This window comes from Salmo trutta, chromosome 30, assembly GCF_901001165.1.
Source record: "Salmo trutta chromosome 30, fSalTru1.1, whole genome shotgun sequence".
Lineage (NCBI taxonomy): Eukaryota > Metazoa > Chordata > Actinopteri > Salmoniformes > Salmonidae > Salmo > Salmo trutta.
This window is the reverse complement of record NC_042986.1, coordinates 3204245-3276333: the sequence shown is the minus strand read 5'-3', so window position 1 is coordinate 3276333 and position 72089 is coordinate 3204245. Positions and strand designations below refer to the sequence as shown.

Genomic DNA, 72089 nt, shown 5'->3' with positions numbered 1-72089 from the left:
ATTATATCAGGAGAATTCCAGCTATCAGTGGCCTGTATTGCTCCATACATATATTAATTGCACACACAGCCACCCTAACATTTTATGACAGTTGCTTTCTCTGTGCATCAACTGTGGTGACAGTTAACTTCACAAGGATGACAAATATAGGTCCCTGCAGTCCCCTGTCCCTGGCGTGTCCTTCTATTATGACCACAGACAGACAAAACGACACAAGCTTTTGTTCCTAATGAGTTCTTCGCCCCAAAGATAAGGGTGTCTACACCAACTAACGCGTTTCAAATGTATTATGGACGGTCAATGCATCAGCATGCAACGTACGAAGGCCCTTGTAAAAGCTATGTGGATGTTAATAGTTATCAATGTCATTGGGGGCTGCAGCCAATTATTTATATATACACTAGATGACTGATGGGGGTGCTGTGTTGACCGTGGTTCCATCTTGGCACTCGCTCACCATTGTATAAAATATTTTGGAAGCTATAGAAATGTATTTATTAATGTCGACATTCGTTTTTGCCACCTGTATTCTATTACAGACACCTTAATGCATCCTTTCAAATTAGATTGTCTGTCCTCTCTACAGAACAAAATACTTAAATAGATGTAATTTTGTTCTTGAAACATTTGATTGAAATACTGTAGAATTCCATTCATTCTTATGGAGGACTGTTCCTTCTGGGGAGTACCAATATGGCCGACCGGGCTTCAAAAGCCTCTCACTGGCTAATACATAGAATCAGTAGTCCAGGGTTTATATACAGTATTGGCTGCAACCCCATGGGCCTTTGGCCAATGGCTACTATACATGAGAGGGATTTGTGGATTGCTACTATTGTGGATGAGAAAGGAGACTCAGTGTTGCAACATTGAAATAATGTTGGAAAGACATTAGGCCAAAGCCTTTGTCGTGTCTGTGACTATAATTAAATGTGAAGACTTATTTTATCAAGTCAATTCTCTGTTTAATTATTACATGATTAAACTAATCATGTAAACATTAATTAACTAGGAAGTCAGGGCACCACGGAAAATGTTGAGATTAAAGTTATAATTTTCTGAATATAACTCCTCAAATATTTTAATATCTGATCAATTAGTATTTTATTAATGAATTATTAATTGTTACTCATTAGTCTCATTCCAAACGTCTTAAAATTCTTGGTTATCTGCACAAACCCTAGTTTCCGTGATAAATCAACAATATACAAATTGGCTTAATTATTTTTTACTAGCCAACTAAATAATCACAGAAATACATCACAAAAAACAGTAGATATTGGTTACTAACAATGATAGAAAAGTCCCTTGTGGGCTAAGCCGATATGACGGCTTGGTAGACAACAGGAAAGGGGTGGGACTGAGAAAAAGCGGGAAAGACAAAATGGATTCACTACACACAGTCTATAATTATATTCATTGAAATGCTAATCCTTTGCAATTTCTTTCAGAATGAGCGGCGATTCATGTGCAATGTACATATTTACACCTGGATGTTGTTGTGGTCTCTCCATTGAAAACACTCGATCGTCCTGTAGAGTTCATCAGAGTCTCTGGTTAACTTTCCCAGAAGTCACAATGGCTTTCGTGGTTGTAGGTGGTTAGAATGGATACTTCAGTATACCATTTGGAAATGTTCTTATAGAAAAGATGCTTTGGCGCTGGTCGGTATTCTCGTTCTAGGTTTACGTAATTTCTAGCTGTACACTAGTCGTTTGTGTCGTCTAGAATTTGCTCCATCTGTAGTGATTGATAGTCTCAGAGTTTAAGCATTTCCATCCGTGTAGCCAAACTACAGATGTATGGTCTAATGGTCTATAGAATTGTAGCCATTCCAACATGGGGACTCTGTCCCGGCATTTTCTGACTCAACCATTCAAGACGTCTGGCTTACAGTTGGTCTCTTTGGCATTAAATGTAAATTTCGCCATGGGTTGTTTTATACACTTCAGAGTATAAAAGGGCGGCCCATGACGCCTACTGTGATGTCTGGGCTCATGGGGGTGTGGCCACTGACTAGTTAATCTTTATATGAAAATCCATACTCTCATTTAGAAGGTTAACATCACATTACATCTTTTCACAAATAGTTTCATGGTTAATCACATATATTTCACAATATTTAGATGTAAACCAGACAGCTGGGAAATGTACACTTTAAGAGATAAAGTTAGGTGTGTTTCCTGTCCTTCATGAGATCACCAAATTAAACACACTCGTCATAACTGTCCCTTAAGTGTCCACAGACCATTCCCAGCTTCTCAAAAGTAGAAATATTGCTTAATTTTCCCATTTTGGGGATTAGGAGTTTGGCCAAGAGAGGTGCTTTGTTCTCTTAGACTCTCTCAATACTGCATGGCAGTTTCTGCCAGGTATTTAAGACTTGTTGTAAAGTCATAAAAATAGTGGAGAGTGAGGGGGGGGGGGCAATCGGGCTATGATCCTCCCCTAGGGCACGTCCTGACACCATTGACGTCACCAACTGACTTCAAATCCAATCGAATTGTATTGGTCACATACACATGGTTAGCAGACGTTAATGTGAGTGTAACGAAATGCTTGTGCTTCTAGTTCCGACAGTGCAGTAATATTTAACAAGTAATCTAACAATTCCCCAACAACTACCTAATGCACACAAATCTAAAGGGATGGAATAAGAATATGTACATATAAATATATGGATGAGCGATGGCCGAGCTGCATAGGCAAGGTGCAATAGATGGTATCAGGTACAATATATACAGTTGAAGTCGGAGGTTTACATACACCTTAGCCAAATACATTTAAACTCAGTTTTTCACAATTCCGGACATTTAATCCTAGTAAAAATTCCCTGTCATAGGTCAGTTAGGATCACCACTTTATTTTAAGAATGTGAGATGTCAGAATAATAGTAGAGAGAATTATTTCTTTCAGCTTTTATTTCTTTCATCACATTCCCAGTGGGTCAGAAGTTTACATACACTCAATTAGTATTTGGTAGCATTGCCTTTACATTGTTTAATTTGGGTCAAACGTTTTGGATTGCATTCCACAAGCTTCCTACAATAAGTTGGGTGAATTTTGGCCCATTCCTCCTGACAGAGCTGGAGTAGTCAGGATTGTAGGCCTCATTGCTTGCACACGCTTTTTCAATTCTGCCTACAAATTTTCTATAGGATTGGGGTCAAGGCTTTGTAATGGCCACTCCAATACCTTGACCTTGTTGCCCTTAAGCCATTTTGCCACAACTTTGGAAGTATGCTTGGGGTTCATTGTCCATTTGGAAGACCCATTTGCGACCAAGCTTTAACTTCCTGACTGATGTCTTGATGTTGCTTCAATATATCCACATCATTTTCTGTCCTCATGATGCCATCTCTTTTGTGAAGTGCACCAGTCTCTCCTGCAGCAAAGCACCCCCACAACATGATGCTGCCACCCCCGTGCTTCACGGTTGTGGATGGTGTTCTTCGGCTTGCAAGCCTCCCCCTTTTTCCTTCAAACATAACGAGGGTCATTATGGCCAAACAGTTCTATTTTTGTTTCATCAGACCAGAGGACATTTCTCCAAAAAGTACGATCTTTGTCTCTATGTGCAGTTGAAAACCAGTTGAAAAGCTTTTTTTATGGCGGTTTGGGAGCAGTGGCTTCTTCTTTGCTGAGCGGCCTTTCAGGTTATGTCGATATAAGTACTCGTTTTACTGTGGATATAGATACTTTTGTACCTGTTTTCTCCAGCATCTTCACAAGGTCCTTTGCTGTTGTTCTGGGATTGATTTGCACTTTTCGCACCAAAGTACGTTCATCTCTAGGAGACAGAACGCGTCTCCTTCCTGAGCGGTATGACGGCTGCGTGGTCCCATGGTGTTTATACTTGCGTACTATTGTTTGTACAGATGAACGTGGTACCTTCAGGCATTTGGAAATTTATCCCAAGGATGAACCAGACTTGTGGAGGCCTACAATTTTTTTTCTGAGGTCTGATTTCTTTTGATTTTCCCATAATGTCAAGAGGCACTGAGTTTGAAGGTAGGCCTTGAAATACATCCACAGGTACACCTCCAATTGACTCAAATGATGTCAATTAGCCTATCAGAATCTTCTACAGCCATGACATAATTTTCTGGAATTTTCCAAGCTGTTTAAAGGCACAGTCAACTTGGTGTATGTAAACTTCTGACCCACTGGAATTGTGATACAGTGAAATTCTAAGTGAAATAATCTGTCTGTAAACAATTGTTGGAAAAATTACTTGTTTCATGCACAAAGTAGATGTCCTAACCGACTTGCGAAACCTGTAGTTTGTTAACAAGAAATTGGTGGAGGGGTTGAAAAACGAGTTTTAATGACTGCAACTAAGTGTATGTAAACTTCCGACTTTAACTGTATATATAAATATATAGCAATCAAAGGAAATATTTCCAAAATCTCTCAAATGAATACTGTTCAAACATTCAAACTGCATTTGCATGAGAATAAAAAAAAACCCTGCGTATTTCACTTACCAGTCTGAAGTCGCGGCTTCTCCTTTAGCTGTTGTCTAAATTAAATTCACTAACTGAGTCCGTGACACTTTCCTGGTAGATTTCTGATAGAATATCATCCAAAATCAGTATGCCTGGACTTTGATTTAGCTTTTCCAGTATTAGTAGCCGTATTGTAAGTTCAAAATTTGCAAAACACTTAGTTTTCATAACTCACAGATATGCGTAACACGCTGCAACATGTTCCTGCATAGATTTCCAATGACGCGCAAAGTTCGCTCGAAAGTTGTTCATACCACAAAGGGGTATCACATAGCCAATGAGCTGTGCTTTACAAGGGTATCTAGCTTACTATGTTTCAAAGCGATAGATGGCCATTGGACCAAGGTAAAGGTAATCAAATGAACACCGTGCGCAATGATGTCGTGTCTTCCTGGCTAACATTGGCTTGCCATGGGATATACTGAATGCAGAATGATATAGCAAAGACTGGTTACTTTTTAGAGTGTCTGATGAATAAATACGAACCTAACTTGACTGGTTGAAACAAAGTTTAGCGTTCGATTTTCACAGATTTCTTTCTTTGCAAGTTGAACAAGTGGAATTACAAAATCTATCGTGCATACTACATGGATATTTTTAGGATATGAAAAAGGATTTTATCAAACAAATCTACACTACATTTTATCTCCCGGACCCTTAGGATGACAAATCGGAGCAAGATTTCAGAATGTAAGTACATTATTTACCTTCAGATGTGAATGTATCAAACATGTCGCCGTGATAAAGGTGCTTTGTTGTTGTGCACTCTCAAACAATAGCATGGTATTTTTGTTGTTGTAATAGCTACTGTAAATTGGACAACGCAGTTAGATTAACAAGAATTTAAGCTTTCTGCCCATATAAGACACTTATATTTACCGGAAAATTGGTTGTTCTTTACAACATCAACGCTCTAATCACATTATGCATATTGAGCAACATGATGGGACACCGATCCTGAACAAGTTGCCCTTAACCAACAATGCAGTTTAAAAAAAAAGTAATGTCATTTTATTTTTATTTTTTACAACAAATAATTTAAGAGCAGCAGTAAAATAACAGTAGCGAGGCTATTTACAGGGGGTACTGGTACAGAGTCAATGTGCGGGGGCACAGGTTAGGTAATATGTACATGTAGGTAGAGTTAAAGTGACTATGCATAGATAACAAACGGAGAGTAGCAGTAGAGTGAAGGGGGGGTAGCCATTTGATTAGCTGTTCAGGAGTCTTATGGCTTGGGGGTAGAAGCTGTTAAGAAGCCTTTTGGACCTAGACTTGGTGCTCTGGTACCGCTTGCCATGCGGTAGCAGAGAGAACAGTCTATGACTAGGGTGACTGGAGTCTTTGACCGTTTTTAGGGCCTTTCTCTGACACCGCCTGATATAGAGGTCCTGGATGGCAGGAAGCTTGGCCACAGTGATGTACTGAGCCGTTAGCACTACCCTCTGTAGTGCCTTGCGGTTGGAGGCCCGAGCAGATGCCATACCAGGCAGGGATGCAACCAGTCAGGATGCTCTCGATGGTGCAGCTGTAAGCTATAGAACTTTGAGGATCTGAGGATATTTTCAGTCTCCTGAGGGGGAATAGTCTTTGACATGTCCTCTTCACGACTGTCTTGGTGTGTTTGGACCATGATAGTTTGTTGGTGATGTGGACACCAAGGAACTTAAAGATCTCTACCTGCTCCACTACAGCCCCGTTGATGAGAATGGGGACGTGCTCGGTCATCCTTTTCCTCTAGTCCACAATCATCTTCTTTGTCTTGATCATGTTGAGGGAGAGGTTGTAATCCTGGCACCACACTGCCAGGGCTCTGACCTCCTCCCTATAGGCTGTCTCATCGTTGTCGGTGATCTGGCCTACCACTGTTGTGTCGTTGGCAAACTTAATGATGGTGTTGGAGTCGTGCCTGGCCATGCAGTCATGAGTGAACAGGGAGTACAGGAGGGGACTGAGCACGCACCCATGAGGGGCCCCTGTGTTGAGGATCAGCGTGGCAGATGTGTTGCTACCTACCCTTACCACCTGGGGGCGGCCCGTCAGGATGTCCAGGATCCAGTTGCAGAGGGAGGTGTTTAGTCCCAGGGTCCTTAGCTTAGTGATGAACATTGAAGGCACTATGGTGTTGAACGCTGAGCTGTAGTCAATGAATAGGGGCGGCAGGTAGCCTAGTGGTTAGAGCGTTGGACTAGTAACCAAAAGGTTGCAAAATCGAATCCCCGAGCTGACAAGGTAAAAATCTGTCGTTGTCACTGTTCCTAGGCCGTCATTGAAAATAAGAATTTGTTCTTAAATAAAGGTAAAATACATAAAAAATTGCATTCTCACATAAGTGTTCCTTTTGTCCAGGTGGGAAAGGGCAGTGTGGAGTGCAATAGAGATTGCATCATCTGTGGATCTGTTGGGGCGGTATGCAAATTGGAGTGGGTCTAGGGTTTTTGGGAAAATGGTATTGATATGAGCCATGACCAGCCTTTCAAAGGACTTCATGGCTACAGACGTGAGTGCTACGGGTTGGTAGTCATTTAGGCAGGTTAACTTAGTGTTCTTGTACACAGGGACTATGGTGGTCTGCTTGAAACACCCCCACCATTGATTATGTTGTTATTAGTTTGCTTACTTGCCATTGTACATATGCTCACTGTATAGTTGAATATTGAGGCCTCTATGTGACTAGCTCTCTGCCAAAACCCGCAGCCCTGCGTCTGTGAGAGAAGGTGAGAAAAGGGACTGAGGGTGATAGCGAGACACAGAGAGACAGCGTCTGTTTTTCTCTGAAACAAGGGCAGATTTGCATGTCACTGAGAGAGGTTCTCAGAAACCTTGTGTTAAGAATAACTTGTTATTTTAGCTGCACATGCAGGTTTTGACAAAAGAGATAGGTGTGATCTCGGGTATATAAGATCCAGTCTTTCTTTTGTTCCGGGCAGAACTCAGGAGAGACATCAGTTGTATGTCAGATGTTTGATCTTTGACTTCTGTCTACAGCTGTATTTTGATTAAAATTGTTATGATTTATAAGTGCACATTTTGAGTGTTCCTTATTTGTTAAGTAAATAACAGAGCCCAGAAAAGTGGAACCAACAAAGACACTTGCCAGTTGGTCAGCGCATGCTCGAAGTACACGTCCTGATAATCCGTTTGGCCCTGCGGCCTTGTGAATGTTGACCTGTTTAACCTGTTGGGGCTAGGGGGCAGTATTTTCACGGCCGGATGAAAAACGTACCCAATTTGAACAGGTTACTACTCTGGCCCAGAAACTAGAATATGCATATTATTGCATAGATTTGGATAGAAAACAATCTGAAGTTTCTAAAACTGTTTGAATGGTGTCTGTGAGTATAACATAACTCATATGGCAGGCAAAAATCTGAGAAAAAGTCAAGCAGGAAGTTGAAAATCTGAGGTTGTAGTTTTTTCAAGTGATTGCCTTGACTGGATACAGTGACTGAGTGTTAATTTTGCACTTCCTAAAGCTTCCACTAGATGTCAGTCTTTAGAACGGTGTTTGAAGATTCTATGGTGAATTTGATGGGAATTACAGCACAAGGAAGTAGGTGTCCCATTATAAGGCATGGGCTCATTCACGCGCAATGATTTGGGAGCGAGCTGAGTTCATATTCACTGCTAAAGAGAACGGATAGGTCCGGTTGGAATTTTATTCAAAATATATGATAAAAACAACCTAAAGATTGATTCTATACATCGTTTGACATGTTTCTACAAACTGTAGTAAAACTTTGACTTTTCGTCTGGACTAAGTAAGCATGCGCGTTGTGGATTTGGATAGTGAACCTAACGCGCAAACAAAATTGATTATTTGGACATAAACAGTATTTGATCCCCTGCTGGTTTTGTACGTTTGCCCACTGACAAAGAAAGGATCAGTCTAATTTTAATGGTAGGTTTATTTGAACAGTGAGAGACAAAATAGCCACAAAAATATCCAGAAAAACACATGTAAAAAATTTTATAAAATAATTTGCATTTTAATGAGGGAAATAAGTATTTGACCCCTCTGCAAAACATGACTTAGTACTTGGTGGCAAAACCCTTGTTGGCAATCAGAGGTCAGACGTTTCTTGTAGTTGGCCACCAGGTTTGCACACATCTCAGGAGGGATTTTGTTCCACTCCTCTTTGCAGATCTTCTCAAAGTCATTAAGGTTTCTAGGCTGACGTTTGGCAACTCGACGAACCTTCAGCTCCCTCCACAGATTTTCTATGGGATTAAGGTCTGGAGACTGGCTAGGCCACTCCAGGACCTTAATGTGCTTCTTCTTGAGGCACTCCTTTGTTGCCTTGGCTGTGTGTTTTGGGTCATTGTCATGCTGGAATACCCATCCACGACCCATTTTCAATGCCCTGGCTGAGGGAAGGAGGTTCTCACCCAAGATTTGACGGAACATGGCCCCGTCAATCGTCCCTTTGATGCAGTGAAGTTGTCCTGTCCCGTTAGCAGAAAAACACCCCCAAAGCATAATGTTTCCACCTCCATGTTTGACGATGGAGATGGTGTTTTTGGGGTCATTGGGAGCATTCCTCCTCCTCCAAACACGGCCAGTTGAGTTGATGTCAAAGAGCTCCATTTTGGTCTCATCTGACCACAACACTTTCACCAGTTGTACTCTGAGTCATTCAGATGTTCATTGGCAAACTTCAGATGTGCATGTATATGTATTCTTGAGCAGGGGGACCTTGCGGGTGATGCAGGATTTCAGTCCTTCATGGCGTAGTGTGTTACCAATTGTTTTCTTGGTGACTATGGTCCCAGCTGCCTTGAGATCATTGACAAGATCCTCCCGTGTAGTTCTGGGCTGATTCCTCACCGTTCTCATGATCATTGCAACTCCACGAGGTGAGATCTTGCATGGAACCCCAGGCCGAGGGATATTGACAGTTCTTTTGTGTTTCTTCCATTTGCGAATAATCACACCAAATGTTGTCACCTTCTCACCAAGCTGCTTGGCGATGGTCTTGTAGCCCATTCCAGCCTTGTGTAGGTCTACAATCTTGTCCCTGACATCCTTGGAGAGCTCTTTGGTTTTGGCCATGGTGGAGAGTTTGGAATCTGATTGATTGATTGCTTCTGTGGACAGGTGTCTTTTTTACAGGTAACAAGCTGCGGTTTGGAGCACTCCCTTTAAGAGTGTGCTCCTAATCTCAGCTCGTTACCTGTATAAAAGACACCTGGGAGCCAGAAATCTTTCTGATTGAGAGGGGGTCAAATACTTATTTCCCTCATAAAAATGCAAATCAATTTATAACATTTTTGACATGCGTATTTCTGGATATTTTTGTTGTTATTCTGTCTCTCACAGTTCAAATAAACCTACCATTAAAATTATAGAGTGATCCTTTCTTTGTCAGTGGGCAAACGTACAAAATCAGCAGGGGATCACATACTTTTTCCCCCCACTGTATATATGTGTTTATAAAAATATAAATAAAAGCTATTTTCGGTCATAGGAGACGGTGGCAGAAACATTATGTACAAAATACATTTCAAATAATGTGAAAAAACACAGAATAGCACAATTGGTTAGGAGACCTTAAAACGGCAGCCATCTCCTCCGACAGTTAAGGCTTACAGTGGCAAGAAAAAGTATGTGAACCCTTTGGAAATACCTGGATTTCTGCATAAATTGGTCATCAAATTTGATCTGATCTTCATCTATAGACAAACATAGTGTGCTTAAATTAATAACACACACTTTTTTTTCTTGTCTATATTGAATACATCATTTAAACATTCACAGTGTAGGTTGGAAAAAGTATGTTAACCCCCGGGCTAATGACGTCTCCAAAAGCTACCGTAAATTCCGGACTATAAGCCGCAACTTTTTTCCCAGGCTTTGAACCTCGCGGCTTAAACAATGACGCGGCTAATATATGGATTTTTCCCGCTTTCAAATGTTTTTTCTTTTCAAAAAAACATTCTGTGACGTGCTCAGTTTTTTGGCGGCATGAAGCTTTCATTAGACCAATGAAATTGCCGAACGGGTTAAGGTCAAACAACTTTTTTGTTTACTGTTTAGATTAAATCGAGTGCTCTCAAACTTCCCATCATTCTGATTACGGTAGTCATTTTGTCACCCTCATCATGGCAAAGACACGGAGAAATGCGTATGATGCAGCTTTCTATTTGAAGGCGATTGATCTGGCTGTTGGAAAAGGAAATAGAGCTGCTGCACGGGAGCTTGGTCTTAATGAGTCCAGGCTAATGACGTCGGAAACAGATGTTAAGATGTTGGAAACAGCAGCGTGAGGAATTGACTCAGTGCAAAAAGACAACTAAAGCTTACTGCAAATTTTTTGTTACAATCCGTGTTTCGTTAAAGCCTATTTATTTTTGTTACAAGCCGTGTTTCGTTAAAGCCTGTGTAAAGTTCATTTGTTTCAATGTACCGGTAGGCACCTGTGGCTTATAGACATGTGCGGCTTATTTATGTTCAAAATAATATATATTTTTTTTAATTCAGTGGGTGCGGCTTATATTCAGGTGCGCTTAATAGTCCGGAAATTACGGTAATTGGAGTCAGGAGTTTACTAATCACTGGCTCTGACTACCTTCATTAAGCAACCCTGGCACCTTTGTTACGCGCACCTGCGCCTCATCATGAGACACACCTGGACTCCATCACTTCACTAATTATCTCCCCTATATCTGTCACTCCCTTAATTCCATTCCCCAGGCAGTATTTACTATCTGTTTCATGTCTAGACACTACTCTTGTCTTCTATTATTCCATGTTCATTATATTATTAAACTCACCACCTGCTTCTCGACTCCCTCTACATTACAGAATACTGCCTCGACAAATGGAAGCAGCAGGAACACAGGATATCTCCCAGACGGTCGACGAACAGGGATACCTACTTCGTCAGCACCACGATCAGCTGGCGCAGCTGGGGATGGCTATGGAAGAGGTTCTTCGCAGTCTTCAACATCTCGAACTGCCTTCCACTAGCGGAGGATACTCTACCACCAGCGGACCAACACACCAGTCCATTCAGCAGTCCGCCCAGGTCAGTAATGCCCATTTGACCCTCATGGATAAATATGACATAACCCCATCTAAATGCCCTGGCTTCCTACTCCAGTGCTCCCTCTATTTTCCAAGGTCCAATGTGGGCAGAGGGAGGGGTGAGTGCCTTCTCCAACCACAGCATCCAGCGGATGGAATGAGCCGGCACTCCGTTTGCTATTCAGAAGAGGACTGCCCGAGGAGGTCCAAACGGAACTGGCATGTCGTGACGACACGTGGACGCACACATCGCAATGGCCATCCATTTGGATAACCTACTTCGGGAGCGTCGGTTCCCACATCGCTTCTCTCCCTCCCTCAGTGAACATTCTGTATCAGAGCCTGACCCTATGGAGGTAGGGGTCACACGACTCCCCACGGTGGAGCGAAGCAGACGGAGACTGCTGGGGCTGTGTCTTTATTGTGGTCAAGGGGGGCACCAGCTTCAGCAGTGTCCGGTAAGTCCCAACTCGGGATCCACAAGAACAGAGGGATGGTCATGTGATCTTCCACCTGCTGGGGCAAGGTGTGAGTATCTCATCTTCATCATTTTCTGCCAAACCCTTTTTAGTGTCGATCATACTAGCTGGCTGACCCTCATGTGCTGTTTCTACAGTGCTGGTGGATTCCGATGCCACTGGGAACTTTATTGACCAGACCCTTGCCTCCTCTCTGAACATCCCCTCATACCCGCTCTCCTTTTCGTTTCCGGGTTCAAGCCCTTGATAAATCGGCCACTAGGATCCGGAACCATTACACATATCACCACACCACTCACCCTCACATGGAGGCCATTCATCAGGAAACAATTCCCTTCTTCATCATTAGTGCACCAGCTCACAAGATCATCCTTTGCCTCCCATGGATCCAATGGCATAACCCCACCATCTCATGGTCGAGGATGAGAATCACGGACTGGTCACCCGAATGCCGGTGGACCTGTTTTCCTGTTCCCTCTCGAGCCGTAGCCCCTGTGGTCTGGGACGTAGATGCAGATATTCTCCAGGCTCTGGAGAGGGAACCCGCACCCACTACCTGTCCTCCTGAGCGCATCTACATTCCCACGGGGATAAGAGAGAGGCTGACCTGGGCACACATAGCTGTCGTCGCTGGACATCCTGGAATCACCCGTACTATACAATCATTCTCCTGGAAGTATTGGTGGCCCACCTTGGCGCAGGATGTTATTCGCTACGTAAACTCCTGTGTGTGCCCAAACTAAGTCCGCCCAGCATGCTCCAGCAGGGAAACTCCTTCCCCTTCCCGTGCCTCAGTGTCCCTGGTCTCATCTATCCATTGACTTTGTCACTGATTTCCCCTCTGACGGTTTCACCACCATTTTGGTGATTGTGGATAGATTTTCCAAATCATATCATTCCATCCCTCTCTGATCTCTCCCTACAGGTCGCTGAGGCACTGTTCCAGCAGGTCTTCCGGCATTGTGGCCTTCCGGAGGACATTGTCTCTGACCGTGGCCCTCAATTCACATCACAAGTATGGAGAGCCATCATGGAGAAGCTTGGTCACGGTCAGCCTCACTTCCAGGTATAGGCCTCAGTCCCAACACGCAGGTGGAGAGGATGAACCATGAGCTGGGGAGGCTCCAGTGTTTCATCCTGGTGATTGCGTCTGGCTCTCCACCAGGAACCTCCCACTCCACCTGCCCTGTAAGAAGCTGAGCCCCCGGTTTGTGGTGACGCATAGATTACAGCTCCCCAGTGACTGCCGTATCTCACCTTCCTTTCATGTCTCCCTTCTCAGGCCGGTGGTTCCTGGTCCCCTGGCTGAGGCTGTCCCCCATGACACCCCTCCGCCTCCCCTAGATGTCCATGGTGGTCCCGCCTATACTGTCAGATCCCTACTGGACTCCTGACGTCATGGGGGTCAGCTCCAATACCTGGTGGATTGGGAGGGGTACGGTCCAGAGGAGCGGTATTGGGTTCCGGTGGAGGACATTCTGGATCCATCCGGGATTTCCACCTTCACCGTCCGGACCGGCCCGCTCCTCGCCCTCGAGGCCGTCCCCTTGGCTGGTGTCGTCCTGCCGCTAGAGCCACGCGTCGGGGATACTGTCACGTCTACTCCCTCTCTGGCACTCAACGTTTCCGGTTTACTAATCACTGGCTCTGACTACCTTTGTTACAGACTAACGTTATACTAAATAAGTTAAATGTCTTAACTGTGATTAAATGTTTCACACACATAGCTACGTGTAGCTTTCTTGGACACCGGGTCTCCAAAATGTCCTACTATTCCACACCAAATAGACTGAAGGCACAGCAAAGGGCTCTTCTTGCAGGCTCTATTTCCCTATGTGGAAGCATTGCGAACCATAGGTTAGGATTTTTTACCTGGTTACTTGGACATTCAACAACACAGCAGATTTTCAGCATGTTTTGTTATTTCTGTATAACAAAATATTTACGACGAAGTTGGCTCCTTTACAGTGGGGGTCAATGGGAAAGAGTGTTTGTTTTCCCTAATTTGTGGGCGTGGTCGAGAGGAATTCCTTCTTATGACATGAATATACTCCACACCGTAGTATCCCTTGATTGTGTAGTGCTTAATATAGACTTTTGTAGTATACTGTAGTATCCCTCGATCATGTAATAATATATTACATTTGTAAAGCACTTTTCATTATACAAGAATGAGCTCAAAGTGCATAAAATAAAAATAGAGAAATAATAAAAGGGTTAATAGAGGGAATTAGGTAGGAGGATCTGATGGCATTTAGGGTTTTGTAGACAAGGAGGATAATTTTAAAGGCAATTCTTTGAGGAACAGGTGGAGATCAGCAATGACAGTACAAAAAAAAGAAATGCATGAAATGTATGCAATCACTAATGTAAGTCGCTCTGGATAAGAGCGTCTGCTAAATGACTAAAATGTAAATGTAAAATGTAATGGGGGTAATGTGGGCAGACTTTTTTGTGTGTCAGAATCCTAGCTGCACTGTTTTGGATGAGCTGTAGTTGATTAATTGAATTTGCAAGCAGGCCCCAAAGTACTACGTTCCTATAATCAATTCTGGAGAAAATGAATGCATGGATTAGCTCTTCTGCGTCAGATGTGGTGGGAGAGGGTCTTAGGCCTTAGACGTTCTTCAGGTGAAATATTGACTTTTTACAGATGTGACTAATGTGGGCATGAAGGAGAGAGCAGGGTTGATTTTTCACACCCAAATTAGAGATGACTGAGGAGAGGGGGATGATGTGGCCATCTATGGCAGGGCGGATGCTGCAGGAGTGGGTGATCTACTGCGGGGTGTCTATCACCATTGCCTCTGTCTTGCTGATGTTGATTTGGAGAAAGTTGTTCTGCATCCAAGATTTTACCTCTTCCAGACAGTTGGACAATGTTGACAGACCAGATGTTGTGTCAGGCTTTGTTTTAGTGGACACCTGTGTGTCAACTGCGTAGCAGTGGAATTGGACACTGTACTGTATGAAGATCTGGCCAAGTGGGAGCATGTAAAGCAGGAAGAGGATAGATCCTAACACCAGCCTTGTGGGACAATGCAGGTTATGGTGGAATCCTCTGATCTTGCCTCACCAAAGGTGATGTACTGCTTAGGGTTACAAAGGTAGGACATGAACCAGTTAAGGGCAGTCCCACAGATGGCAGTGTGCTCTCTGAGGCGCTGCAGTAGAATGGTGTGATTACTGTGTCAAATTCAGCACTGAGGTCCAGAAGAATCAGGATGGTGTGGGATCCTGTATCTGCATGTCATTTACAAACTTCACCAGGGCAGTTTCAGTAATGTGCATGGGCATAAGCTAGACGAGAGAGCCTCATAAAGCTGGCTAGTACTGAGGTGTGTGTGAAGCTAAGTTGCCATCTCCAGGACTTTAGATAAAAATGGGAGATTGGAAACAGGCCTATAATTTGAGAGGAGATCTTGTCAAGGGATAGTTTATTGAGCAAGGGGGTGATGACATCGATTTTTAACACTGATGGCACCTGCCCAGTGTGGAGGGACTTGTTGAACAGGTTGGTTACAAACTGGATGAGAGCAGATGAGCAAGTTTTGAGCAGTGATGTTGGAATAGGGTTGAGTGGGCGACTAGTAGTTTTCATTTTTTTAGATGATTTCTAATATGGCAGCAGGTGAGACTATAGCAAAGTCACTTAGAGGGGAGCAGATATGGTTGGGGGAGTAGGAGCCGGGTTGGAGGATACAATCTTCTTTCGGATGGTGTTGATTTTATCCTTGAAGAACTAAAATCAGTTGCATTGTTCGGTAATTGCTGTTGGAGGGCCACTGATGGTGGAAAACAAGGTCCTGGGATTTCCTAAGTCGTTGTCTATCATGGCAGAGTAGAAGGTCGAGCGGGCTGCTTTTAGTACCTTGAAATAGCAAGCATGATGGTCTTCATAAAAATACCGGTACCACAAAATAAACGGGCGTAATAACAAAACTTGGTAACAATATACCAGCCGTCAGATACAGCCTTACAATAAAACAAACACGCACACAAACATGGGGGAAACCAGAGGGTTAAATAATAAACATGTAATGGGGGAATTGAAACCAGGTGTGTAAAAACCAAAGACAAAACAAATGGAAAATTAAAAGTGGATCGGTGATGGCTAGAAGGCCGGTGACATCGACCACCGAACGCCGCTCGAACAAGGAGAGGGACCGACTCCGGCGGAAGTCGTGACGGGTACATATACTTTTTTAACTGGCCGCAGAAAGTCAGAATATGCTCTGCATAGAGGGGGAAGAGAGGGAGATGTACAGTTCTGTGTGAACTATTTTGGTTTATACATAGAATTCCTACCACCTCGCCCTCCTCGATGTGTGACCTTTTTCCGTAGGATTCCAAGTTGGAAAAGTATTTTTTTTACCTCCTTTCTCAGGGTTTGTTTAATTCTCTTGAAACTATGAAGGAATCCTCCTGAGTAAAAGATGCAAGTGTCCCCCATTTCTGTACTTTTTAGTCCTTTGTAGTCCTCAGGAGATAGTACTTGAAACACTTCAATGTAGGGTTTCAAAAGAAAACAAACAGTTACCTATACTGTGTTGATGGCAGGAAAGTCTAATTTCTTAACTGATTTCAACGTTGAGGTTCAGAATTACTATATGAATCGATCAGTACCTGATTAGCTAGTGTAAAAATCTTAAATCAATGACAATATGATAACATTTGACAAGATCACCTAGTTCTGACTCTAGGATTTTGCCTGTACTTAGTTCCATTCTGTTTCTTCTTTATCCTGAAAAACTCCCCAGTCCGTAACGATTACAAGAATACCCATAACATGATGCAGGCATTACTACGCTTGAAAATATGGAGAGTGGTACTCAGCAATGTGTTGTATTAGATTTGCCCAAAACATAATACTTTGTATTCAGAACAAAAAGTTAGGTTAACATTTTTTGCAGTATTACGTTACTGCCTTGTTGCAAACAGGATGCATGTTTTTGAATATTTGTTATTCTGTACAGGCTTCCTTTTTTTCACTCTGTCAATTTGGTTAATATTGTGGAGTAACTACAATGCTATTGATCCATCCTCAATTTTATCATATCACTGCCATTAACTGTTTTAAAGTCACCATTGGCCTCATGTAAAATCTCAGAGGTTTCCATTCCTCTCTGGCAACTGAGTTAGGAAGGATGCCTGTATCTTTGTAGTGACTGGGTGTATTGATACACCATCCAAAGTGTACTCAATAGCTTCACCATACTCAAAGGGATATTCAATGTCTGCTTTTTAAAAAAAATATTATCAAGTGGGCCAATAGGTGCCCTTCTTTGTGAAGCATTGGAAAACCTCCCTGGTTTTTGTGGTTGAATCTGTGTTTGAAATTCACTTCTCGCCAGAGGGACCTTACAGATAATTGGATGTGTGGGGTACAGAGATCATGTTAAACAATATTATTGCAAACAGTGAGACCTTGCAACTTATTATGTGATTTGTTAAAGATGAACTACGCAGAAATCACTCCTGAACTTTTTTAGTCTTGCCATAACAAAGGGGTTGAATACTTTCATTTTTATTAATTTGTAAAACTGTGGAAACCTAAATCCACTTTGACATTATGGGGTATTGTGTGTAGGCCAGTGACACAAACTCTCAATTTAATCCATTTTAAATTCAGGTTGTATGTAACAAAACAAAATGTGGAAAAGGTCAAGGAGTGTGAATACTTTCTGAAGGCACTGTGACAATATACGTTACGAAATAAATAGTAACAAAAATAACTTAAGTATTCAGACCCTTTGCTATAGACTTGAAATTGAGCTCCGGTTCATCCTGTTTCCATTGGTCATCCTTGAGGTGTTTCTACAAATCAAATCAAATTCATTTTTTGCCCTTCTTACATCAGCTGATATCTCAGTGCTGTACAGAAACCCAGCCTAAAACCCCAAACAGTAAGTAATGCAGGCTAGGAAAAACAACTTGGAGTCTACCTTTGGTAAATTCAGTTAATTGGACATGATTTGGAAAGTCACACACCTGGTCCTACAGTTGACAGTGCACGTCAGAGCAAAAACCAAGCCATGAGATTGAAGGAATTGTCTGTAGAGCTCCGAGACAGGATTGTGCCGAGGCACAGATCTGGGGAAGGGTACCAAAAAATGCCTGCAGCAATTGAAGGTCCCCAAGAAGACAATAGCCTCCATCATTCTTAAATGGAAGAAGTTTGGAACTGTTGGGGTTCGTTCCGTTTTCCTTGGTGAAATTAGCATTCAGACAATATCTTTAATTAAATCATTCAAAAACCTTTATTAATGCAATTGCAGACAGAAGTTGACAACGGAAACATAACACACATGTTTCCGAGTAAGTTCTGCAAAATAGTAAAAGTCCCAAGTTATTGTATTAAGCCCGAAGTCCAGCCCTAGTGATGTCACTGCATACGTCATTACCTTGTTTGTGTGTTATTAGTTTAGGCAGACTGTGTTTGTCTATTGTTGTAACTTAGATGAAGATCAGATCAAATGTTATGACCAATTTATGCATAAATCCAGGTAATTCTAAAGGGTTGACATATATATTTATACAGTGGGAAGAAAAAGTATCTCTATTGTCTGAACACACTGTATATACAGTATATATACACAGTGCATTCGGAAAGTATTCAGACCCCTTGACTTTTTTTCACATTTTGTTATGTTACAGCCTTATTCTAAAATGTATATATATTTTTTATCTAGAAAAATGTATTCACATTTTCTTCCCCTTTTGCCCTCAGAACAGCCTCAATTCGTAGGGGCTTGGACTCACAAGGTGTCGAAAGCATTCCATAATTCAGTGACTATCCGATGGATTATAAAAATAAAAAGCATTTGGGGTATCTTCATCTATTGTCCAACTGTTGCATTTATTAAAATAGCTTTAAAAACTTTTAACAACTTCCTCGATGACCATTGCTAGTGTTCGAGCTAAGTCTGTCTCATCTCAATGTCTGCAGTGCTGTTTGAGGCAATGTCATTTTGCTGAGTCTACCTTTAACATCAATTTGATATTTGATATATGGATCATTCTACGAAAATGGTGGCTTTCCTGTCCTGGCCTTATTCACCAGGAAAAACACTTAAAAGTGTGACCGGAAACATGACCGAATACAAACAGTGTAGCTATTCCCTCCGCAAGGCAATCAAACAAACTAAGCGTCAGTATAGAGACAAAGTGGAGTCGCAATTCAACAGCTCAGACACGAGAGGTATGTGGCAGGGTCTACAGTCAATCACGGACTACAAAAGAAAAGCCAGCCCCATCGCAGATCACGATGTCTTGCTCCCAGACAGACTAAACAACTTCTTTGCTCGCTTTGAGGACAATACAGTGCCACTGACACGGCCCGCTACCAAAACCTGTGGGCTCTCCTTCACTGCAGCCAACGTGAGTAAAACATTTAAACATGTTAACCCTCGCAAGGCTGCAGGCCCAGACGGCATCCCCGGCCGCGTCCTCAGAGCATGCGCAGACCAGCTGTCTGGTGTGTTTACGGACATATTCAATCAATCCTTATCCCGGTCTGCTGTTCCCACATGCTTCAAGAGGGCCACCATTGTTCCTGTTCCCAGGAAAGCTAAGATAACTGAACTAAATGACTACCGCCCTGTAGCACTCACTTCCATCATCATGAAGTGCTTTGAGAGACTAGTCAAGGACCATATCACCTCCACCCTACCTGACACCCTAGACCCACTCCAATTTGCTTACCGCCCCAATAGGTCCACTGACGACGCAATCGCCATCACACTGCCCTAACCCATCTGGACAAGAGGAATACCTATGTAAGAATGCTGTTCATCGATTACAGCTCAGCATTTAACACCATAGTACCCTCCAAACTCGTCATTAAGCTCGAGACCCTGGGTCTCGACCCTACCCTGTGCAACTGGGTCCTGGACTTTCTGATGGGCCGCCGCCAGGTGGTGAGGGTAGGAAACAACATCTCCACCCCACTGATCCTCAACACTGGGGCCCCACAAGGGTGCGTTCTCAGCCCTCTCTTGTACTCCCTGTTCACCCACGACTGCGTGGCCATGCACACCTCCAACTCAATCATCAAGTTTGCAGACGACACTTGATTACCAACAATGACGAGACGGCCTACAGGGTGGAGGTGAGGGCCCTCGGAGTGTGGTGTCAGGAAAATAACCTCACAATCAATGTCAACAAAACAAAGGAGATGATCGTGGACTTCAGGAAACAGCAGAGGGAGCAGCCCCCTATCTACATTGACGGGACAGTAGTGGAGAGGGTGGAAAGTTAAGTTCCTCGGCGTACACGTCACGGACAAACTGAAATGGTCCACCCACACAGACAGCGTGGTGAAGAAGGCGCAGCAGCGCCTCTTCAACCTCAGGAGGCTGAAGAAATTCGGCTTGTCACCAAAAACACTCACAAACATTTACAGATGCCCAATCGAGAGCATCCTGTCGGGCTGTATCACCGCCTGGTACGGCAGCTGCTCCGCCCATAACCGTAAGGCTCTCCAGAGGGTAGTGAGGTCTGCACAACGCATCACCGGGTGCAAACTACCTGCCCTCCAGGACACCTACAACACCCGATGTCACAGGAAGGCCAAAAAGATCATCAAGGACAACAACCACCTGAGCCACTGCCTGTTCACCCCGCTATCATCCAGAAGGCGAGGTCAGTACAGGTGCATCAAAGCGGGGACCGAGAGACTGAAAAACAGCTTCTATCTCAAGGCCATCAGACTGTTAAACAGCCATCACTAACATTGAGTGGCTGCTGCCAACATACTGACTCAACTCTAGCCACTTTAATAATGGAAAAATTGATGTAATAAATGTATCACTAGCCACTTTAAACAATGCCACTTTATATAATGTTTTCATACCCTACATTACTCATCTCATATGTATATACTGTACTCTATACCATCTACTGCATCTTGCTTATGCCGTTCGGCCATCACTCATTCATGTATTTTTATGTACATATTCGTATTCATTCTTTTACACTTGTGTGTATAAGGTAGTTGTGAAATTGTTAGGTTAGATATTACTGCATGGTCGGAACTAGAAGCACAAGCATTTCGCTACACTCGGATTAACATCTGCAAACCATGTGTATGTGTCATTATTATTAAAACATATATAAGACAGTTATATTGCAAAAAAAAATGTGACTTTTTGTATGAAATTGGCTTGTCCCTCGGGTCAGGAGTCATGGTTTAGTGACATATTTTGAGTTTAAAATTATATTTGTCTCCCTCTTTAAATGTCATAATACAAAAGCAAAGTATTATCAAATTGTATTAGTCACATGCGCCGAATACAACAACCTTACAGTGAGCCCCTAACCAACTTACTTTTGAGCCCTTAACCAGCAATGCAGTTTAAAAAAAATATGGATAAGAATAAGGGATAAAAGTAACAAGTAATTAAAGAGCAGCAGTAAAATAACTATAGCGAGACTATATACAGGGGGCACCGATACAGAGTCAATGTGCGGGGGCACCTCTTAGTTGAGGTAGTATATACATGTAGGTAGAGTTATTAAAGTGACTATGCATAGATGACAACAGAGAGTAGCAGTGGTAGCCATTTGACTAGATGTTCAGGAGTCTTATGGCTTGGGGGTAGAAGCTGTTTAGAAGCCTCTTGGACCTAGACTTGGCGCTCCGGTACCACATGCCGTGTGGTAGTAGAGAAAACAGTCTATGACTAGGGTGGCTGGAGTCTGACAATTTTTAGGGCCTTCCTCTGACACCGCCTGGTATAGAGGTCCTGGATGGCAGGAAGCTTGGCCCCAGTGATGTACTGGGCCGTTCGCACTACCCTCTTTAGTGCCTTGCGGTCAGAGGCCGAGCAGTTGCCATACCAGGGAGTGATGCAACCAGTCAGGATAGTTATTTAGTGGTCTACTTCGTTATTTAGTGGACTACTTAAAAAACAAAAATATCAAATAAATATTACAAATAATTTACGGTTAATAGCTGTCTCTCAATTTCATGTCACAGGTGTTAAAATGTATAAAAACCACCACTTTTAAAAAATGCATTATCCTTGCCAAATTCTTCCTGGGTCAAAGGTTCATTGGAGACGGGACTGTTTTGAAAAGTACATGGTGAGTGTGCACTCTCTCTTAATATGTTAATAATTTGATGATAAACTTTGTAATTTCATTCAAGGACTGAAGATGTCAATGACGTTATACAGTTTATAGTAATTATACAATTACATTATTCCAATTAAAATGATTGATAACTGCATGATTAAGTGATTTATTTACAATTTAAGAAGTGTGGTTTGAGCTACAGTGGCCGCCATCTTAGATATGCCATCTTGTCTGCAGATTTGTCACTGGTGTTATCGTCACTGGTGTTGTTCTTGCTGGTAACACCAGTGACATGACGATAACGCCAGTGACAATCAATAACACCACAAACTTTTTTTCTCAACGTAATGTTTTATAAAACATTCAACAATTATATTAAAAAAGACTTAATAGCATTTTATTACTGTTTCAATATTGTAATCACATAATATGGCTTTCCTTTTGATAGATATGGCGAAATTAGGTGCTGCTGAAAAGCAAAGACTCTACAGACAGCGCAGGGATGCTGACCCACACCGCAGAGCAGCCTACCTTAAACAAAAACCCCAGACTTAAAGGATTTAGAGAGTCAAAAAAGAAAGAGTAAAGGATCTCTCAGAAAGGGAAAAAGACAGGAGCGAAGGAAATGGCGGATCAGACAGGCAAAACAGAGAGAGATTGAGAGCAGGAACGAGTGTTGACCCTCCCCCATCCACTCCAAACAGTGAACCCGTGTCTGCAAGGTCAGAATTAAGACAATGTGTCTGTAGGAAGACATATGTACTCTGTATCTACAGAGTTACTTAAAGGGATAGTTCACCCAAATTACAGAATTACATATTGGTTTTCTTACCATGTATGCAGTCTATGGACAAGGTATAACAGCAAGCTATGCTTTTGTTTACCTGGCCACTGTTTCAAATGCTAATTATTTTGCATTTGTGACCCAAAACCAAGCATTGATTGCTGACATACCTTGTCCATAGACTGCTTACATGGTAAGGAAACCAATATGTAATTTCGTAATTCAGATCAACTATCCCTTTAAGTTGGCCTACACAATATTTGTCACATGGCACGAGAATTGATATATACTGTTTTAACAAGCTACGTAGTTTTGTGGATAGGCGTGACAGAGTAGGATTTCATGTTTGTATTATGTTGCATGCATCTTACACTGGAAATCGAATACAATTATATATCACATCTTTACAGGCAATGAATCCAAGGGCGGAGAGTGCGCAGGAGAGAAGCCCAGATAGGCAGAAGAAAACGTCAAGAGTTGCAAAAAAAACGTTGTCACCGTTTGCAGGCTAAAGATCAAGACCTTGGCAGTCCAAGAACAAAGACGAGAAGCACTCTACAAGGCTGACCGGCCTCTTCATCAATTAGAACAACTCTAAACTTGTGCGAAATCCTGGAGGGACTGCAATATAAACAGAAGAGCAACTTTTACATGGTTTGCACAGAACCTTACAAGAAGGGCTTCCAAGGGACTATGTGGAACTTTTTTTTGAGGCCAGTCACAGAAAAGGTTCTCCGGATGGAGCGGGGGGGTTCATTAAAGAGGTCAGCCGACCTCTTGGTCCGCCATGGGATAGACATAACGGATGCAATGTCTTTCTACCAGGAGTTGAGGGACTGGCAGTCAAATACAGTTGCATTATGTCAGCAAGGAAGAGGTGGAAAGAAAGGCACAGAAGATGTCTGTGGTATCTCTGGATACCATAAAAGGAACAATGGGAATGCACCAGGTTGTAAGTATCACACCTGGCATCCTAAAATATAGAGACATAAGTTGTCTGCCAGGCAGCGGAAGGCTTGTGGGATTGCCCATGTTATGGAATCCAAAAAGTCACCCTCCCGACAATGGCCGTGATCTCTCACCTCCACATCAACCAGATTTCATCGATCTAGATTCCTCAGCTCCACTTCGTCCAGATGTCATCGAGTCTCACCACAGTGGACAGTGGTGTATTGTGAACTACGGCCAACAACCATACCCTGGCATTGTAATAGAGGTTGAAGAACATAATGCCAACAAATTCTACTGGCCAAGCCCAAGAGATGATAAACTGGTATGGGGATGACCAGATTGTTTGTCTGATGCCAGAGCTGCTGCCAGTGAACAAAAGGTCAGTTAAAATTTGCCACAGTATCTGGAAGTACTTGGAGGAGCACCTGACTGCGTGAGAGTGGCAGATGTGCACAGGATACAAGTGAAGAAGCTGCCAGTAGCTAGAAAGCAATGGAGATTGGCTCAGAGATGATAAGTGATGAACGCAACACAATAACATGGCAAAGACAAACATCTGAAGTAAAAGTGAAGAACAATACAGGAAAAATTCCATGAACATGTTTTACTGCAGACAAAATGTTCGTATCAGTGTGGTTAGGAAAACAGTTTTAGTGTATGTTCAATGTTGGTGTTTCTAATGTTCTAGTGGACATGTTTAATATGTTTGTATGTTCAATGTTGGTGTTTCTAATGTTCTAGTGGACATGTTTAATATGTTTGTATGACAATGTTGGTGTTTCTAATGTTCTAGTGGACATGTTTAATATGTTTGTATGACAATGTTGGTGTTTCTAATGTTCTAGTGGACATGTTTAATATGTTTGTATGACAATGTTGTGTTTTGAAAGACCATTTTAGTCAATAGGCTTTATCTTTTGGTCTTAATCTTTGACCAATAACCCTCATTTTATTGTTCATATTAAATGAAATCTGAAATTATTGGTATTAAAAAATATTACTAATAAATTGTTAAAATGTATTTGAAATAATCTTATGTTGTCATTGGTTTCACATTGTGTCACTGGTGTGTTACATTGTGTCACTGTTATTACTGTATGGCATATTGGTGCTCTGGCATCAGAGTTGCCCAATTTAATTGAATATGGTTTTTGTATCTACCTAACTGTTGCTACATTCATTAGTAAACATTTTAAGGATATCATCATTCAATTTTGATGACTCAACCTCAATTATTTCTAACGTTACAAAAAACAATAGTATAAATGGAAAAATGTCAGACAATAGAACTTTACATATGAATGTTTAAAGTACATTATTACTAATCCAAACAATTTCTTAGTATTATCATTAACCTTTTCTGTCCTTGATTTATATATGCAAATTAAATACTGAAATTACATTCTAGAAAGCCTGAATTGTCATCTAAAATATAGGTAACACCAGTGACCAAAAGGCAGCACAATAATTTTTCAATGTAATGTAGTAAAAAAAAAATATGTTAAGCTGTCAATTATATTGATTTATAATGTTAAGTGGTTAACTATTATCTGACTAAGTTTTGATTTAAAAAAAAAAGTAATTACAATTTCTCAAAGTTGTCTGTTCAAAAAGCCACCATTTTCATAGAATGACCCACATATGTCTTCACAATTTCCATTTCACAATTACATCATCGAAGTTTACATGGCATGTGAATATGGGTTGATCTTCGGCAGTAGAGCTGGGCTCTTTGTACTTAGCTGTAGTGTACTGTTAAAGGGAAATGACGCAACTCTCCCATCTGCTGGATAGAAAGGAGCGTGCAGCTCATCCCTCTTCCTCAGGGAGGTAAAGTAGCCCCGCCTCTTCTGTCGTGGATCCTCGGAGGAATCACGTGACATGTTCTTGTTTTGCGCATCCCGTTCCCCGCCACAGCCTGTGGAACTGTCGACTGGACGATTCCTCTCAATATCGCCGTGAAAATGGTGACACCTGAGAACTTGTCTGGCGATACAGGTGGGCGAAGGGAGCCCCTTAGAGTTGACCAGGATGCGTCCGCGACGGCCGTGGACATGGACACGGCAATCGTGCTTCTCGGAGCCGGGGTGACAGCGATCACACACCCGCTTCTGTACGTCAAACTGCTAATTCAGGTAGCTAGCTAGTTACTTAGTTACTCAATTTAGCTAAATCTACATTGGTTTGAGTTATTCATTATTTTGCCAGTAAGCACGAAGGCTATCACTTTGAAGTCCCACTTTCAGGATTATAATTGGGGTGTTTGAGTTTGCTTGCCGGCTAGCTAGGGAGTTTGCTGTCTAGATCTAACGTTAGCTTATTTATAAATGTTTTGGTATTTCACCCCCTTTTCCTACCATATTTCGATCATGCTAGCTTGCTAACTAACTAACTAAATAACTAACTTCAGAGATGGCATCATCTCTAGTCCTGGCTTTGCCCACCCCCAGTCAAACCTCAAGCGTTGAGCATAGCCAATATTATCTCTCATAAGTATGTGTGTCTGGGGAGGACAGATAAAGCGAAATTGACATTATTTGCGTTCAACCTTAGCTACATTTGGTCAAATTCTCTGCATGCCAGCCTGCCCTTTTCAGTACCTAACTGTCCAAGATGCCACCTCTCTGCCAACTGCAAGTGCCAAGATCCTACCACTACAACTAGGGCCTAGCTAGCTAGAACAGCTATGAAAAATATATCAACATGTTTCCCCTTCAGTATGCCAGCTTGCTTCCAGTGAGTTATGTGTGCTTTCAGATTGGACATGAGCCCCTCACCCCAACTGTTGGAACCACCATGTTTGGGAGGAAAGTGTTGTACCTACCGGGATTCTTCTCCTATGGTGTGTGAGTCTCGCCCATGGGTTATCATCCTTTGTCACCCTGTATATGGGGAATAACAGTTGATAGGACTGTGATGTCTATCTGTCCACAGCACAGCACATCGTAAGGGTTGATGGAAAGATGGGACTCTTCCGAGGTCTGTCCCCTCGTATAATGTCCAGTGCCATCTCCACCATGGTCCGGAGTAAAGTCAAACAGGCAAGGGAATCCTAGACCCAGAGGAGTGGTAGTTCATAATCACTCGTAACTGCAACTGCTCTGAATAGGTTTTTGAAACTCGCCACTCTGGCCACAAAAGTGTATAATCCAACCAATCATCGGAGCTTGCCAATATGTAGTCAGTGTCCTTATCAAATGAGAGAGACACATGTAATTGAATAATGCATTTGTGACAGTATGTGGGAAGAACCCCGTGTATATAAGGTTATTTAAGCCCTTCTTTTCCCTCTAGGCCATTCCAGCAGAGCAGGCGGAGCATGTATCGAACAGAGACGACTTGAAGACCTCCCTCAGGAAAGTGATGAAAGAGGTGAGAGGTCGAAGTGTGATAGGGAGCATAATATAAAAGTATAAAATGTCAAGTGTGTCCATGTGAAGCCAGTTGAGTTTATTAGGTTGGAGTGAATTCGCTCCTTATCACTCTCCATTTTCTAGACATTCTGGTCTGGAAGTATTATGATTATGATATCCATATAATTTGTGTGTGTGTGTGTGTGTGTATAAATATGTATGTATATACATACACACACACACACACACACACACACACACACACACACACACACACACACACACACACAAAACTTCTCTTTCCGTGACATGGACTGACCAGGTGAATCCAGGTGAAAGCCATGATCCCTCATTGATGCCCCTTATTAAATCAACTTCAATCAGTGTAGATGAAGGGGAGGAGACGGGTTAAATAAGGATTTTTAAGCCTTGAGACAATTGAGACGTGTGTGCCATTCATAGGGTGAATGGTCAAGACAAAATATTTAAGTGCCTTTGAACGGGGTATGGTAGTAGATGCCAGGCGCACTGGTTTGTGTCAACAACTGCCACGCTGTTGATTTTTCACGCTCAACAGTTTCCTGTGTGTATCAAGAATGGTCCACCACCCAAAGGACATCCAGCCAACTTGACACAACTGTTGGAAGCATTGAAGTCAACATGGGCCAGCATCCCTGTGAAACATTTTCGACACCTTGTAGAGTTCATGCCCAGACGAATTGAGGCTGGTCCGAGGGCAAAAGGGGAGGGGTGCAACTCAGTATTCAGAAGGTGTTCCTAATGTTTTGTATACTCCGTGTATTATTTAAATAAACACATCAATACAATACCTTTTGAATGAAAGCATGGACTTCTAATATATTTATAATAACTGTAATAAGTTATTAATAAATCCCCTCTTATGTTGCAGTTAATGATATATAACATTGTTGTGCAGTTCTATATTGCTGGTCTTATTTTTAGTGTTCGCAATTGATTCCAGTATTGCCTACTTGGTGATTTCTGAACAGGTTGGATGTAGCAGTTTTGCATAGCTATGCCCACTGATACTTGGCACAGTTTGATTTCCTCTTTCTCTCACTCAAGACCTCACATGAGATGGTCATCCAGTGCCTGTCCAGAATAGCCACTCATCCCTTCCATGGTAAATCCTGGCGATTGTCTGTCTGTTTATTTTCTTTATTGGCTTGGAGTTTATAGCTTTGTTTTTTAATTCAGACTAGCTAGGTTTCCATCCAATATGCAACAGATTTTCATGCAAATATTCAAAAATCCACATAGAAAAAAATGAGAATTGAGAGTTTCCATCAAACTGACATGTTGTGGATAAAAAGTTGCGCGTGATGACGTAGTGCACATAAAAAGCACTTTTGAGCTTAAGTTTCCAACTACCGAATAAAAATGAGAAGTTCAACGTGTTTACATCTCATTTTCAACTCTACTGATCGCTTTGTCACAAAAACTGTTGCGATAAATAGCAGTCTTGCCCAATCTGTTTCTGGCATATGCTCTCTAGTCTAGACAGTGGTCGCTGAGAAATTTGACAGGGTATGTTATATGATGAGAAATGGATAAGAGAAAGATGATTTTTATTTGATAATAAAAGCCCAGCAACGATTATCATGTCACCAGCATTCAAATAATACCCTCGATATTTATTGAAAATTTGAATCTCATCACTATGCACTTTTAACTACAATATGAGGAAGTTCATCATAGCTTATTTAATCTGCCTATAAACTCTTCACGCCTTTTCCACATCGTAGTGGGCTATAAGCTACAACGTAACATATCATCACATGAGTCCAAGTTTACTTCAACATTATGGTTATTATATACACTGCTCAAAAAAATAAAGGGAACACTAAAATAACACATCCTAGATCTGAATGAATGAAATAATCTTATTAAATACTTTTTTCTTTACATTGTTGAATGTGCTGACAACAGAATCACACAAAAATAATCAATGGAAATCCAATTTATCAACCCATGGAGGTCTGGATTTGGAGTCACACTCAAAATGAAAGTGGAAAACCACACTACAGGCTGATCCAACTTTGATGTAATGTCCTTAAAACAAGTCAAAATGAGGCTCAGTCGTGTGTGTGGCCTCCACGTGCCTGTATGACCTCCCTACAACGCCTGGGCATGCTCCTGATGAGGTGGCGGATGGTCTCCTGAGGGATCTCCTCCCAGACCTGGACTAAAGCATCCGCCAACTCCTGGACAGTCTGTGGTGCAACGTGGCGTTGGTGGATGGAGCGAGACATGATATCCCAGATGTGCTCAATTGGATTCAGGTCTGGGGAACGGGCGGGCCAGTCCATAGCATCAATGCCTTCCTCTTGCAGGAACTGCTGACACACTCCAGCCACATGAGGTCCAGCATTGTCTTAAATTAGGAGGAACCCAGGGCCAACCGCACCAGCATATGGTCTCACAAGGGGTCTGAGGATCTCATCTCGGTACCTAATGGCAGTCAGGCTACCTCTGGCGAGCACATGGAGGGCTGTGTGGCCCCCCAAAGAAATGCCACCCCACACCATGACTGACCCACCGCCAAACCGGTCATGCTGGAGGATGTTGCAGGCAGCAGAACGTTCTCCACGGCGTCTCCAGACTCTGTCACGTCTGTCACATGTGCTCAGTGTGAACCTGCTTTCATCTGTGAAGAGCACAGGGCGCCAGTGGCGAATTTGCCGATCTTGGTGTTCTCTGGCAAATGCCAAACGTCCTGCACGGTGTTGGGCTGTAAGCACAACCCCCACCTGTGGACGTCGGGCCCTCATACCACCCTTATGGAGTCTGTTTCTGACCGTTTGAGCAGACACATGCACACTTGTGGCCTGCTGGAGGTCATTTTGCAGGGCTCTGGCAGTGCTCCTCCTGCTCCTCCTTGCACAAAGGCGGAGGTAGCGGTCCTGCTGCTGGGTTGTTGCCCTCCTACGGCCTCCTCCACGTCTCCTGATGTACTGGCCTGTCTCCTGGTAGCGCCTCCATGCTCTGGACACTACGCTGACAGACACAGCAAACCTTCTTGCCACAGCTCGCATTGATGTGCCATCCTGGATGAGCTGCACTACCTGAGCCACTTGTGTGGGTTTTAGACTCCGTATCATGCTACCACTAGTGTGAAAGCACCGCCAGCATTCAAAAGTGACCAAAACATCAGCCAGGAAGCATAGGAACTGAGAAGTGGTCTGTGGTCCCCACCTGCAGAACCACTCCTTTATTGGGGGTGTCTTGCTAATTGCCTATAATTTCCACCTGTTGTCTATTCCATTTGCACAACAGCATGTGAAATTTATTGTCAATCAGTGTTACTTCCTAAGTGGACAGTTTAATTTCACAGAAGTGTGATTGACTTGGAGCTACATTGTGTTGTTTTAAGTGTTCCCTTTATTTTTTTGAGCAGTGTATTTGTAAATATGTATATATATTTTTAACAATGCTAAACATACACATACAAACGACAACATACAGACGCTCACAATCATCCACAACATCACCCCTGCCACGACACACCTGCTCACAACATCTCCAGCGCCTGCATCGCTGTCCTCCACATGGCCTAAAACTGCACCATTTTGTTTCTCTCCGTCGCCCACGCACTTTCAACATTCCGATAATAAAGCATTTGACCTTTCCATTGTGTTAACGATGGAGGATTGGTTGATTTCCAGTTAAGTATACGTTTTTTCAATATGATTGACGAGAAAAATATCATCCAACCCATCAGGTATCTCACTGCACCATCATATGTCTTGTCTTGAAATATGCAGACAGACGGATTAAAAGTAAATTTACATTGTAACACTTCTGACAGCCAACTTTCTGACTCCGCCCATAACTATGGACTTTTTAACATTGGCACAAGATTATTCAATTTATTTAGATCTGCTTTCATATTGTTGAGTAATGGGATAAAGTTATCTTTGTATGTTTGTTGTAACTTATTAAGCATCCTAAGTATTTTATATTTTGTGTGGTCCACTTAAAGGATTGCTGTAGATCGAGTTATTATTGTTCTTATTGCCATTATAATAAAACAATTCCACGTAAATGTTATATCCTGAGCATTGAGTTGCCAATATTGTTCAGGTGTATCGGGAGATCATCTGCAAATAAGATTTGTTTATATTCATATTTACCAATACTGATACCTGTTATGTTTGGGTCCTGTCTAATTATTTCTACAAGCTGTTCAATTGCCAGTGCAAACAGGAGGGGGAGAGAGGATATCCCTGTCTTGTGCCCCTTTGTAAAACAATTTAACCTGTTTAGGATAGGGGGCAGTATTTTCACGGCCGGATAAAAAACGTACCCGATTTAATCTGGTTATTACTCCTGCCCAGAAACTAGAATATGCATATAATTGTTTGATTTGGATAGAAAACACCCTAAAGTTTCTAAAACTGTTTGAATGGTGTCTGTGAGTATAACAGAACTCATATGGCAGGCCAAAACCTGAGAAGATTCCATACAGGAAGTGCCCTCTCTGACCATTTCTTGGCCTTCTATAGCCTATTTATAACTGTAACGTGACATTTTCTAAGGCTCCCATAGGCTCTCAGAAGGCGCCAGAACGGGGAATGATGACTCTGCAGTCCCTGGGCGAAAAACAGTAGGGGTTTTGGAAAGTGGTCGTTCTGAGAACAATGACACGGGTGCGCGCATGCATGTGAAGACTCAATTTTCTATTTTCAGTGTTTGAACGAAAACAAGGTCTCCAGGTCGGAATATTATCGCTATTTTACGAGAAAAATCGCATAAAAATTGATTTTAAACAGCGTTTGACATGCTTCAAAATACGGTAATGGAATATTTTGAATTTTTTTGTCATGATATGCGCCGGCGCGTCACCCTTCGGATAGTGTCTTGAACGCAAGAACAAAACGCAGCTATTTCGATATAACTATGGATTATTTGGAACCAAAACAACATTGGGTGTTGAAGTAGAAGTCCTAGGAGTGCATTCTGACGAAGAACAGCAAAGGTAGTCCAATTTTTCTTATAGTAAATCTGAGTTTGGTGAGTGCCAAACTTGGTTGGTGTCAAAATAGCTAGCCATGATGGCCGGGCTATCTACTCAGAATATTGCAAAATGTGCTTTCACCGAAAAGCTATTTTAAAATCGGACACAGCAATTGCATAAAGGAGTTCTGTATCTATAATTCTTAAAATAATTGTTATGTATTTTGTGAACATTTATCGTGAGTAATTTAGTAAATTCACCGGAAGTTTTTGGTGGGTATGCTAGTTCTGAACGTCACATGCTAATGTAAAAAGCTGTTTTTTGATATAAATATGAACTTGATTGAACAAAACATGCATGTATTGTATAACATAATGTCCTAGGAGTGTCATCTGATGAAGATCATCAAAGGTTAGTGCTGCATTTAGCTGTGGTTTTGGTTTTTGTGACATTATATGCTAGCTTGAAAAATGGGTGTGATTATTTCTGGCTGGGTACTCTCCTGATATAATCTAATGTTTTGCTTTCGTTGTAAAGCCTTTTTGAAATCGGACAATGTGGTTAGATAAAGGAGAGTCTTGTCTTTAAAATGGTGTAAAATAGTCATATGTTTGAAAAATTGAAGTTTTTGGATTTTGAGGAGTTTGTAATTGGATATTGGCGAGGCGTTCCGCTAGCGGCACATCTAGATGTAAGAGTTAATCAGATAATGTATTATTTGTGTATATTTTTGCTTTTGGACATTTGTATACTATTTTATTATATCTATTATTTCAGCTGAAAAGTTGAAATAATAAATGTAAAAATTCCAAAGTTTTGAATATAAAAAGCCATTCAAGATTGTCAAAAGCCTTTTCAGCACCAATGGCCATTATTGATAAATCTATATCTTGATTTTTTTTGTGTCTTGTGTTAAACTGAAACATGTTCTTGTATTTGTTTTGTGGGTGTCTATTTTTAATAAACCCAGTTTTATTGATACAGTGCATTCGGAAAGTTTCAGACCCCTTTACTTTTTCCATGTTACGTTACAGCCTTATTCTAAAATGGATTCAATTGTTTCTTTTCCTCATCAATCTACACACAATACCCCATAATGACAAAGCAAAAACTGGTTTTTAGATTTTTTTTGCAATTTATAAAAAATTAAATAAAATGGAAATATCACATTTACATAAGTATTCAGACCCTTTTACTCAGTACTTTGTTGAAGCACCTTTGGCAGCGATTACAGCCTCGAGTCTTCTTGAGTATGACGCTACTAGCTTGGCACACCTGTATTTGGGCTGTTTCTCCCATTCGTCTTTGCAGGTCCTCTCAAGCTCTGTCAGGTTGGATGGGGAGCATCACTGCATGGCTATTTTCAGGTCTCTCCAGAGATGCTCTGGCTGGGCCACTCAAGGACATTCAGAGACTTGTCCTGAAGCCACTCTTGCGTTGTCTTGGCTGTGTGCTTAGGATCGTTGGTGCCAGGTTTCCTCCAGACGTGACGCTTGGCATTCAGGCCAAAGAGTTCAATCTTGGTTTCATCAGACCAGAGAATCTTGTTTCTCATGGTCTGACAGTCCTTAAGGTGCCTTTTGGCAAACTCCAAGCAGGCTGTCATGTGCCTTTTACTCAGGAGTGGCTTCCGTCTGGCCATTCTACCATAAAAGCCAGATTGGTTGAGTGCTGCTGAGATGGTTGTCTTTCTGGAAGATTCTCTGATCTCCACAGAGGAACTCTGGAGCTCTGTCAGAGTGACCATCAAACCGATGGTCACCTCCCTGACCAAGGCCGTTCTCCCCTGATTGCTCAGTTTGGCCGGACGGCCAACTCTAGGAAGAGTCTTGGTGGTTCCATTTAAGAATGACGAAGGCCACTGTTCTTGGGGACCTTCAATTCTACAGAAATATTTTGGTACCCTTGTGGCGGCAGGCAGCCTAGTGGTTAGAGCGTTGGACTAGTAACCGTAAGGTTGCAAGATCAAATCCCCGAGCTGACAAGGTAAAAAATCTGTCGTTCTGCCCCTGAACAAGGCAGTTAACTCACTGTTCCTAGGCCGTCATTGAAATAAGAATTTGTTCTTATCTGACTTGCCTAGTTAAATGAAGGTAAAAAAAATAAAAATACTTTCTGAATTCATTGTATGTATCTGCTAAGACTTTTGCCATTCTATTGGTTATGAGCTTTCTTAATTTTCTTCTCAATGTATTATATTTATGGTTTTGTAATCAGCAGGGGATTATCCAGATTTTCCTGGTTTTAATATATACTGAACAGAAATATAAACGCAACATGTAAAGTGTTGGTCCCATTTTATTTTTTATTTCAGCTCTTTTTATTTCAGACAAGATCCTGGAAATGTTCCATATGCACAAAAGTTTATTTCTCTCACATTTTGTGCTGGGGGGGGATGCTGAGGAGTATTTCTGTCTTTAATAACCTCTCTGGGACATCTGCGGTACAGCCAGTGAAATAGCAGGGCGGCAAATTCAAAACAACAAAAATCTCAGAATTCAAATTTCTCAAACACACAAGTATTATACACCATTTTAAAGATAAGATTCTCATTAATCCAACCACATTGTCCGATTTCAAAAAGGCTTTATGGCGAAAGCATAACATTAGATTTTGTTAGCACATCACCTTGACAAGAAAAACCACACAGCCATTTTCCAAGCAAGGAGAGGTGTCACAAAAAAACAGAAATGCAGCTAAAATGATTCACTAACCTTTGATCTTCATCAGATGACACTCCCAGGACTCAAAGTTACAAAATACATGTATGTTTTGTTCGATAAAGTTCATATTTATATCCATAAACCCCATTTTACATTGGCGCGTGATGGTCAGAAAATGTATTCCCACCAAAACTCCGGTGAATGAGCACATCAATTTACAAAAAATCATAAACTAATCATAAACGTTGATAAAATTTACAACAGTTACTGAAAGAATTATAGATACACTTCTCCTTAATGCAACTGCTGTGTCAGATTTTAAAATAGCTTTACGGCGAAAGCACATTTTTTAATATTCTGAGTACAGAGCTCAGCCATCAAAGCAAGCTATACAGTTACCCGCCAAGTTCTGGAGTCAACTAAACTCAGAATTAGTATTATAAATCTTCCCTTACCTTTGCTGATCTTCGTCGGAATGCACTCCCAGGACTCCCACTTCCACAAGAAATGTTATTTTTGTTCGAAATACTCCATATTTATGTCCAAATACCTCCGTTTTGTTCGTGCGTTCAGATCACTAATCCAAAGGCATAACGCGCCAGCGTAAAACCAGAGACAAAAAGTCAAATAGTTCCATTACCGTTCGTAGAAACATGTCAAACGATGTTTACAATCAATCCTTAGGGTCTTTTTAACATAAAACTTTGATAATATTCCAACCGGACAATAGCGTATTCATTACAGAGGAAAAAGAAGGAGCGGCGCGCCAACGTGCCCGCGCAGTAAACAACTCACTTGTCCCAGGCAGTCCACTGATTGACTGAGCTCCTATTCTCTGCCTAGTAACAGTAGAAGGATGAAACGAGTTTCTAAAGGCTGTTGACAGCCAATGGAAGCCTTAGGAAGTGCAAAATGACCCCACAGACACTGTAGTTTCGATAGGGATTAGATAGAAAAACTACAAGTCACTTCCTGGTTGGATTTCTTCTCAGGTTTTTGCCTGCCATATGAGTTCTGTTATACTCACAGACATCATTCAAACAGATTTAGAAACGTTAGTGTTTTCTATCCAAATCTACTAATAATATGCATATCCTACCTTCTAGGCCCGAGAAGCAGGCAGTTTAATTTGGGCACGTATTCATCTGAATTTCTGAATACTGCCCCCTATCCCAAAAAAGATAATGCCCTTTTGTGGGGAAAAAGTAATTCTGATTGGCTGGCCCTAGCTCCCCAGTGGGTGGGCCCATGGCTGCCCAGTTATTTGAAATCCATAGATTTGGGCCTTATTTCAATTGACTGATTTCATTCTATGAATTGAAACTCAGTAAAATCTTTGAAATTCTTGCATGTTGTGTTTTATATTTTTGCTCGGTGTCACTGAACTAGGAAGCTCTGAATTGAGTGGCATGTGTGCTATCTTTTGTGTAAATAGGGGCGCTACTCTGTCCCAAAAATGTTAAATAGAATTCTATGGGAAAACCATCCACTCCTGGTGCTTTTCTCCGCCCAAATGTTTTATCAGTGTGTCATATTTTTTTGGGGGGGGGGTGGATCTCTGTTTTTAGTGATTTATTTATTTTTTTAATATATTTTTGTCTGCTGATAATTGCTTCAGTTTGTTGAGTCTAAAGGCTGTAGGATTAGTACAACTTTTGTTTAATTGGGAGTTGTATAGATTTTCATAGTAGCTTTTAAAAATTGTATTCATTGCGTTGTTTCTAATTAATGCATTTGTATCTTTTTAAAATTATAACTGGTTTGGTGGGTTTTCATTTTGTGAGGGCTGTGAGATGTTTACCAGGTTTATATGCCGTTAAGTAGTATGCTTTATTTGAGTTTAACCTGTAGTTGTTGTCTCTCTTCAAAAGTAAAATATCATATTCCTGCTTAAGAAATTGTATTTTCTTCTTGACATTTTTTATTTATTTTTCTTACGTTTTCATTTCTAACTCAGATTTAACTTTTGCCGAGTATAAGATTATCATTCCCCTAATCTACGCCTTAAAAGCATCCCAAATTATATCGGGGGGTGGCTTTCCTCTGTCCTGTGTCAGTGGTCACCAAACTTTTCTGAGTCAAAATGCAAGCCAAGATCAACCGCTCAGATTTTTTAAAAACATGACTTAAAAAACGTAAGCCTATGCAACATTAATCAGTTGAAGAGTTCTGTAGCAATGAGGTTTGTGCAGTATGCCCAATACATTATCACTGCGTATAGGCTATGCTTGAATTGCACTGCCAATGTTTTTCTCAGACCTTTTAGAAATTATATTAAAACTTTTTTTTAGGTATATGATCACACTGGTAATGGATCATGTGTTGTATTATTTGAGGCACAGCTGAGTGACCATAATAATACTTTTTACTGGTCTGAGGGGAGGGCGGGAGAGAGCAGAGGTGAGGCTGCCTCTCACCCGACTCAACGTCCCTCCACTCTCCCTCCCTCCACTGAGAAAAGGGGACACAACTGATGGCGAAACTCAAGTCGTACTGCATTTCTGCCTCATGCTCCAATTCATGTTACTCCTATGACCAGAGAAAATGAAATATTCCTTGATATTAAAAAAGACTCAAGCCGCTAATAACAACACAAGCTTATTGGAACTCTTTGCTATACTCATTCATTGCAGCTGCAGTGCTGGGTTTTGTCTGGTTGGAAGTAAGGAGAATGCACATTTTATGGCTTAAGTGTTGTCAGTGCTGAATAACAACTTGAACTTACTCGACAAAAAAAACAGCAGCTCGTTGCTGTATTTGTTGAGTCTCTCTAGTCATGGTTTTAAAAGTTTAGAAATCTCCCAGTATCAACTTTGCTGTTCGTTTTGGCTCGAGAACAGTGATATTGTTGAAAATGGGAACACTGCCTTCCCGGCACTAGGGCTGCTGAATCAATTGCAGCTACTGCCAACAGCGCGAAACAAATAAAATATGAAGGCAAGGCTTTATCGTTGTTGTTTTTTTTTTTGTTTTAAATGTTTGGTGATCGACTAGGAATGCCTTGGTGTCCACTGCTCCATGTCTACATTTGTAATGGTAAAGGTTTTTTATTTTTCCATTTGTGTATTTAATACATTTCAGTTCTTGAAGAGGCACTCTGTTCATTCTCCATATTCTGTCACTACGTGTATTTTTCTGTTGGTGTAATTAAGCATGATACTGGAGAATGATCTGATATCACTATGTGATATCTATTTTTGGAAATAAAAATGTTGTCATTTCTTGGATGGCTTTTCTTACTTTGAGAAAAAAGGAAGTCTTTTGTATTTGGGAATAGTAATTTCCAGGTGTCCTGTAAAATTATTTGTAGAGATTACAATTTTCAGCCTATGGAGGTTCCTTGAATTTGCCTTTTTTTTTTTTTTTGCTACGTCTGTCAATCTTATCGAATGTAGAATTTAGGTCGCCTGCTAAATAGTTCCTGACTGGATTTGATCTAATATAGCTTGAATTCTATATTATAAACACCAGATTTGCCCCTGGTCGGATATACAATGAAATCTAAGTGTATTTTTCACCATGTAAGGTACAATGGTCTAAAAACCTGTTTTTGCCTTGTCGTTATGAGGTATTGTGTGTAGACTGATGAGGGGGGAAAAAACTATTTAATACATTTTTGAATAACGCTGTAATGTAACAAAATGTGGAAAAGTCAAGGGGTCTGAATTCTTTCTGAATGCACTGTATTTTACATTAGTTATCTTGTTTTTAGTCCCTTCCTTCCGCTCCGCTCAACCCCTCCCAGCTATCTCTGAACACCATCCAGTTTTGATTTCTTATTTGCCATACATTTTTCAAGGGTGCTGTGATGTTTCACAAAAGTTCTGAACCTTTCTATTGTCATAGTTTCTACAGATTATAAATTAGATACTTTTAGCAAAAACGTGTTATTATATTATTGATCAATTGACTATGACTTTTCAAAAGACCCATCATATCTGGCCCTGTGCCCTCTCTGAATCGTGGCATTGAACGCTTTACCAGTATTCTTTCTCCTCACAACTGGCTACGTGATTATTTCAGTTCAATGGGTGTAACCTTTTGACAATTTCGATACCTTTTGGAAACAAACACATTTTATCAGGAGGATGGGATCCACCCAAATCATCTTTTCACAGCATTATAAGGCTGCGTTGAGAGACTAACTTACCAATGACCCAAGCCCATCTCAACTAATCCCTACCATTGTGACGCAGAGTTGTCATAATGCTTCAGCAAATGAACATTACAACAGAGGCCTTGGTAGACACAATGTAAGTAACCTAATTTACAGTGAGGGGGAAAAAAGTATTTGATCCCCTGCTGATTTTTTACGTTTGCCCTCTGACAAAGAAATGATCAGTCTATAATTTTAATGGTAGGTTTATTTGAACAGTGAGCGACAGAATAACAACAAAAAAATCCAGAAAACGCATGTCAAAAATGTTATAAATGGATTTGCATTTTAATGAGGGAAATAAGTATTTGACCCCTCTGCAAAACATGACTTAGTACTTGGTGGCAAAACCCTTGTTGGCAATCAGAGGTCAGACGTTTCTTGTAGTTGGCCACCAGGTTTGCACACATCTCAGGAGGGATTTTGTCCCACTCCTCTTTGCAGATCTTCTCCAAGTCTTTAAGGTTTCGAGGCTGACGTTTGGCAACTCGAACCTTCAGCTCCCTCCACAGATTTTCTATGGGATTAAGGTCTGGAGACTGGCTAGGCCACTCCAGGACCTTAATGTGCTTCTTCTTGAGCCACTCCTTTGTTGCCTTGGCCGTGTGTTTTTGGCCATTGTCATGCTGGAATACCCATCCACGACCCATTTTCAATGCCCTGGCTGAGGGAAGGAGGTTCTCACCCAAGATTTGACGGTACATGGCCCCGTCCATCATCCCTTTGATGCAGTGAAGTTGTCCTGTCTCCTTAGCAGAAAAACACCCCCAAAGCATAATGTTTCCACCTCCATGTTTGACGGTGGGGATGGTGTTCTTGGGGTCATAGGCAGCATTCCTACTCCTCCAAACACGGCGAGTTGAGTTGATGCCAAAGAGCTCCATTTTGGTCTCATCTGCCCACAACACTTTCACCCAGTTGTCCTCTGAATCATTCAGATGTTCATTGGCAAACTTTAGACGGGCATGTATATGTGCTTTCTTGAGCAGGGGGACCTTGCGAGCGCTGCAGGATTTCAGTCCTTCACGGCGTAGTGTGTTACCAATTGTTTTCTTGGTGACTATGGTCCCAGCTGCCTTGATATCATTGACAAGATCCTCCCGTGTAGTTCTGGGCTGATTCCTCACCGTTCTCATGATCATTGCAACTCCACGAGGTGAGATCTTGCATGGAGCCCCAGGCCGAGGGAGATGGACAGTTCTTTTGTGTTTCTTCTATTTGCGAATAATCGCACCAACTGTTGTCACCTTCTCACCAAGCTGCTTGGCGATGGTCTTGTAGCCCATTCCAGCCGTGTCTAGGTCTACAATCTTGTCCTTGACATCCTTGGAGAGCTCTTTGGTCTTGGCCATGGTGGAGAGTTTGGAATCTGATTGATTGATTGCTTCTGTGGACAGGTGTCTTTTATACAGGTAACAAACTGAGATTAGGAGCACTCCCTTTAAGAGTGTGCTCCTAATCTCAGCTCGTTACCTGTATAAAAGACACCTGGGAGCCAGAAATCTTTCTGATTGAGAGGGGGTCAAATACTTATTTCCCTCATTAAAATGCAAATCAATTTATAACATTTTTGACATGTTTTTCTGGATATTTTTGTTGTTATTCTGTCTCCCACTGTTCAAATAAACCTACCATTTAAAATTATAGACTGATCATGTCTTTGTCAGTGGGAAAACGTGCAAAATCAGCAGGGGATCAAATACTTTTTACCTCACTGTATGTCCCTCTAACTGCCCTGAATGCCTCTGCTAATTCTACAGCTATCTTATATAGTAATCATCTGCCTATGAACCAGATTAATACTGTTAACACTGAGGCGGTGTGCCCTAGGAGGAAGTCCACTATGTGCAGCTCACCCTGCACTATTGCCACTCCTATTTGCCATATTTTCAATTGAAGCCTACTAGAAAGTGTGTGCACCCAGGCTTGGAGGGAAGCAAAAGTCATTCCGCTACCTAAGAATAGTAAGGCTCCCTTTTTTACTGTCTCAAATAGCCGAACAATCAGCCTGTTACCAACCCTTAGTAAACTTTTGGAAAAAATTGTTTGACCAGATACAATGCTATTTTACAGTAAACAAATTGACAACAAACTTTCAGCATGTTTATAGGGAAGGACATTCAACAAGCACAGCACTTGCACAAGTGACTGATGATTGCCAGAGAGAATTTGATGATACAAAGATTGTTGGGGTGTTTTGTTAGACTTCAGTGCGGCTTTTGACTTTATCAATCATAGTCTGCTACAGGAAAAACGTATGCTTTACATCGACTGCTATGTTGTGGATAACGAGTTACCTGTCTAACAGAACATAGAGGGTGTTCATTAATGGAAGCCTCTCCAACATAAAAAAAGGGTAAAATCAGGAATTCCCCAGGGCAGCTGTCTAGGCTCCTTTTTTCAGTCTTTACTAATGACATGTCACTGGCTTTGAGAAAAGACACTATACATATCAGCTACTACAGCGACTGAAATGACTGCAACACTTAACAAAGAGCTGCAGTTATTTACAGAGTGGGTGGCAAGGAATAAGTTAGTCCTAAATATTTCTAAAACTAAATCCTTCACTAAACCTCAACTAAATCTTGTAATAAATATTGTGGAAATTGAGCAAGTTGAGGTGACTAAACTGCTTGGAGTAACCCTGGATTGTAAACTGTCTTGGTCAAAACATATTGATACAACATTAGCTAAGATGGGGAGAAGTCTGTCCGTAATAAAGCGCTGCTCTACCTTCTTAGTAGCACTATCAACAAGGCAGGTCCTACAGGCCCTAGTTTTGTCACACCTGGACTGCTAATCAGGTGCCACAAAAAGGGACTTAGGAAAATTGCAATTAGCTCTGAACAGGGCAGCACTGCTGGCATTGGATGTACACAGAGAGCTAATATTAAAGTGGAGAAGAAATGTACTTCATTACTACTTGTATTTATGAGAGGTTGAATGCACCAAGCTGTCTGTTTGAACTACTGGCACACATCTCGGACACCCATGCATACCCCACAAGACATGCCACAAGAGATCTCTTCACAGTCCCCAAGTCCAGAACAGATTTTGGGAGGCACACAGTACTACATAGAGCCATGACTACATGGAACTCTATTCCACATCAGGTAACTGATGCAAGCAGTAGAATTAGATTTAAAAAAACAAACAGATAAAAATAAACCTTATGGAACAGCAGGGACTGTGAGGCAACACAGGCACAGTCACATGCATACACATACATGATAACATATGCAGTATACACACACGCACACATGGATTTTGTACTTTAGATATGTGGTAGTGGTGGGGTAGGGGCCTGAGGGCACACAGTGTGTTGTGAATGTATTGTAATGTTTTTAAAATTGTATAAGCTGCCTTCATTTTGCTGGACCCCAGGAAGAGTAGAACCTGCCTTGGCAGCAGATAATGGGGATCCATAATAAATTCAAATACAAATCACACATCGTTGCTATTTGCATAGTTAGCCTCAGGCAAATGTTGCAATTCTTTAGCCATTCCTGAACTTGCTACCAAAAACAAGCTACATATGCACCAAAAAAATGATCTAATGATTGTCTCTTTGCAGCAAAATCTGTCGAACTGGGATGGTTGTATCCCCCATATACAGTATATAACATTCTATTGGTTGCAAGATATAATAATTGTATAATAATTGAGTTTTGAATCCGGTGTTGTGTATCAGTTCATAAACCATGTGCATAGAATCGGTACATCGAATCTCTTCCCAACTATTTTGCAATCTATATGGCACAGCTGTCATTTTTTTGGTTCTTAAATGAAACTGGTATACTTTTTTTATTCATCACAATTTTCTTTAACCAATTTTGGTTGTTAATGAGGATCGGACCCTTTTTCAGTCTCTGCCTAAAATGACATACCCAAATCTAACTGCCTGTAGCTCAGGACCTGAAGCAAGGATATGCATATTCTTGATACCATTTGAAAGAAAACACTGAAGTTTGTGGAAATGTGAAATTAAACCAGTTCCTACATTTGAATATACAAATTCATTTTATCAAACAAAACTATGCTACATTTTATCTCTGTGACCCTCAGGATGACAAATTAGAGCAAGATTACTAAATGTAACTACATTATTTACCTCCAGAGGTAAATGTTTTGTTGTTGTGCACTTTCCTCAAACAATAGCATGGTATTTTTTCACTGTAATAGCTACTGTAAATTGGACAGCACAGTTAGATTAACAATTTAAGCTTTCTGCACATATAAGACATGTCTATGTCCTTACAACGACATTCTAGTCACATTAGTGCACGTTAGCAACAACCGTCCTGGTGTAGAGACACCGATCCCGTAGAGGTTAATACAGGGCCAACAGACAAGTTCTTAACTTTTTGCCTCTTCCATTTTTTGCGGCAATGCTGCAATTAGTTGGCAGTGGTGTAAAGTACTTAAGTAAAAAATACTTTAAAGTACTACCGAAGTATTTTTTGGGGGGGGTATCTGTACTTTACTTTACTATTTATATTTTTTACAAATTGTATTTTTACTTCACTACATTCCTAAAGATAATAATGTACTTTTTACTCCATACATTTTCCTTGAAACACAAAAGTACTCGTTACATTTTGAATGGCTAGCATGACAGGAAAATGGTCCAGTTCACGCACTTATCAAGAGAACATCCCTGCTCGTCCCTATTGCCTCTGATCTGGCAGACTCACTAAACACAAATGCTTTGTTTGTGTTTAGTCTCTGTGCCCAAGGAAGCGAAGGTAAACTGCCTAAATGATTACCACCCGTAGCACTCACGTCGGTAGCCATGAAGTGCTTTGAAAGGCTGGTCATGGCTCACATCAACAGCATCCTCCTGGATACCCTAGACCCACTTCAATTTGCTTACCACCCCAACAGATTACAGCTCAGCTGTTCATTGATTACAGCTCAGTGTTCAACAACATAGTGCCCACGAAGCTAATCACTAAGCTAAGGACCCTGGGACTAAACACCTCCCTCTGCAACTGGATCCTGGACTTCCTGATGGGCTGCCCCTAGGTAGTAAGGGTTGGCAACAACAGGTCTGGCACGCTGATCCTCAACACTGGGGCCCTTCAGGGGTGTGTACTTAGTCCCCTCCTGTACTCCCTGCTCACCTACGACTGCGTGGCCAAACACGACTCCAACGCCATCATTAAGTTTGCTGACGACACAATCACCGACAACTTTGAGACAGCCTATATGGAGGAGGTCAGAGAATTGGCAGTGTGGTGCCAGGACAACAACCTCTCCCTCAATGTGAGCAAGACAAAGGAGCTGATTGTGGACTACAGGAAAAGGAGGGCTGAACACGCCCCCATTAACATCGACGGGGCTGTAGTGGAGCGGGTTGAGAGTTTCAAGTTCCTTGGTGTCCACATTGCCAACGAACTATCATGGTCCAAACACACCAAGACAGTTGTGAAGAGTGCACAACAACAAAGTTTCCCCCTAAGGAGACTGAAAAGACTTGGCATGGGTCCCCAGATCCTTAAAAGGTTATACTGCTGCCAAATTGAGAGCATCCTGACTGGTTGCATCACTGCTAGGTATGGCAACTGCTCAGCCTCCGACTGCAAGGCACTACAGAGGACAGTGCGTACGGCCCAGGGGCCAAGCTTCCTGCCATCCAGGACCTCTATACCAGGCGGTGTCAGAGGAAAGTCCTAAAAATTGTCAAAGACTCCAGCCACCCGAGTCATAGACTGTTTTCTCTGCTACCGCACGGAAAGCAGTACCGGAGCTCCAAGTCTAGGTTCTAGAGAATTCTAAACAGTTTCTACCCCCAAGCCATAAGACTCCTGAACATCTAATCAAATCGCTACCCGGACTACACCGCTGCTACTCTCTGTTGTCACCATCTATGCATAGTCACTTTAACTACCTACATGTACATACTACCTCAACTAACCTGTGCCCCCGCACATTGACTCTACCGGTACACCCCTGTATATAGTCTCGCTATTGTTATTTTACTGCAGCTCTTTAATTACTTGTTACTTTTATTTCTTGTTCTTATCCATATTTCTTTTAAACTGCATTGTTGGTTAAAGCCTGTACGTAAACATTTCACTGTAAGGTTGTATTCGGCGCATGTGACTAATACAATTTGATTTGATTGGTTCGCTGTTGTACATAAGTGATCACTCACTCTCTCCCAGTTGCTTGGGGGTGTGTTGATTTTAGTGGCTTCATTTAAACTTTGTTGTTTTGTTTCTACATATAACCACGTTTTGTCAGTACAAAACAGAGCTACTCACTCCCCATCTGTCCTATCGGTACACGCCTTCTCCTCCTTTTATGGTTATTAAATCAGTAGTTGCGCATTACAGCGTTTCCACTGCAGTTGTCTCATAATTAATTAGGATATTTTGCTGACAAATTTGCCGTTTCCATCAGGCCTGCCGTGAGTTTTTTTTCTAATTCACCCGCATGAATTGGTTGGATGGAAACCTGGTTAGTGTAGCTTTCTAGTAACAGTTAAGATTTGCTGGTCTCATTCATTTGTTAGCTCTCAGATTTGGTTTCTTTGTGATGTCCTGCAGATAACACTGTTTGCTCCCCTGATGTTGTTGTCCTGTTTTTCAGTGATCTCAGTGCGATGCATGGCTCAGTTTGTGGGGAGAGAAATCAAGTACAGGTAAGGTGTGACGTACCTCAGCATACCTCAGTTTCTTAGTGTGTCATGAGTGTCATGGTAGTTCATCTAACACTTGGCATGAATGTCATAATCGACAAGAAAGTGTCCATTTCATTACTGCAACTTCATGACTCCATTGACAGTGACATGGTACAATACAGAATGTTTATGCAAAAATTATTAGCGCTCTACATTAGTTGAAGTAATAGAATGGATAGCAAAGTTTAATTAGAGGCACTCAGAGGTTCTAAACATGTAGTTGTAAAAGATTAACACTTGGGTGATTTGTGTTTAATTTGAAGTTTTCATCTTGGTTTCCTCTGGGATTGACTTTGACAGGGGGCTGTTCAGCAGCATCACCAAAATCTTCAACGATGAGGGCGTTGGGGGATTCTTTGTGTAAGTAATGTTTTTTTTTTATTCCACTTTGTAAAGTAATTTAATTTCTTACTAGTCAGACTTTGTAAGTAGGAGAAGTGAGACATTCTTTGTCATTAAGTGTAATTCTTACTGACATCACCCTCATGGTAGTGTGAATCTCCTAGTTTGTGTAGCACAGTGGTCACCAACCTTTGTCAAGATCACTTTCTGAGTAAAAATGCAAGCTGAGATCTACCGCTCTGATATTTTATTAACATATTTTATTAAATGTAAGCCTATGCAACATTAACCAATTAAAAACAGTTCTGTATCAATGAGGTTTGTGCAGTAAGCTATAGGCCCAATACATTATCACCACATACTGGCTTTGCTTGAATTTACCTGCCAATGCGTTGTTGTTCGGGACATTTTTTTAAATTATATTTCAAAATTTGAGGTAGGCTATATGATCACACCGGTAATAGATCCATTTGTTGTATTACTTGTGAGGCACAGCTGAGTGAGCATACATTTTAAATCATTTGCTTTTTATTTTACTGGGCTGATGGTGCCTGTATCTGATGGTCAGCAGAGGGAGAAAGCAGCAGACTGAGGGTCCGTCTCTCAATATCCCTCCGCTCTCCCTTTCCTCCACTGACACTGACCGAAAAGGGACACCGTCTTCCAGTTGATGGCCAAACTCGAGTCACACCACATTATTTCTGCCTCATGCACAAATTCATGTTGTTACTCCTATGAACAGAGAAAGTGAAATATTCCTTAAAAAAGACCCAAGCTGCTAATAATAACAACAACGCAAGCATATTGATTCGCTTCCCTACTCGTTCATTACTGCTGCAGTGCTTGTTGTAGTGCTGAGTGGAAATAGGAAGAACGCGCATTTTATGGCTTATAATAGTGTTGAATACAAAGTAGTGACAGTGCTGAGTAAGAACTTAAACATAAACTCAGTCATAAAAACAGCAGCTCTTCGTTGACAGCTGTATTCGTTGACAGTCTGTCTCTAGTCATGGTTTTAAACGTTTTGAAATCTCACAGTATCAATTTTGCCGGAGCTTTCTTTTATGCCTGCTACGTTACTGCAGACTCGGTCATCTGAGCAATCTGATTGGCCAGCGGTGGCATAGTGCACTTGATTTCCTCTCCAGGCCCACCGGTAAGGCAGAGTTTGCATCTTCAGACACATGAAACGGCAACAGTTTGCTGAATTGGCTGCACCTACCACCAACAGGAACACAAGGCTTTATCGTTGAGTTTTTTTACAGAAATGTTTGGCGATCGACTAGAAATGTCTTGGAGATCGACAAGTTGGTGACCACTGGTGTAGCACTATAGGTGAGGGACATTATTATCCTTTGTATTAGGGCTGGGACCTCACGATACGATATTATCACGATACTTAGGTGCCAATTCTATATGTATTGCTATTTGATACTGCGATTTTTATTGCGGTTTGATGTTCCAAACATATATTGCTCACTATGGGCCCGATCCCAACTTAGGAATTGATGCCTTCCCTATGCTCGCCTTTCCTACACACTTCTCAGAATTTGGTATTCAGGCTCTCCTTTTTCAGTCGCGTAACGCGCTCTGCAGGTGTGGCTACCTTGCGCGCTCTCAATACATTTCATTCAACTGCTAGTTGAAGTTTTCATTCAATGGGGTTTTGAGAACATTTATCTTAAGCCATTGCTTTTAATACGATGTGCCTTTAATTAGAATTTTGTCAACAGACTCAGTAGAATACATTGAGAGAACGCGGTCAGAATATAGGGATCAATGAAAGAAAGCCATCTATGCGTATTCGTTTCAGCACTCACTGGCAGATTTAAAAATACACTGATCTTGTAGATTATTTAGGCACATTTTAGGGTTAGTAAAGTATTTTTTTTTAAATACAGTGGTTTGATTCATCCTGAAAGTTGTCATACAAGTTCAATTCATAAAATATTGGAAGGTGGAAAAAAGTGTTCAATAGGGGTTGAACTATAATCCTATAAATCCACCCTAATTCTCACTAATCATGGAATACTTATTTACATAAGTATTCAAACCCCTGAATCAATACATGTTAGAACCATCTTTTGGCAGTGATTACAGCTGTGAGTGTTTCTGGATAAGTGTCTGGAGCTTTGCACACCGGAAATGTACAATATTTGCACATATTTTATTTTTTATTCTTCGAGCTCTGTCAAGTTGGTTGTTGATCATTGCTAGACAGCCATTTTCACATCTTGCCATAGATCTTCAAGACGATTTTAGTCCAAACTGTATCTAAGCCATTCAGTAACATCCTGCTGAAAGGTGAATTTGTCTCCCAGTTTCTGTTGGAAAGCAGACTGAACCAGGTTTTCCTCAAGGATTTTGCCTATGCTTATCTCTATTCCTTTTGTTTTTATACCCCCCAAAAACTCCCTAGTCCTTGCCAGTGACAAGCATACCCATAACATGATGCAACCACCACGCTTGACAATATGAAGAGTGGTACTCAGTGATGCGTTGTGTTTTTACCCAAACATAATGCTTTGTATTCAGGACATAAAGGTAATTTCTTTGCCAATTGTTTTGCAGTTTTACTTTAGTGCTTTATTGCAAACAGGTTTTATGTTTTGGAAAATTTCTCTGTACAGGCTTCCTTCTTCACTGTCATTTAGGTTAGTATTGTGGAGTTACTCCAATGTTGTCTCCTATTACAGCCATTACACTCTGTAACTGTTTTAAAGTCACCATCCTCTCCGGCAACTGAGTTAGGAAGGACGCCTGTATCTTTCTAGTGACTGGGTGTGTTGATACACCACCCAAAGTGTAATTAATAACTTCACCATGCTCAAAGGGATATTCATTCAATATCTGCTTTTTTATTTTTACACATCTACCAAAAGTTGCCCTTTACGAGGCATTGGAAAACCTCCCTGGTCTTTGTGGTTGAATCTGTGTTTGAAATTCACTGCTCGACTGAGTGACCTTACAGATAATTCTATATGTGGGGTACAGAGATGAGGTAATAATACAAAAATCATGTTAAACGCTATTATTGCACACAGAGTGAGTCCTTGCAACTTATTATGTGAATTGTTAAGCAAATTTGTACTCCTGAACTTATTTAGGCTTGCCATAACAAAGGGGTTGAATACTTATTGACTCAAGATGTTTCAGACTTGAATTTTTTATTACTTTAAAACAATTCTATCAGGGTTTAGGGTACAGACATCCCAAGTATTCCGGATAGCACTGACCACCAAACAACAATCTCTTCCTGGTACACACTTGCATTAAAGGGTGACTACACCCATAATCAACATTTCAAAAAATGTCCCCAGAAATAGTCTCCTGATGTGATTTAAACATTGTTGTGGACTTAGAACATCAAATGTTTTGTTTTTTTAGCAAAAACCTGGAAACACTGAAATCTGGATAAATGTAAACGGAATCAGACAAAAAATAAAACGGATTTTATAGGGTCCTAGGTAAGAATCAATATTCCTGGTTCAAAACCATTGACATTGTTTTGATCTGTACTGTATTTATGTCCTTTCCCCTTATTGGACGCTTTATGTTTGCAGGGGGGTTGTGCCCCATGTCCTGGGTGAGGTCATCTTTCTGTGGTGTTGTAACCTCCTGGCCCACTTCATCAACACCTACGCTGTGGACGACAATGTAAGCACGGTACATACACCTCTAAGCACTGATCTAAGATCAACGGTCACTTTAATAACCTAAGTGAGAGAACACATCTCTGTTGAAGTTGTAGATACTTTACGAAGCCATTTCTAGTTGTATTTTTTTATTTAACCTTTATTTAACTAGGCAAGTTCTTATTTACAATGACGGCCTACCCTGGCCAAACCCGGACGACGCTGGGCCAATTGTGCGCCACCCTATGGGATTCCCAATCATGGCCGGTTGTGATACAGCCTAGAATCTTCTAGCACTGAGATGCTGTGCCTTAGACCGCTGCGCCCCATGAGGGCTCCCGATTCCTGCCCCATGAGGGCAGGAAGAATACAATAATCTACTTGTTTTGTAACCAACTCTTGAATAACAGGAAAATAAACCTGGAAACAAATTCTAGTTCAGCACTGGACATGAGTTTCGTAGTTAGTCAGAAAAAAGTCAGTAATGAATTCTTTTACCTTTTCTTTAATGATACCCATTACATAGGAATAGTACAAAAAATATATAAATATATATATTTTTTGCTTTGTCATTATGGGGTATTGTGTGTAGATTTAAGGGGGATGAACAATTTAATACATTTTAGAATAGGGTTGTAACGTAACAAAATGTGGGAAAAGTCAACGGGTCTGAATACTTTCTGAATTCACTGTATTGTGAACACTGCATCCAATGGGTACGGATACAGCTTTAGAACGAAGTTCTTCAGTATTAGTAAAAATGTGATCAATACATGTGGATGATCTTTTTCCTGTAGTGTTTGTAAACACCCTGGTAGGTTGATTTAATAACCTGAACCAGATTACAGGCACTGGTTACAGTGAGAAGCTTCCTCTTGAACAGACAGCTTGATGAAAACCAGTCAATATTCAAAAGTAGAAAGTAGACCTCTCTGTTTACATCACATACACTATCAAGTATTTTAAACGCATTATTTAGATACTGACTGTTAGCACTTGGTGATCTATAGCAACACCTCAAAAGAAAAGGCTTAAGATGGGGCAGGTGAACCTACAACCACAACACTTCAATAACACTTGACATGAGATCTTCTCTAAGTGTTACAGGAAATGTAATGTAATGAAATGGCTCTGAATATATAAATATATACAGCAACACCTCCCCCATAAGCATTCCTCTCTCTTCTATAGATGTTATAGCCTTGTATTGCTAATTCTGTATCAAATGAGGAGTCTCAGAAATAGCTAATATATGAATGTTATCTGATATTAACAAGTTATTGATTTCATGACCCTTGTTTCTAAGGCTACATATATAAATATGGGCTATTTTCTGCCCTTTCCTGGGTAGCTTATAAGAGATAGACATAACTTGGAAAATGGCAAACAAAGCAAGAGAAAAAAACTAACATTCAGCAGTCCATTAATCAGTTGGTGTGTGTGTGCTGCAGGGCTGAAGCTAAGAACGCTCTGGCAATTCAGCAGTCCATTAATCAGTTGGTGTGTGTGTGCTGCAGGGCTGAAGCTAAGAACGCTCTGGCAGCTTTCATGGCTGAGATAAGTTATTTCCTCTTCTAGCGCACAGCTTCATGATATTCCTTGTTGAGGAAGATGTCGGTTCCTCTCAAGTTCTTGGCTCTTTCCAGAACAGCTACCTTGTCTTTAAACCTCAGGAACTTCACCACTATCTGCCTGGGCCTGTCACTAGGGCCGGTGGTGGGTTTTCCTGTCCTGTGGGCGCACTCCACCTCAATCTTCCTGTGGTCCATCTTCAGTTTCTCAGAGATCATTTCCCTCACTTTGTCCTCAGACTCTGCAATTCCGTCCACAACAATCGTGTTCCTCCTCGATTGTCCCTCGAGATAATCTGATTTCTCTGTCATTGTTGTCATGGATTCACATATAGAACTGATGTTCTCCCTCAATGACTTACAGATTGCTGTCATCTTGCCATTCTCCTGTTTAAACTTAATGAGCTGACCCTGGGAAACTGTAAACTGTTCTTCAGGTCCTGGACCTCTCTGGTCAGGTCATCCATTTGTTTTATTAGTTGACTCCACCAGTATTTTGACACAACACTTGAATCTATTTTCTTGTTGAAACAACTGCATATAGAATGATTTTTGTTTGTTTAAAAGAACCTACACCTGTAATAAAGAGACAACACTGTCCTCAACGGTACTCCCACCGGCTTCAGTCTTTGTCATGTTACCAACGTAGGCTACGCTGTTATTCCTCGCAGTTCCAGTCAGGGCAGGTCGCAGGGAAGATGGAAACAGAAACAAACAGCATAGATCTAGACAGCCACAAGCCCGGGACAATCTGCGGTCCCAGCCACAAGGGCTAACCGCGTCGTGGGCTGCGCTCAAGCCCTCAAGAAAACCCAGCTAGCTTGATAGGCAGCTAGGCTAGCTGCTACGCCAAGCAGCTCCTCAGACCCATGTTTAGCGGGATCCCTGGACAGATAGCAGCGGTCCCAGCAACGGATGCCAACCGCGTTATGGGATCCAAACTCAAAAGGTAGCTAGCTAGTAACCAAGCTTTTTCAATAGAACACTTTTTCAGAGACTTTCAAAACTTTCCAAAACAACAAACAGAGCTGTCCCTCGTTCCGCATTCAACAGGAAGTGGGTTTAGCTAGAGAGCACCAGAGATGAGGTAGGTAGTCATTCAAAAATCATGTTAAACACTTATGTTGGTTATCTACAGTGTTCCGTCATGAAAATACTGTTTTCCAGCACATGATCTATAAGATCGTCATGCTATTCTGTTTAAAATGAATGTGCACATATGCACAATGAATATGAGGTTGGTACTGGAAGGTGATGGTCCATGGTTCAAGGCCTCCCTTGGATCCGTCTGAGGCAGGGTCTGGTAAACCCAGTGACGATGGGGTACAGGGCAGGGGTTGATACTTGGCAGTTCAACACTGGGCTGGAGGATCTGGTAAATCCAGCGATGACTGGGTAGCCAGTTTGCATCTGGTCTCTCAACACCGGTTCAATATCTAACCGATCAGGGCAGATGCCTCAGAGCCAGTCATCTGAAGAGATCATGTGTTGGAAAACAGTGTTTTGTGCACAAAATGATGTCCTAACACAATTATTTTGTAAATGCTTTCCTCTCACACTTTTCTGCAGTTCAGCCAAGCCCCAGCAGTGAGAAGCTACACCAAGTTTGTGATGGGGGTAAGTTCAGCTGCACAACCTCTACATGTCTTTGTACACATTTTTCTGAAACTGAAATGTGGTGAGGATATTTTGAATATTTGTTTCCCAAGGTTATCTCTAAAAGCCTCCTCCTTTTACTTTGTTTATCTGATGGTGTTGCAACTACAGCACTTGTGTCCACCTTAGTTCCCCATGTTTGATCTCCCTACCCCTGTCTCCAGATTGCAGTGAGTGTGTTGACGTACCCATTTATGCTGGTGGCAGACCTGATGGCAGTTAACAACTGTGGGTAAGGCTGGGATCACACCCACATTTTTTTGTCTGTTTTAAAAAAGTTTAAATGTTTTCGACTCCAGACTACCGGAGACCCCGCACTACAAAAACGTGCATGCTTTGGAGGAGACGTGCGCCAAATGCGAGTGCGCCATTGAAAACAATGGAGAAAATTATGCAGGCGCTTTGAAAAGTGTGTCCAGTTGTATCACATCCTAATGTTTATTTTATATATGTAACAGTATGTTATTGTTTAGTAAACTGGAAATATAATGGGCCACAATGCCCCCATTTGTCCTGATGAAGGTTGGTAAAACACCATAGCCTATAGCCAGTTTCATATGAGTCTTCCTCCTATCCACATAGGCAAGATGGAGTGGTTGAGACCACAATGCATGTTCTGTAGACAGGTGAGATCTGTTAGATCTAAACAAGAAGGGAAAGTGGTTGACAACAATGTCTCTCATTTAAAAAATGTAGCTTTCATTGTCTTCTCAGAATAGTCTGTTGATAGTTAAGATCAAAATGCTCGTGCTCTTGTTAAACAGATTGGGCTAAAATGTTGATTTGGGGTGTCTGCTGGTCATCAACATAAGTTGTGAAGAAGTATAGCTAAGATCAAAATGATGTTCTTGTTGACAAGATAGTCTTTTGAAAAAAATCCTTGAGGACAGGTATGTTTACTCTCAAACTGAGATACAACGGTGATTGATTTGGTCATTCTGCTCCTGTTGCTTGATGATTCTAAATGAATTGCTGTAAAGATGAATAGCATTGACACAATGTTTTGTGTCACGTTACACTCACCAATAGAATAGCTAGCTAACATTTCAGTTAGCTCTACTTTTCATCCTGACATTTTCCCAGCCTCTCTCTATAGTCTTCAGAAAATATTCCTTGGGTAAGGAAATATTGGCTTTCAAGTCAAGTATGGTGAATTTGGTCATTCTTCTACAGCCTAGCGGTTAAGAGCATTAGGCCAGTAACCGATAGATCGCTGGTTCGAATTCTCGAGGCGATTAGGTGAAAAATCTGTCTATGCCCTTGAGCAAGGCACTTAACCCTAATTGCTCCTCTAGAGTTTGAGCATAGCCTGAAGGTAGGGATGGCCAGTTCCTCTTGCTGCTTCATAGGCAAGAACCATGGTCTGGAAGCCACTGGAGTGTGTGAAGGAGCGTGGTGACATGGAAGAACTTGGGAATGTTGAATACCAGGCGAGCTGCAGCGTTCTTGATGAGTTGCAGGGGTTTGATGGCACAAGTAGGGAGCCCAGCCAAAAGTGAGTTGCAATAGTCCAGACTGGAGATAAGTGCCTGGATTAGGACCTGCACCACTTCCTGTGTGAGGTAGGGTCGCATTCTATGGATGTTGTAGAGCATGAACCTGCAGGAGCAAGTCACTGCTTTGATGTTTGCGGAGAACGATAGGGTGTTGTTCAGGGTCACGTCAAGGTCTGAGACGCCCAGCCCTGAGAGGGTGGAGAGGAGGATCTGATGGTTCACGATGTTGAAGGCAGCAGATAGATCTAGGAGGATGAGGAGGGAGAGTCAGCTTTGGCAGTCAGTACAGATTGCCTCTGTGACACAGAGAAGAGCAGTCTCGGTTGAGTGACCCGTCTTGAAGCCTGCTGGTTAGGGTCAAGAAGCTCATTCTGAGAGAGATAACAAGAGAGTTGATTAGCGACAGCACGCTCAAGAGTTTTGGAAAGAAAGAAGGGATAGAGGTCTAGGTTTTGACGTCAGATGAGTCGTGTTGGTTTCTTGAGGAGTGGAGCGACTCTGGCATTTTAAAGTCTGAGGGGATGCAGCCAGTGGTCAGGGATGAGTTGATGAGGGAAGTGAGAAGGTCTCCAGAGATGGTCTGAAGAGGGGATGGGGTCGAGCAGGCAGGTTGTCGGGTAGCCAGACTTCACTAGTCTCAGGATTTCATCTGGAGAGAGAGGGGAGAAAGAGGTCAAGGCGTAGGGTAGTTCTGTGTGAGTGGGATCAGTGGACTCAATAGACTAAGTGAATGGGGAGCGGATGTTGTCAACCTTGTTTTCAAAGAGGTTGAGAAAGTCATCCGCAGAGAGGGGTGGGTAGAGGATTAAGGAGGGAGAAGAAGGTGGAAAAGAGTGTCTTGGGTTTAGTGGCAGAAGCTTGAAATTTAGTGATAGAAAGTGGCGTTAGCAGTGGATACAGAGGAAAGAAGGTAGGGAGGGAGTGGAAGGAAGTTCAATTTTCCTCCATTTTCACTCAGCTGCCCGCAGCCCTGTTCTGTAAGCTCGCAATGAGTCACTCAGCCACGGAGCAGGAAGGGGAGGGCCAAGCCGGCCGTGAGGAAAGGGGAGAGTGCGAGTCATAGGATGCGGAAACGGAGGAGAATACGGTCAAAGAGGCAGAATTAGGAGACAGGAGGGAAAAGGATTTAGCAAATTAGTGATCAGAGACCTGGAAGGGGGTTGCGGTGAGATTAGTAGGCGAACAGCCCCTAGTAAAGATGAGGTCAATCGTATTGCCTGCCTTGTGAGTTGGAGGGGATTGGGAACTACTTGTTACTACTACTAAACTACTTGTTTTAGTAGTTTAGTAGCATAGCTGCTGAGCATGTCAACACACATGAGCCAAAAGCAGGCATGCATCATTCATGGTAGTGGCAACATGTTCATCGGTTTTGCATTTAGTCATTCACTCCATTAATTTAAAAAAAAGTATTTATGAAAGGTAAAGAGGTTAAGACCAATGTTCCCTCTAAGCTGCGTGCACACCTTCTCCAGGACTTCCGCGCAGAAGAAATGCCAGGCTGATTGAGTCTGTGATTTTGTTGTAGGCAGAGCCAGGAGTAGAATTCTATTGGCGAGGGTAGCCCACGAGCTATCTTTCTATCATCCTAGAGTGATTGCGCTTTTTAGATCAGATCAGAGCCTCGCGTGTGCACATTTGTTGATATTCTTTGCTAGTTAGTGAGTTATTAGCCCAGTTATAGATAATTGTAGGTCAGCAGTGGGGAGTTGCTGCTTCCTACAAGAGCATACAACATGTAGGCTTAGGCTACATTTCAAGCTGTCTTTGAAAAGCCAGTCAGGTAAAAAAAAACTTTGGTCTTAATTAAATGGGCAGTGTTGTATTTTGAGACAGGCTTGAATATGCAAACATTGAACACCACATATATCATAGAAATCAAAAGCTATTTCCATGTGAAAATGTTATGGGATTCGCTCCATTGGTTTTGTTAGTAGGCCTACATTATGATCAAATAGCCTATTGGCTACTGTCTAAAACTGTAAGGGTACAGCCTCAGTGTTCACTGTAAACAATGATCAAGTTTCTGCTCATAGGACCTACAATTTGCTCTGTGACCCCAAAAATTAGAGGGAACATTGGTTGAGACTACAATGATTATTTTTCCCCCTAACAGTAGTTTTTCTTTTAAATGTTATTAATTCCCACCTATATTTTGCTTGAATAGTATTCATATTTTATATTTTCAGTCAAGATGGTATAGTAGTTATGACATTGCCACATTAACATCTTGTTGAAAGGACACAAGTAGTAGAAGTGATTTTTTTTTTTAGGGTTGCATGTGCAAGAATAAATCATCATAACAAGATGGCAAATGTTTTTATCTAAATGCTTCTCATCCTGGCATCTTCCCCATGTCTTTAGACCCTGCAGAAATCACTGATAGAAAGGAAAGCTGTTAGGTAACATGCCCTTACAAAATACAGTTATAGAAAGGAAAACACTTTTGGCTAACTTACCTTCATTGACAGGTTATTACTGGCAGGGCTCTACGCTGACCTTTTTTTACGAGGAGCACGTGTGCACCTAAGTTGAAAAATATAGGCTCACATAGAGCTGTTGTGGTGACTGTATTACCACCACACAGGCAGTCATGAATCATGACAGCAGTCAAATTCCCATGTGAACATTGAGTCACAGTAATCTCCTGTTAAGCACTCTGGACATGCTTTCGTAGTACCCAACTCGCTAACGATCATCAGGTCCTAATGGCCTGCTACTCAGACCTCTATTGTCCCTCCATCAGTTCCTAATGGCCTGGTACTCAGACCTCTATTGTCCCTCCATCAGGTCCTAATGGCCTGGTACTCAGACCTCTATTGTCCCTCCATCAGGTCCTAATGGCCTGGTACTCAGGGCTCTATTGTCCCTCCATCAGGTCCTAATGGCCTGGTACTCAGACCTCTATTGTCCCTCCATCAGGTCCTAATGGCCTGGTACTCAGACCTCTATTGTCCCTCCATCAGGTCCTAATGGCCTGGTACTCAGGGCTCTCTTGTCCCTCCATCAGGTCCTAATGGCCGGGTACTCAGGGCTCTATTGTCCCTCCATCAGGTCCTAATGGCCTGGTACTCAGGGCTCTATTGTCCCTCCATCAGGACAGCTTTCTAAGGTGATGATTATTTCAAAACACCATATGCATATTAGAGTTTATGCATAAACATAGGCTTCTCAGCCCAAGCCCAACATGTTTTTATTTTGCCGTTATACAATACATAGCCTACCACACATTACAGTTGGCATAAAAATATAAAACAAAACTGAATTAAGATGTCTTTGGTACATAATTGGTCTAGCCTATACTACAAAATGTAAAAAATGAGAGTAATCCCCTTTGAATGTGGACTGTATTATTATGCATACTGGATGGACTGGTTACCTGATGCTATGCTTCAACATTTCTGTCCACGAGTCTGGGAGAGAACATAGAGCCAGTTGGTTCAGTGATTGTGCGGGGCAATTTTGAACAGCCTAGTCATTTTTTATATTTTCACAATTAATTGGGTGACAAATTACCTTTAGCTATACAGAATATAACAACACGATGCGTTTCCATCACCTCCTCTCTCTCCTTTATTCCTTTCATTTGTGCGCAGAGGGGCTGTCAAAAGTTTAGTGAAATAAACTCCGAAAAAAAAAAGAAACTTCCTCTCACTGTCAACTGCATTTATTTTCAGCAAACTTAACGTGTAAATATTTGTATGAACATAAGATTCAACAACTGAGACATAAGCTGAACAAGTTCCACAAAACATGGAATAATGTGTCCCTGAACAAAGGGGGGTCAAAATCAAATCAAATGTATTTATATAGCCCTTCTTACATCAGCTGATATCTCAAAGTGCTGTACAGAAACCCAGCCTAAAACCCCAAACAGCAAGCAATGCAGGTGTAGAAGTACGGTGGATAGGAAAAACTCCCTAGAAAGGCCAAAACCTAGGAAGAAACCTAGAGAGGAACCAGGCTATGAAGGGTGGCCAGTCCTCTTCTGGCTGTGCCGGGTGGAGATTATAACAGCACATGGCCAAGATGTTCAAATGTTAATAAATGACCCGCAGGGTCAAATAATAATAATCATATTAGTTGTCGAGGGTGCCACAAGTCAGCAACTCGAGTAAGTGTCAATTGGCTTTTTCATAGCCGATCTTTGAGAGTATCTCTACCGCTCCTGCTGTCTCTAGAGAGTTGAAAACAGCAGGTCTGGGACAGGTAGCACGTCCGGTGAACAGGTCAGGGACAGCTGGTCTGAGACAGGTAGCACGTCTGGTGAACAGGTCAGGGTTCCATAGCTGCAGGCAGAACAGTTGAAACTGGAGCAGCAGCACGGCCAGGTGGACTGGGGACAGCAAGGAGTCATCATGCCAGGTAGTCCTGGTCCTAGGGCTCAGGTCGAGAGAGAGGTCGAGAGAGAGAGAGGTCGAGAGAGAGAGAGAGAGAGAGAGGTCGAGAGAGAGAGAGAGAGAGAGAGGTCGAGAGAGAGAGAGAGAGAGGTCGAGAGAGAGAGAGAGAGGTCGAGAGAGAAAGAGAGAGAGGTCGAGAGAGAGAGAGAGGTCGAGAGAGAAAGAGAGAGAGGTCGAGAGAGAAAGAGAGAGAGGTCGAGAGAGAGGTCGAGAGAGAGAGAGAGAGGTCGAGAGAGAGAGAGAGAGGTCGAGAGAGAGAGAGAGAGGTCGAGAGAGAGAGAGAGAGGTCGAGAGAGAGAGAGAGAGGTCGAGAGAGAGAGGTCGAGAGAGAGAGAGAGGTCGAGAGGTCGAGAGAGAGGTCGAGAGAGAGGTCGAGAGGTCGAGAGAGAGGTCGAGAGAGAGGTCGAGAGAGAGGTCGAGAGAGAGGTCGAGAGAGAGGTCGAGAGAGAGGTCGAGAGAGAGGTCGAGAGAGAGGTCGAGAGAGGTCGAGAGAGGTCGAGAGGTCGAGAGAGGTGTAGAGAGGTGTAGAGAGAGAGAGAATTTAAATTCACACAGGACACCGGATAAGACAAGAGAAATACTCCAGATGTAACAGACTGACCCTAGCCCCCGACACAAACTACTGCAGCATAAATACTGGAGGCTGAGACAGGAGGGGTCAGGAGACACTGTGGCCCCACCCGATGAAACCCCCGGACAGGGCCAAACAGGCAGGATATAACCCCACCCACTTTGCCAAAGCACAGCCCCCACACCACTGGAGGGATCAAAAGTAACAGTCAGTATCTGGTGTGGCCACCAGCTTCATTAAGTATTGCAGTGCATCTCCGCCTCATGGACTGCACCAGATTTGCCCTCGTTCTTGCTGTGAGATTTTACCCCACTCTTCCGCCAAGGTACCTGCAAGTTCCTGGGCATTTCTGGGGGGAATGGCCCTAGCCCTCACCCTCCGATCCAACAGGTCCCAGACGTGCTCAATGGGATTGAGATCCGGGCTCTTCGCTGGCCATGGCAGAACACTGACATGTCTGTCTTTCAGGAAATCACGCACAGAACGAGCAGTATGGCTGGTGGCATTGTCATGCTGGAGGGTCATGTCAGGATGAGCCTGCAGGAAGAGTACCACATGAGGGAGGAGGCTGTCTTCCCTGTAACGCACAGCGTTGAGATTGCCTGCAATGACAACAAGCTCTGTCCGATGATGCTGTAACACACCGCCCCAGACCATGACGGACCCTCCACCTCCAAATCGATCCCGCTCCAGAGTACAAGCCTCGGTGTAACGCTTATTCCTTCGATGATAAATGCGAATCCGACCATCATCCCTGGTGAGACAAAACCGCGACTCGTCAGTGTCAAGCACTTTTTGCAAGTCCTGTCTGGTCCAGCGACGGTGGGTTTGTGCCCATAGGCGACGTTGTTGCCGGTAATGTCTGGTGAGGACCTGCCTTACTACAGGCCTACAAGCCCTCAGTCCAGCCTCTCTCAGCCTATTGCGGACAGTCTGAGCACTGATGGAGGGATTGTGCGTTCCTGGTGTAACTCGGGCAGTTGTTGTTGCCATCCTGTACCTGTCCCGCAGGTGTGATGTTCGGATGTACCGATCCTGTGCAGGTGTTGTTACACGTAGTCTGCCACTGCAAGGCCGATCAGCTGTCCATCCTGTCTCCCTGTTGCGCTGTTTTAGGCGTCTCACAGTACGGACATTGCAATTTATTGCCCTTGGCCACATCTGCAGTCCTCATGCCTCCTTGCAGCATGCCTAAGGCACGTTCATGCAGATGAGAAGGGACCCTGGGCATCTTTCTTTTGGTGTTTTTCAGAGTCAGTAGAAAGGCCTCTTTAGTGTCCTAAGTTTTCATAACTGTGACCTTAATTGCCTACTGTCTGTAAGCTGTCAGTGTCTTAACGACCGTTCCACAGGTGCACGTTCATTAATTGTTTATAGTTCATTGAACAAGCATGGGAAACAGTGTTTAAACCCTTTACAATGAAGTTCTTTGAAGTTATTTGGATTTTTACAAATGATCTTTGAAAGACAGGGTCCTGAAAAAGTTTTTGTTGCGAAAACATGTTACTATCGATGTTCCCAAACAGATTTCACTTGGTTTCCCAAATTAAGCACTGGGTAGCTGATGGAACAGGGTTGGACAGCCCATGGCATACAGTTTGGCCGGAATATCACTGTTGCGCAGAGCATGCATGGAGGGAAATAAGTGTTATTTTATTTATTTCTCAAATGCTCATATGTTAAGCACATGTACGTGCCGAAGTAACCTACTAGGCATTACCGAAGTAACCTACTAGGCATTACCGAAGTAACCTACTAGGCATTACCGAAGTAACCTACTAGGCATCATTGAAAAACGGACCAGCGGGAAAGCACGTACTCAGACCTCCATTCGCTATTGGAGTGCATACAGAAAATGTGCTTTTTTACCCTGGCCCTGTTCCTGAACATTTGATAATGGGCTATTCTAAATCGAAGCAAATGTTACATATTAGTAAAGACCAGATTAAATTGAGACTAGTCTGATGGATAAAAATATGCTAACTTTCCTGAGGCAAGCTTTTTTCTTGTTGCTATTTTCTCCAATCATCAATAGCCTATAGTCACATCATGCAGCCCATATGTTTTGATTTCTAATAGGCTGACCACACCGCTCGCGTCGCAAAATATATTTTGAAATCTATGTTATTCAATTATTGCACCCACACTGCTCGCGCGCGCCAACGAGCGTCTGCGTTGCCAAGGGCTAAAATAGAAGTCATTCCTATTTCTGACGCAGATCGCGCTGCAAGTCCTGCCTCTCCCATCTCCTCATTGGTTTATAGAAGCAGGTACCCACGTGCCATCTCCTCATTGGTTATACCCACATGGGTGATTGAAAGATGAACTGTTGCCGGTTGTCGTGGTAATACTATGAACATTTAGATGCCAATCACCATACAAGTTCAAAGATGAAAAAGCCTGGAAGGAGGAGAGATGACTAGAAACGATTCGGTTGACCGTTTTTATGTGTGGATTAATTGTCGGAGTAGAGGACCTTGTGCATTTCAGGTAAAATAACAACCTAATGTTTATATCCCAGGACAAATTAGCTAGCAACAGCAAGCTAGCTAAATAGGACAAATTAGCTAGCAAGTGCAAGCTAACTAGCTAAATTGCCATAAATGTTTAATGCTTTTCGACATGTCCCTAAAGTAATGTCATTGGTTCAGAGTTTGTTTTGATATTTTAACCTGCGTGTCGTGATCGTGTTTGGTGTAGGGGGACAAAATACATTTTTGCACGATGGCGCATGTGTGCAGCCGGTTTGGGTTCTGTGTAAGACATTAAGGTTTGTATCATTCACAACTAAAGTTGCCAAATAATTCTAAATCTAGTGTTCAGTGACGATATTAGCATGTAAATCTTGGTGGGGAAAACTCCCACATTTTTGGGGGGATGCATGCCAGCAAAGCCACTACACAACACTAAACAATGCATTAATTGCACTATAACAGTGACAAATGGTGCTGACAAACTGTTACTGCCTACATAAAGCTGTCTCAACAGCAGAGTCCCAACAGTTACCACTGCTACACCTGGCTGTCAGCGGAGCCTTGTCTGGCAGCGAAACAGTTCATTCAGCCTAATTTACTCAGTTCATTCAGCCTAATTTACTCAGTTCATTCAGCCTAATTTACACAGTTCATTCAGCCTAGCATAGCTGATATGACTGACTTGCTTAAACAAATGTGGTTTCTGCTGACAATTGAGATGTACAAACTATGGCATAAGGGGACGAGGAGCGGATAAGAGTCAATCCGTAGTTTATAAATTGCTTGGCTGGTCCGATGAGACAGTGGATTGCGCAGTCAGATCGAAAATAGTAAATAGGCATTTTAACATCCTATATTTAGCCAGTGTCTATTCCACAAGTTACCACCGGCTAAATCTATGACGTTAAAATGCCTATTTACCAATCAGCATCAGACCCACCCATTGTATAAGGCCAAATATACACTGGAGCTGCTTACCAAGACATTGCATGTTCCTGAGTGGCCTAGTTAAAGTTTTGACTTAAGATTACTGAACATCATACATCATTTGTTATTACATTGCATATTTGAATAACTAGATTCAGTTTATAAGGTTTCCAAGCATACCCAGGTCAGTGATCTCTCACTGAAGCAAGCACATTTGATTTGATTCAAGAGTACAACAATAGAAAGTACCAGATGGCCTTGTTACTGTCTGTTACCTGTACTTAACTGTCCTATAGTTAGTGCCATTTGAGAATGGTCATAATGGTGTATCTGTCATGACTTTCATATGAAGTCAAAGTATAGACTTGATATATCACAAAATAATAGGATACAGTTTAAATGTATTTGTTTGAGAGACAAATAACATGAAGTGTTAGCTTGTGGGTTCAGCTTATAATGGATCTCTCTTGTGTGTTCACAGCTTGGTGGCTGGTCTTCCCCCTAACTCTCCCATCTTTAAGTCCTGGCTCCACTGTTGGGCTCATCTGAGCCACGAGGTACAGTCACGCTCATTCAGCTGGAGCAAATGGAACACACTCGTGTGTGTGTGTGTGTGTGTGTGTGTCATTGTTTTCTCTGGTAGTGCATGTCTGAAACTGTCTTTTTGTTTCTCACCCATTAGGGCCTTCTCTTCCGAGGATCCAGCTTCTTTTATCGCCGCGTGCCTGTGACAGGGATGGCTTTGACTGAGGAGTGATAAAATCAACCACCGCACAACCTGTCACTGTTCTCCTTCCTAACCGGTACCTCAGTGAGACCAATGTACAACCGCCCCCTCACCTTAAACCCCCCAGCGGATAAAGCCAGAGCAGCATGTTATCAATGGGCTAGGTGTTTTACTGAAGGAAAGCTACTTACAAATTAAGAGTTTTGTTAATCTTGTTTTTAATCTAAATAATAATGTAGCCACTCAAAAGTAAGAGGTCGGAGGAGTGAGACTTAATGTGAACAAATCAAAATTATATATCCAATATATTTTGTCTTGGTTGAATGCTGAGGGTATAATCTCATTTTACTATACCAGCAAAGTTGCACAATTTTTGTATTTATTTGAATCTATCACTTAATTTTGCCATATTTATTGGCCACAGTTTAATTAAGTTCTATGTAGGCTTTACAATTGGATAGTTGATTTTCATCTATTGAAAAAATGACAAATGTTTATTTTTCAAAGGGTCTTCCTAGTAGCATGATAAGTGGTTGCATTCGAAAGTGCTCATTTGCCTCCTATCAGAAGTGCTTTAACCAATAATTATACCTATTCACAAACACCATAAGCCCACAAAAACTGGAGTGCTCTCTAGTGATGCACCGATTTGACATTTTTGGCCGATACCGATATCCAATATTTTCCTTGCCAAAACAAAAACGATACCGATAACCGCTATTTAACATTTTAGCGGCCTTTTAAGCATTCTAGTACAGTTAAATAGTTAAAACACACATGGACACAGCGGTCTAAGGCACTGCATCTCAGTGCAAGAGGTGTCACTACAGTCCCTGGTTCGAATCCAGGCTGTATCACATCCGGCCATGATTGGGAGTCCCATAGGGCGGCACACAATTGGCCCAGCGTCGCCCGGGCCGTCATTGTAAATAAGAATTTGTTCTTAATTGACTTGCCTAGTTAAATAAAGGTTACACACACCACACTGACCAAAAAATTATTTTGTTGGCATTTACATATGTCCCCATTACCAGTCAAACATAATCAAAACCCATTTCTTTCACTTACAGTTGAAGTCGGAATTTACACACACCTTAGCCAAATACATTTAAACTCAGTTTTTCACAATTCCTGACATTTAATCCTAGTAAAAATTCCCTGTCTTAGGTCAGTTAGGATCACCACTTTATTTTAAGAATGTGAAATGTCAGAATAGTAGAAAGAATTATTTCTTTCAGCTTTTATTTCTTTCATCACATTCCCAGTGGGTCAGAAGTTTACATACACTCAATTAGTATTTGGTAGCATTGCCTTTGAATTGTTTAACTTGAGTCAAACGTTTTGGGTAGCCTTCCACAAGCTTCCCACAATAAGTTGGGTGAATTTTGGCCCATTCCTCCTTATAGAGCTGGTGTAACTGAGTCAGGTTTGTAGGCCTCCTTGCTCACACACACTTTTTCAGTTCTGCCTACACATTTTCTATATGATTGAGGTCAGGGCTTTGTGATGGCCACTCCAATACCTTGACTTTGTTGTCCTTAAGCCATTTTGCCTCAACTTCGGAAGTATGCTTGGGGTCATTGTCCATTTGGAAGACCCATTTGCGACCAAGCTTTAACTTCCTGACTGATGTCTTGAGATGTTGCTTCAATATATCCACATAATTTTCCGTCCTCATGATGCCATCTATTTTGTGAAATGCACCAGTCCTTCCTCTAGCAAACATAACAACATGATGCTGCCACCCCCGTGCTTCACGGTTGGGATGGTGTTCTTCGGCTTGCAATCCTCTAAACATAACGATGGTCAAACAGTTCTATTTTTGTTTCATCAGACCAGAGGATATTTCTCCAAAAAGTACGATCTTTTTCCCCATTTGCAGTTGCAAACCATAGTCTGTCTTTTTTTATGGCGGTTTTGGAGCAGTGGTTTCTTCCTTGCTGAGCGGCCTTTCAGGTTATGTCGATATAGGACTCGTTTTACTGTGGATATAGATACCTTTGTACCTGTTTCCTCCAGCATCTTCACAAGGTCCTTTGCTGTTGTTCTGGGATTGATTTGCACTTTTCGCACCAAAGTACGTTCATCTCTAGGAGACAGAACACGTCTCCTTCCTGAGCGGTATGACGGCTGCGTGGCCCCGTGGTGTTTATACTTGCGTACTATTGTTTGTACAGATGAATGTGGTACCTTCAGGCATTTGGAAATTGTTCCCAAGGATGAACCAGACTTGTGGTCTACAATTTTTTTTCTGAGGTCTTGGCTGATTTCTTTAGATTTTCCCATGATGTCAAGCAAAAAGGCACTGAGTTTGAAGATAGGCCTTGAAATACATCCACAGGTACACCTCCAATTGACTCATATGATGTCAATTAGCCTATCAGAAACTTCTAAAGCCATGACATCATTTTCTGTAATTTTCCAAGCTGTTTAAAGGCACAGTCAACTTAGTGTATGTAAACTTCTGACCCACTGGAATTGTGATAGTGAATTATAAGTGAAATAATCTGTCTGTAAACAATTGTTGGAAAAATCATGCGTGTCATGCACAAAGTAGATGTCCTAACCGACTTGCCAAAGCTATAGTTTGTTAACAAGAAATTTGTGGAGTAGTTGAAAAACAAGTTTTAATGACTCCAACCTAAGTGTATGTAAACTTCAGACTTCAACTGTACTTGCTGTGCTGTTTCGTTGTTCAGTCATTTCATTCACAACCAGGATTTCTATGGAACGCCGTTTGGGTCTTTGCTTGTCAAATAACACTATTTTACCAATCAGGACCTGAATACGACTGCACGTCAAATAATAATTTAACTCGTTCATACATTTATGTAGTTTGACACATTGTGACATGAAAAACGAGTGATAGTAATCAATGATTCATCAATGTGTATGCTATGATGCTGGTAAAGTTGTCTCGCGCACCTACAGTGCTGGTCATAAAAAAAAGCTAGCTAGCTCATGAATGCAAACAATGTAGTTCTTCCCCAAAACATAGCAAAATGACAATCTGTTTCAGTAGCTATAGTTAACTAGCTGTCATCTAAAATTCTTGTTTGATTAATGGTGGTCGTACCCAACTGTGGAATTGGCCACGATAGTGGACTTTGCGGTTTGGCCTTCAAAATAAAAGTATGGCATAATTCTACTATTTGTATTCATTTGCATCACTGTCAATGACATACTTTTATTTTGAAGGCAAACCGCGATTTCCACTATTGTGCTTAATCCTTATTGTGGCTAGCTTCACAACACATAACCCGGTCCAGACGAGCGTCACTAGACAGATGAAGCTAGCTGGCTGCTTATAACGTTAGCTTTGGGTAACAGGGTTAAGTAGCTGGCTAGCTATTTATTTTCATGAACCGAAGTTCAATTTCAATAGGCTAACAACAGGCAACCTAGCTAATACTTACTAACAAGGATCCCTAAATCATTGTTAAGAATAATGAAAATGACTGCAGTTTCTACTGGTCATTGTTTTCAGGCTGGTTGTATTGGTGCTAGCTAGGTACCAAGCTAAAGCTAGCTAGCTACCCCAGAAGTTGCGGTCGAACAAATAATGCTTTATTACCAACGTGGTATTGTTAACACATCGTTCGTGGCCGGTGTTTGCTTGTTTGCACAGCTTTGACAGTGCTACTGTATATTTTTTGACACGCAAAGACCCAAACGGTGTTCCATAGTATGTATGTCGTGAAGCTAATAGCAGTGAGGCTATCAATGTGTAACTTCGGTAGGGCAACATCTGAAAAATAGCACACTTGGTAGTGTGTACCGGTGCTCGACCAGTCGGCGAAAGCCATCATCACCCACGACAGAGAGCGGTTGATTGTCAAGGGCAATGAATTCCATTATCATCGATTTCGCCTTTGAGTTGTCTCGCTGAAATGTTCTTACTCTTTCAAATGACTGCTCGATCCACACAGCAGACATTGTGGGCTAGGTTAGGAATGCTGTGTTGCAACAGTTTACGTGGCGTCATTACGTCCTGTATTACGTCCTATACATTATATAGGTATGCACGGTAACTTTGACATCAGCTTTTAACATCGCTGTTAAACTAGACAACCGGGCCGATACCGATGTTGGCATTTTTAGCTAATTTCGGCCAATTCCGATATCGTGCATCCCTAGTGCTCTCCTTTAAAACTAATTTGACCACAGGTTCTTGCAACTTTGTACAAATTGCAGCTCCTGTGAGCTCTTGCCACGAGAGAAGTAAGAAACAAGGGAGGAATTCAGAGGGCAACCAGTAGTTTTCAGTGATGTTCAAAAACGTGGCCTGCCATCCACAAAAGGTTGTCTGTGACCATATATTAAGAACATTTGTCAATATCACACATTGTGTTCAAATTTGTGTGAAATGATGGGTGTTTGTTACCAGTGACAAAGAAATGCTAAATTACAGTGCCTTCAGAAAGTATTCACAGCCTTTTTTGACTTTTTCCACATGTTGTTGTGTTACAGCCTCAATTAAAAATGTATTATTCTGTCACTGACCTACCTACATACAATACCCCATAACGTCAAAGTGGAATAGTGTGTTTTGAAATGTTTACTCATTAATAAAAAATGAAAAACTGAAATGTCATGAGTCAAAATGTATTCAACATCTTTTATGGCAAGCCTAAATAACTTCAGGAGAAAACATTTGCTTAACAAGTGACATAAGTTCCATGGACACACATACAGATAATTGTAAGGTACCTCAGTCGACCATTGAATTTCAAACACAGATTCAACCACAAAGACCAGGGAGGTTTTCCAATGCCTCGCAAAGAAGGGCACCTATTGGTAGATGGGTAAAACAAAAAAGTAGACATTGAATATCACTTTGAGCATGGTGACGTTACTAATTGCACTTTGGGTGTATTGATACACCATCCAGTCACTACAAAGAGAGCCGTCCTTCCTTACTCAGTTGCCGGAGAGGAAGGAAACCTCTCAGGGATTTGACCAGGAGGCCAATGGTGACTAAAACAGAGTTTAATGGCTGTGATAGGAAAAAACTGTGAGATAATGTCTAGATGTCTTTTTATAGTGGAGATGAAGTTCATAAATTGCTTGGCTGGTCTGATGAAAATAGTAAATAAGTAAGAATTTTGACGTCATATTTAGCTCTTGTCTATTCCACAAGTTACCACCGGTTAAATCTATGACGTTAAAATGCTTATTTACCAATCAGCATTAGACCCACCTGTTGTATAAGGCCAAATATACACTGGAGCTGCTTACCAAGGCATTGATGGATCAACAACATTTTTAGTTACTCCACAATACTAACCTAATTGAGAGTGAAAAGAAGAAAGCTTGTATAGCATAAAAATATTCCAAAACATACATCCTGTTTGCAACAAGGCACTAAAATAATAATGCAAAAATGTGGCAAAGCAATTCACTTTTTGTCCTGAATACAAAGTGTTGTGTTTGGGGCAAATCCAAGACATTACGGAGTACCACTGGGAGATGAATTCACCTTTCAGCAGGTCAATAACCTACAACACAAGGCCAAATCAACACTGGAGTTGCTTACCAAGAAGACATTGAATGTTCTTGTGTGGCAGTTAGTTTCGACTTAAATCTGCTTGAAAATCTTTGGCAAGAGTTGAAAATGGTTGTCTAGCAATGATCAACAATCAATTTGAGCTTGAAGAATTTTGAAAATAATAAATAGGTAAATATTGTATATTCCAGGTGTCCAAAGCTCTTAGACTTACCCAGAAAGGCTCGCAGCTGTAATCGCTGCCAAATGTGATTCTAACATGTATTGATTCAGGGGTGTGAATACTTATGTAAATGAGATCTTTTTGTATTTAATTTTCAATACATTTGAAAAAAATTCTAAAAACATGTATTCACTTTGTCATTATGGGGTATTGTGTGTAAATGGGTGACAAAAATACATATTTAATCCATTTTAAATTGAGGCTGTAACAACAAAATGTTGAATAAATAAAGGGATATGAATACTTTCTGAAGTATGGTGAAAGTGGTTGAGCATATTATGCCACTTTTTGCATTCAGGTTAAGGGTGTGTGCCTGAATTCTGAACCGGCCACATCTGTTGGATGAGTCTCTTTGACTGCAGTTGAACATCCCAGTTAACCTGCCAATTTACAGTTGACCTCTAGTAGCATATAAATATAAGGAATCACCTTACCACCTTTTACATGATCATTATCTGCCCCCGTGATCAGTGTTAACCACAATAATCCTGACTGGGTTTGGTATGGGGTGTTTTGTCCTTATTCCTGTTTTTGTGATGGATTCCTCCAATCGTGTCTACTTTAAATAATGTGTGGAAATGGCATGCAGAAGAGACACATGCTTCTCCAAGTGTGTGTGGGTTTATTTTTTAAGCCAACCATTCATTTTTTTTAATCATGTATTAAGAATATGGTGTCTGGTGCTGTAATCTGTATTTCTTCTCATAATGCCATGAGTATTCACTCTCGTGTGTTCCGAGTTCACAGTCAAACATTCCCTGTAAACTGATCTCTGAAAGAAGGAGAAGCAATGACGAGGCAGTTGCATTTCCAATGTCCCTTATTTTCATAAAAATGTAATGAAACCTGGAATGTTTGCCTATCCTATCTGTGTTTGAACCTAGCCTGTGATCTTGTTTTATTTATTTAAAAAAAGAAATTACATGAATGTGATGGTCTACGAGCAGTAATTTCTGGCGGACTTACCAACTGGACACACACACACACAGCTATACATTTATACTTTCGGTGCCAGGCAGAGGCTTGAATGAGAGGGTCGAAGAGTGGTAATTATCTGTATATTTATTAGTTGGGAGTCTTGGGGGACACACACACACACTACTTTTTGTTCCCTGTACAGTTCATCATTCATCAGCTTTTCATTCAACCCATTTGTAATATAAAATATCTTAACTGACCAGTTAAGGTACATGCCAAGAGTTCTGTGTGTCCACTCTTTTTGTTTCACCCACTGGGACAGAGGTGACCCTGTCTTACCCTGAATAAGTTCACAACCCCAAAATAGCAGGTTTTCCTGGTTGATGACGTAACATAACTTGAACAAGGCACTCGACTAAAAAGGTTGCATGTTTATGGTCATAGCACTAACAAATGGTCAATTGATATTGCGCTGGACCTTACCACAATTTGTATTCAGTTTCTTATTCATGTTGCAGTAAATAATGTCATGGGATCCATTGGCGTGCATGTTGAGCTACATTTTTTTTAGCGCCAGACCAACAAACCTCTTGCAAGTATTTACACTGAACAAAAATATAAACTCATCTAAAAGTGTTGGTCCCATGTTTCATGAGCTGAAATAAAAAAATCCCAGAAAATGTACATAAGCACAAAATGCTTATTTCTCTCATTTTGTGCACACATTTGTTTACATCCCTGTTAGTGAGCATTTCTCCTTTGCCAAGATAATCCATCCACCTGACAGGTGTGGCATATCAAGAAGCTGATTAAACAGCATGATCATTACACAGATGCACCTTGTGCTGGGGACAGTAAAAGGCCACTCTAAAATGTGCAGTTTTGTCACAACACAATGCCACATATGTCTCAAGTTTTGAGGGAGCGTGCAATTGGCATGCTGACTGCAGGAATGTCCAACAGAGCTGTTGCCAAATAATTGGATGTTCAGTTATTTAACATAAAGCCGCCTCCAACATTGTTTTAGAGAATTTGGCTGTATAGCCGAACCGGCCTCATAACCACAGACCATGTGTAATCACGCCAGCCCTCCACCTCCAGCTTCATCACCTGCAGGATCGTCTGAGGAGGGGGGGAGTGCTGAGGGTATTTCTGTCTGTAATAAAGCCTTTGTGGGAAAAAACGAATTCTGACTGGCTGTGCCTGGCTCCCCAGTGGGTGGGCCTATGCCATCCCGGGCCCACACCCCTGCCCAGTCAGGCCCTAATCTATGGATTTCACATAATTTACTGATTTCCTTCTATGAAATTGTAACTAGGTAAAATCTTTGAAATTGTTGCGTTTATAATTTTGTTCAGTATAATATATATTCATATTTTATGTTGCCATTTTACATGTTTGCTAAGATGATGTATGTTTTGTAGTGTTACTTTGAACATGCTGAAACAGTCATTAGTTTTGGGCTAGACTATGATCTGTAAATGTCTACTACCCTTTTTAAAAAGTTGTGAAATTAGCACTCGTCAGCCTCGGATGTGTATTAAGTATGCATGTAAGGGGACTTGAGTGCTGAAAACCTAGAACATATAAAACTTAATTTACCAGGAGAGTTAGTTGACAAACAAACTTGATTGGATGCCAAGAATGAATATAGACACACTTGAACAGAACTACAGATTTAAGGGCATTGACATGGTAAACATAATGGCATAAAAAAGGAAAAAGCATTAAAGAGAAAATACATTTACAATGGTTCTCTCTGTATTAATATTACCCAGAGCAGAGAGGACTTCGAGCATGTGGCTTTGCAACACATAGGTCTCCACACTGGGATGATTTTAACAGTGCAATGCCACACAGGCCTCATGCCACTCAGGTAGGAATAAATGAATCAAAACAAGACTAATGAATGAGCCCTTCTCATAAAACGAATGTGTGCCCTTCAGGAGCACACAGACACCAAAAATATCCCTGGCATCGAT

At 41.7% G+C, this 72089-nt stretch overlaps 1 protein-coding gene across 2 annotated transcripts; it reads left to right on the top strand.

The window, feature by feature from the left end:
- Positions 1-25715: 25715 nt before the first annotated feature.
- On the top strand, positions 25716-63709 carry LOC115168959 (mitochondrial carrier homolog 1). Of its 2 annotated transcripts, none has more exons than XM_029724526.1 (12): positions 25716-25961; positions 26584-26668; positions 26761-26867; positions 27121-27198; positions 28266-28323; positions 45571-45622; positions 45962-46021; positions 49567-49660; positions 52779-52826; positions 53030-53093; positions 63215-63290; positions 63416-63709. In XM_029724526.1, the coding sequence occupies exons 1-11, from the start codon at positions 25791-25793 to the stop codon at positions 63280-63282; spliced, it is 885 nt and encodes a 294-aa protein (XP_029580386.1). In that variant the 5' UTR covers positions 25716-25790; the 3' UTR covers positions 63283-63290; positions 63416-63709. The 2 variants fall into 2 exon arrangements, with proteins under 2 accessions (XP_029580386.1, XP_029580385.1); XM_029724525.1 differs by having other exon boundaries at positions 53030-53097.
- The last annotated feature ends 8380 nt before the right edge of the window (positions 63710-72089 follow it).

Excerpts from the sequence above, each read along its gene's own strand:
- LOC115168959 (XM_029724525.1), top strand. The coding sequence starts at position 25,791 with ATGGTGACACCTGAGAACTTGTCTGGCGATACAGGTGGGCGAAGGGAG. Across the intron at positions 26,868-27,120 it reads TCCGGAGTAAAGTCAAACAG|GCCATTCCAGCAGAGCAGGC; the intron begins GCAAGGGAATCC and ends TTTTCCCTCTAG. Across the intron at positions 27,199-28,265 it reads TCAGGAAAGTGATGAAAGAG|ACCTCACATGAGATGGTCAT; the intron begins GTGAGAGGTCGA and ends CTCTCACTCAAG.